Source organism: Hevea brasiliensis, chromosome 3 (genome assembly GCF_030052815.1).
Source record: "Hevea brasiliensis isolate MT/VB/25A 57/8 chromosome 3, ASM3005281v1, whole genome shotgun sequence".
In the NCBI taxonomy this organism is placed as follows: Eukaryota; Viridiplantae; Streptophyta; class Magnoliopsida; order Malpighiales; family Euphorbiaceae; genus Hevea; species Hevea brasiliensis.
This window is the reverse complement of record NC_079495.1, coordinates 19,664,691-19,736,779: the sequence shown is the minus strand read 5'-3', so window position 1 is coordinate 19,736,779 and position 72,089 is coordinate 19,664,691. Positions and strand designations below refer to the sequence as shown.

At 31.8% G+C, this 72,089-nt stretch overlaps 2 protein-coding genes across 4 annotated transcripts; both read right to left on the bottom strand.

The window, feature by feature from the left end:
* Window positions 1-26,658: 26,658 nt before the first annotated feature.
* Window positions 26,659-34,435, bottom strand: LOC110659368 (cystathionine beta-lyase, chloroplastic). Of its 3 annotated transcripts, none has more exons than XM_058143929.1 (13): window positions 34,295-34,435; window positions 32,721-32,889; window positions 32,524-32,636; window positions 30,581-30,651; window positions 30,356-30,447; window positions 29,791-29,878; window positions 29,595-29,706; window positions 29,306-29,402; window positions 29,148-29,229; window positions 28,640-28,757; window positions 27,860-27,967; window positions 27,674-27,776; window positions 26,659-26,995 (listed from the first exon to the last, which is right to left on the bottom strand). In XM_058143929.1, the coding sequence occupies exons 1-13, from the start codon at window positions 34,367-34,369 to the stop codon at window positions 26,820-26,822; spliced, it is 1,404 nt and encodes a 467-aa protein (XP_057999912.1). In that variant the 5' UTR covers window positions 34,370-34,435; the 3' UTR covers window positions 26,659-26,819. The 3 variants fall into 3 exon arrangements, with proteins under 3 accessions (XP_057999912.1, XP_021672977.2, XP_057999913.1); XM_021817285.2 differs by lacking the exon at window positions 34,295-34,435 and adding an exon at window positions 32,970-33,917; XM_058143930.1 differs by lacking the exon at window positions 34,295-34,435 and adding an exon at window positions 33,345-33,917.
* A 21,497-nt stretch (window positions 34,436-55,932) lies between these two features.
* On the bottom strand, window positions 55,933-58,153 carry LOC110659797 (transcription factor MYB106-like). Its single transcript, XM_021817844.2, has 3 exons — window positions 57,882-58,153; window positions 57,655-57,784; window positions 55,933-56,998 (listed from the first exon to the last, which is right to left on the bottom strand). Exons 1-3 carry the CDS (start codon window positions 58,012-58,014, stop codon window positions 56,056-56,058), a joined length of 1,206 nt encoding a protein of 401 aa, XP_021673536.2. The 5' UTR covers window positions 58,015-58,153; the 3' UTR covers window positions 55,933-56,055.
* Between the last annotated feature and the right edge of the window lie 13,936 nt (window positions 58,154-72,089).

Here is a 72,089-nt window from a genome sequence, read left to right as displayed (position 1 = left end):
TAAATATTACATAATTAATAAATAGTTAAAATGTACATTATATAATATACTTAATCTTAAATTATATATGTACTTTATAGTTAAAGATTATATAATTTACAAATGTCTGAAAAATATATTATATGATATATTCTGTATTAATAATCCAATTTAAAATTTAAATATTAATTTAAATATGACTTTTTAAGGAAATAATTACATAAAATTATTTCAAGAACTGTAAGCCGAATTAGAATCATACCAAACAAAAGAATCGAGAATCATATCGAACCGAAATCGAAATCGAAACAATGAAAAACTGAATAAAAAACATATCAAAATTTCGATTCGATTCTAATTTCTAAGCAGACCCTGAGCCGAACTAGAACCACACATTTCTAATCTTTAAAAGGATTAATCAAGGCTAAGCTATCGTACAAGATTTATCACAAAAACACAATCAAATATTTATCTATAAAAAAAAAATAAACATAGCAAATGCTCAACAAATCCACAAAATTCAATTGATAATTGTACCGAACTTGAATTATGAGCTTGAAAAATTATAATCCTTTTTCATTTTAAAAAGTAGTTGATTTATTAATTTTTATACTTATATTAATAAATACACCATTAAGCAATTATAGTTAAGAGTAACTAATTATGCAGTATAAGTGAAAAGAATGATTAATTTGACTTCCGAAATGTGACTATTTATATGCTTCAGCCTGCTTGTCATGAACTTGTATGGATTTCTAGGATAGTTAAAACCATTATTGAATTGAATCAATGCATTTCTCTCAAACTTAAAGCAAGTGCTTGTTATTTGACAAAAAAAAATAATAATAATAACAATATGAATTTAGAATTTGAATTTCAATTAAATTCAAAATAAATATAGAGACTCAAAAGGGCAAGAATTCTAAATAACAAAATTAACCATGTTATTTGACAAAAATTTTTATTAGATATTCAACTTCTTTTAAATATAAAAATTAATTTTCTATTGAGAAGATACTTTTAAATTTATAAATTGTAAATTTTAAATTTAATATTTTAAATTCAAATTTATGAATTCAAACACAACCTAAATCAACAAGAAAAATGCTCCTTCGATCGAATTGATCTGGATAGAATGGGAAATAGCACTGAGTAAGGTCCCTTTTACCCTTGATATCTAATGCATGGATATTTGTAAGTATTTCATTCTCTCTCCAACTAAAAATTTGAATTTTACTCCATCTCCTTTATGAAATTTGCATTTTAATCTCTCTCCAGTTAATATGCAACCTTTAACTAACATCATTTAATGGTTGCTGATTTCCAATGCTCTTATACCTCTTGTTTTACTACTTACAGAAAATATTACCGTTTAATGATTTAATTTACCCTTTAGTGGTTGCTGATCTCTAGTACTCCTATCTTCTTCATTCCCTATTTTTATCTTCTTCCACCATTGATAGTTCTATCAAAGCATTATGTACTAGAAGTATCATAATGAAATGAGCTTCTGTTTGAAAGGATGACGACGAAGAATTGCAAAACATGTTGTAATAGACAAGGTTCCAAGGTGTACATTGTTTCAGGGGAATCAAAACTAGGATATATAATTTATGGGAGGAATGTGCTCCACTTGTTATAGGTGTGAGTAAAAGTATCTACAAAGCTTATGATACCATGGAGGAGGTAGTTGATGTGTACAATGGTTTTATTCAATCAAAAGATAAGGAAGCAAATTGCATTTCTAATCCATTTTATTCTAGTCTTTCAAAAAAACAACCGGGGGTGGAAGACACATTAAAGGATGATATGACAACAACTATTGGTCCATTTGATGATTTTGACAAACTTATTATTGGATTTGTTTTTGGATTATATTTGCTAGTACGCATTTGTCTAAGTAATGTGTTGTTTTGGGGTGGATTTATGTTTAACAAACAATTATCTCTAGATTTTATAGTTTTATTAGCTTTTAATCTAGATTATCATTAAGTTTTATAAGAAAGGTTTAATGTCTAATTTAAAGGAATGTAATTATCTTTGCTTTTGAACAGAATGTGGTTTATGATAGTTAAAGGATGCTAATATGAGTTTGTTTAGATATACAGTGTGTTTTTTAATGTTATTAATAGTTTCTTCTTTGTTTCGATGGAAAGTGATGTGAAGAATTAACATTCACAGCATTTTCATCCTCTAAACATGCCATATAAACTAGATTACGCTATTCATAGTTTCTTTAGTGTCACACTTAACTAATTAATTACAAGGTTATAATAGCAGAATGAACTTAGGGCAATAAGCTTCCATAGCTTGTTATTTTATTAAAAGTCCTGCTATTTATAAAATTTAAAGCCTTAATCTCTTTGATTATTGATAGGTTTATATTCTGTTCGTAAAGTGAAAAACTGAGGCATGAAGATAATTTATGATTGAAATAATACTTATATTCCATGCATGTTGTTAAAAAGCTAAATTGTTAAGTTGGATTTGGGGAATAGATTTCTACTGATTTGATAATTTTTTTTATGCCAGAAAAGGATAGCAAGAGGATACTATAAACATAAGACACACATAGAGGATAGCATAGCATATTGTCTCATGAAACACAAACCTAGTATACTATATACATAAGACAACACCAAAAAGGACCCTAACCAAACTGCAGCTACTACCCAGCCCTTATAATTTCAGTTTGAAACTCATTCCTATTGTCATCAGCCACTGTCAAAGTGAATTCCACCTCATCATCCTTTCCCAATTGGTTTCCCTATACAAATGCGTGCCATCCTTTTTTAAACTTTGCTTTCTTGAAGACTCCCTCTTGACTAAACTGAGCCGCATACTAAACTTGAAATTATTTACAAGCACTAAGTACTCGTACGTGAACGAACCTCCCATTCAAATAAAAAAATGTCTTTGCAAATTCAATTGGAATATTCTAGTAAATAACACAAGAAACATTTGATACATGTCAATAATTATTTGAAAAATAATTTACATAATCAATAAAGTTTTCAAGATAATTCGTAAATGACTAGTTTACCACTTTGTATTTCCAATAAGAGGTGTTCATCACAAACACAAAGTTTGGCTGAGTTGGAAGGGGTTCTGCATTAGGATCAGTGTTGTGCTCTATAAAAAACAGGGAATTTAATAATAATAAACAAAAAAACAAAGCAAGTTCTTATTATTTTATTGGTTACATGAAAGAAAAAAAAAACTTATAATGTGAAAGTTAGCACATTTACTTGTTACATCATCATCATCTGAAGATATTTGATTTACTTCTGGTAATGGTGGACATCCATAATCAATCTCAACTCCTTTTGTATCGAACATTAACATCTCAACCTCCCGTGTACTGATGACATAAAATATGATATAGAACTTCTGTTTCAACTTGTAGTATTTGATAAGTTCATCAACACCATCTGTAAAATATAAATTCTCATCTTTCTCATCAACTACCACAGGCCATGAGTGACCTTCCAAACCTTTGATAGAAAGTGTTATGGTGTCAAAATTTAAATCGTCTAGCAAATGAGTTATATGATTTGGAATCCTCTGTATACGGCAAAAAATGGATGAGAAATAGATATCATGTCAACATAATTAAATTATCACTTATTTCTATTTTATATCAAATAAAGAAAATAAAAAATTAGATAAAAGGATACAGAGAGCTTACGATCCTATGAGTGTTACATTTGACATAACCTTTTCTGCCATGGCACCCTTAAGAGAGGATTCTTTCTCTTTGAGTTAAAATGGAAATATCTCACCATTTTGTGTTTTCTCTCTTAATCTCTGCATTACCTAGATCTTTTACCATTTAGGAATGTTTGAATGGGAGATAATGGTAGTCAACAAACCTCTCAATACTCGTTTAGATATTAATTACCCATTAATAAATAATAGCAGTGGAATAGTGATATTAAAAAGGAAAAAAAAATCTAGCATAGGGAGGGTTCGAACCATGAACCCTTTGCCTTTACTTGGATGCTTTTGCTAATCGGGCTTGTAGCCCTCATCCAAATTTTCCTTCAATGGACATATATATAAGACTTTATCTTGTTCAGGTGTATTTTAAAGGGGAAGAAAAAAACTGACACTGGGAGGGTTCAAACCCTTAACCATGCTGGGAAGCATGCGCTAGTGCCAGTCGGGCTATTAGCCCTCATCCATTAATTTTTTGCATGAAACATATATATTATTTATCTCGGTATAAAAGTAATTCAAATCAACACATATATTACTTTATATATTTCTATATATCTCTCTCTATATCTTTTTCTCTCTCTCCCTCTATTTATCTTTATATATATGATAATCTTAATATCTCTATCTATAACTCTTTCTATTTCTATCTTTCTCTAAATATCTTTGATTCTCTCCCTCTATATTTAAATTAAAAACAATGATTTAATGATGATAATGGTGATTTGAACCCTGAAAAAAGGAAAAAAAAAGGACAAAGGAAAAAAAAAGAATCACAAAGGACAAAGAATCACAAAGAATTATAAAGAATAATAAAGGAAAAAAAAAAAGACAAAGGGAGGATTCGAACCCTGAACCCTTAACCTTATGCTTGGAAGAATGTGTTAATCGGGTTGTTAGCCCTCATCCACTTTTTTAATGACATCTGACACAGGGAGGGTTCAAGCCCTAAACCACGCTAGGAAGCGTGCATCTGTGCCAGTCGGGCCACTTGCCCTCATATGACATTTTATAGCATGAAATATATATATTATACAAGCTCTATGTATATATATTTTATCTGTTTTTTTCAAAAATATAAATTTTATTTGTTAAAAGTGTATATCATATCAAGTAATATTTATTTATACATTTATATCTATCTATGTCCATATAATTTGTAAATAAATGATTTAAATAACAATAATAGTGGTGATTGCAACCATGGTGATTCGAGTGTTTGTGGAGTGTTATTTTTTATGACATGGTATGAATATAAATACTTTATATTTTTTTTAGTAATTTATTAATTTATTTACTGGATAAGTTGCTAGCTTAAACAACATATTATAAGATTCTAAGTTCATTGTTTTTGCATACTAGCAATTTAAGTGGTGAAACAGTAGCCTGATTAAAGAATGCAAAAGTGTGTGAACCGATAAAAAAAAAAGAATATTTCAGGCTGAACAAAAAGAACACTAGCAATTTAACTAGGTAAAGTTAGAATGCTTCACACATCACTAGTTCATTAAGCAAACACAAAATGCACTTTAACTTGGTGCATAAATAAGAGAAACTTCATATTACTAATCAACTTAAACATAAAAACCCAAACTAAGACATTACGCATCATTATTTTTGCTTAAATTTCATCAGAACCATCATTTTCACCTTTTTCTTCATTATTTGAAATATTGATCACAACCTTTGGTTTGGGACACAGGTCATCAAACTCAACAAACAATTGGTATGTCTTCAAAAGAGGAAAATCTTCTAGCAAAGTGGCTCTAGTATATTGCTCAAACGGCGCCTCTTATTCTCTAGTGTTTTATCCATGGTTGTGAAGAGATTGATGAGTGAATTGCTCTAAAGTAAATTGCATGAAACTACCTCTATGATTGTATATAGTTGCATGAAACTGCCTCTATGATTGTCTATATATTGGCCACTAGGTGATTGGTCTTGTTCTGAATTAGTGGCAAGCATAATTAATGATGTTTGATGGTGCATTTTAATCCTTAGAATTTCATGAGACCATCAAACCTACTGATGCATGTGTGCAGCATGTCGAGTGAATTTATGTTTGACGTCAAGTGGATAACATGTGTAAACCTCACACTTGTGTAACAATTATTTATGTAATGAAACAGTTTGTCATTTTTTTTTATATGAAATATGTATGGGTGTGATCGAGCCGAGCTCGAACCTATCAAGCTCAAAGCTTAGCTCAATATGATATTTTTTGGCTCAAGCATGGTTCAAAGCTCATCAATTTTCAAAATTTATTCAACTTGAACTCGGCTCAATGAAAGTTCGAGGAGCTCAAGCTATATATATATATATATATATATTTTAAAAAAATAATTAAAAATACAATAGGATCAATAAGGATTGACGAAATGCATCTATGAATATTGGGAGGCTCAAACTCATATAGCTCGCAAGTAGGCTCGACTCTTTTACACCCTTAGAAATATACATGGTTATGCCTTACCCTGATATTATTATGTTTTCCTTTTATAAAATATGCTTGAATTATAATATAATTATTTTTTTTCCTTCATAAAAATTCCATGCAGAAAATTTAATTATATTTTTCAATTTAATTGGATTGTTATGATTACAATTTAACCTAATGATGTTATATGATTGTGCACAAATGCCTAAGGATGATTCGACATTTTTTATACATTAAATTGCCATCAAGTTATTAGGAGTGTACAATGTAATCTTAATAATATGAAAGCCTTAATATGATAATTTTTACACTTGAAGTGATCAAACGACTTAATTTAAAGATACATATTATCAAATTCAATATTTTCTCTCTTTAATAGTCATTTATTGATATTTTACGTTGACTCAAAAGCTCGTCAAGCCTATTGAGCTATTAATAATATATATATATATATATATATATATATATATATTAGATTTCAGTTGAGCTTCCTGCTGAGATCAAAATCGGGGCTTATTTCAACTTGGAGGCAAATTCGACCATAGCTCAAACTCAAGCCTTCATTCAATAAAGATCATCAAGTCGAGCATGATTAAATTGTCTAATATCTTTGATGATGAGCTCGATTTTAAGCTTTTTAGTCTCATTGAGCTTTGAATCGATTAAAACCCTATCGACCCAAGCTTTGAGACTCACAGGCTCAAGCTTGACTTGGCTCAAATAAACCCCTAATCCAACGTATTTTTCTATCTTCAATCATGGCCTAAATTATGAGTGCTCACATTAATTAGTCGTAATGTCATTAATTCCTATTCGACCTTTTTTGTGATTGAACCAATCCACCAACTTGATTTATGAATACGATTATGGTCATACATAAAAAAAAAATAAAAATAAAAATAAAAAAAAAACTGAAATGATGATCCAACTACCATAAATATGATATCTAATAATTAATTTTTTGATGACATTTAACTATTCTCTCTCATTCTAACTGTGGTTATTTAGCTTATGTGTAACTACCACCCAATACAGTTCATATGTAGAGGACATGTCAACATGACACATTTTCATCCAACATGTGAATGGTTAAATCCTTGCCAAATAGTTGACCACCTTAAGGTATACCAATCAGCTTTAAGTTGTGTTAATTACGCATGGTATTAGTAATATGTGAGACAGTTAAGGAGTTAAATGTGGCACAAGAAATCAAAAGTCACCATAATTCAATTCAAACACATATCAATGCATTTCAACCTATTAGAATGTATCAATATTTGTTCAGTTTTGACCCTAACGTTAATGAGTGTTCAAGTTTCCCATTACTTCATTGACTCCACCATTTGTGAAGAAAAACTAAGTTGATTAACATTGCATACCTACAAGTATTCTCCTTTTTTTCTCTAAAAAAACATTTCAGAAAGTATCCTTATGGCTGACTCTTTTCGGGTGATGTTGTATGATGATGATTTAAATACAGTACAATTGTAAGTTTAAAGATTATATCATATTTATGTATTTTCCATATCATTCTCTCTCTCTCTCTCTCTCTCTCTCTCTCTCTCTCTCTCATATATATATATATATATATATATATTCAATATTTCACAACATCATTCTAATCAATTGATTTTTTTTTTCATTCTTTTGTTTCCCAAGTTAATTCCTTCAAAATACATGAGGGATTACACCACTGCACGTGAATCAACTTTCCGTTTATGCATGCCCATGAATGAAACTTGGGACGTTAATGTCATTGTTGGACTGGATAACAGCTTGATGAGAGAGGGATAATAGTTCTTAAAATTTTATGGTGTGAATGTTGGATACAGCAGTTCACGAGTTTCATTCCTAGTGAGTTCAATGTAAGAATTTTCAATACCATGGGTATTGAAATCCAATATCCATTAAAGAATGTTGTAGTTGCACCAGGTAATAAATCATACTCTTTAATGATAAATTTTTTTTAATAAGTTCACTGATTATATTACTGATTTCTTTATTTAATTTTTTGGGTCAAAAACAGTGTCGCGACAACTTGAAGAATTACCTTGGTCATTCACAGTTGTTATGAACAGGATGAACTACATGTACAAAGTGGTAGACAAATTCTATTTTTTGTTATCAAGATGATAAAGTTGTCTCTTTGTAATCATGATTGAACTAGACTAATAATTTTTTTTTTAATGAAGGATATACCTACATGCACTTCTTTGTATAAGATTGGCAATATTAGTAAGACGATTTTTATTCAAATCCACCCTTAATCTGTATAATTTCTAATTGGACCTGTGTGTCGAAAACACATTCGTGGAACACCTAAGTTGAATGTTCATTACTCAATTGGGATTAATAGTAGTTGGATTCGATTTGTTTGATTCTATGGAGTTGAGAAAGGAGATAAATTCACATTCACATAGCGTACTTCCCCAAGTTTCTTTGTATCTGTGAGACGTGGGTCACAAATAGTTGAATATGATATCTAAAATCATTATATGAATGTATGGAACATTTTTATATGGTTAACTTGTTAATTTAATCACCATTAAAAGTGCTTTACATCTGCTTATTATGGTTTAATGTCTGTTTTGGTTTTGTTTGTTATTTTATTTATTTATTTTTTAAAACTTTACTTTTATTTAAATGAACATAAATTAATTCTTGATAGAACAATTGCTTAGTGGTTTTATTTGCTGCTACAATACTTTTTTGATCAGCTACAAAGTAGTGATTAATAACAATTGGGATTCTTGTAATTTAGTTTGCTTCATTTTTTTATGTGCTTTTTTCATTAAGTAGATTCTTTTTTCTTGGAGGTTCAGTTTGGCATTCAAAATTTGTTGCTAAGCAAGATTTTGCTATTTCTTTGGCTTAAGAATTTTTATCCATTTTTCCCCCAAATTTGGCTTTTGGTTAATGCCCAAGGTTCAGCTGCAGTTCAAGTCTCGTTTGCTTTCTACACCAATTGGAAATTTTGATTTTTTTTTTCTGGTTTTTTCTTATAACTATCTATCTTGTTAAAGCTGCTGTGTAAGAGCATAGTTAAAGTTTTTAAAAGATTGGTCTCTAATCTCTCTTCTATAAATTGCCTTGTATATGGATTACCTTTGGGTTTAATTGTTCATATTTGGCATACATTGCTTGTGAGACTTCAGTATTTGATTGACACAATAAATAAGCTTAGCTTTACAATCATTGCGAGTAATATAGATCGAATACATTACCAATTCAAATACTAAAGTACTAGTCATTAACAACCCAAATAAAAATGTAAATAAGTTAAAATATAAAGAAATAGCTAACCCAACCATATATATTCTCTAATACTGTCACCACTTGGTAGAACCATATTTTGGCTAAAGTACTCTATATTGCGAACACCTTCATGCTGATGATCTTGGTTAAAAAGTTCAGTGTTGTTAAACTCATATTCTTCAACCGCTTGAGATAGTTTATCACCAATAGGCCTTTGAATAGTTTCATATTCAACCTTTACATTCATAAATATATAGTTAATATAAAATAAACAAAAAATAAAAAGGAGTCAAATATATTATTAATGAAGGATTGAGTAATAATAAAGTAAAGCACTCTGACCTCAACATGGTTAGGATTGTTGTTATTTATTCCTCCTTCAATTTGTCTTCCCCTTGTAATAGTACTACCTCTTCCATGGCCACTACCTCTTCCACCATTACTACTCTTCCATCACTACTGCCTCTTCCACCATTAATACCTCTACTTCCATTACTACCTCTTCCTCTTCTTGTATTACCACTTAATGTATTTCCTTGGTAAACTTCCATGTGTGACCTGATCCTATACGTACGTGGTCTACCTCTACTACGAACCACTCATGGATTAAGAACAGTTGTGTCCTGACCATCAATATTATCACCCTCTGCACGATGTGAACTGATAATGGTATTTCTGTTAACATGCCCTACAAAATTATGAACTTCATCGCTTCCACCTTGAACAACATCAAAAGCAAACAATTCTTCTTTTAATGCCAACAGTTATTGTTTCACAAGTCGTAACTTGTGGTCATTATCAAAAGACAAATCTGCAACTTCTAGAAATGAATTCTTAATTTTCTTGAATTGCTTATACTCATTTGTCATTTATGGATAAGCACCATCAAATAAATCACTATTATTATTATTATTATTTGAATAAATCACTATTAGGTTACTGTATTTTATCAAAATTAATTATTAGCCCTTATTTTTTAAAAACCCAATTAAAATGTCTTTATATTTTATAAAATCAAATTTTTTAATCATTCTATTAGATTTTTGTCAAGGAAAATGTTACTCAACTTATTTTAGCCTTGATCAAATGGACGACATGGTAGATTGCCCTGTTTATACCAGATGAAATGGCTGCGCTAAGCAACCCCTTGGCTATATATAAGATGAATTGCTGGATTCATTGCTGGCCATTACATGGGGGGGTATCAGATAGGAGGAGATTAAGAAAGTGATAGTTTCAGAGGAAGGGCTTAGAGTAATTTTACCTTTTAATCACTATTTATCAGCTAGTTCATTTTGTTGAAGGAAAACTTATTAAGTAATTCTCATCGAGTGATAACTAATTCTAAAATTAGCAATAAAAAAATGGACTAAAAAGTAAATAGACTAAATGTTATAGATATTTAAAATTATATGGGTTAAATAGTATGAATACTTAAAACCGCATGGATTAAAAAAATATAAATATTCAAGACTAGAATACGTTGACCAACGTTTATTTAATAAAAAAAATTAAAGAGTTTGATTTTATAAAATAAATGAACATTTTAATTAGATTTTTCAAAAATAATTATTAAATAATTAATTTTTACAAACAATGAAGATCTTATTGTAATTTATTATTACTAAATATTATCTAACAATTATAAAACTAGTTCTCATTTATATGAAATCTGTAGAAACTCAATATTTTATCTTTTTATTTATTTATTTATTTTAATTAGTTAATAATAATTTAATATATTTATCTAAAAAAAAAAGAAATATTTTATTGGATGGCATATATATATATATTATTTTTGAAATTAAATATATATTTGTAATCTGAACAACTCAGTTCAATAATAACTCTTATCACATTCTATACCTAATAGAACTCTTGAAATATATATACCCTAATAAACTATTTCTGCTAAACTTTGCTCTCAAAGCTTGTTTATCACCTCCTTTTTCTATCAAATACTCTCAACAGATATTTTCATCATCTTTCATTATTGTTATATATATATATATATATATATATATATATATATATATATATATATACGATTTATAATCTGATGTGCGCGGAAAATCCATAAATTCTTACTTCTCTATTCATCACCTTGGATTCTATTTTCAAGGAGATTCGAATATTCAATCTGTCAGCTGAAATTGTCTCTCTTTCATTGAATATAATTATTGTCTTGGAGGTTTCAGGTAAGTGGTAATTATAGTACATGGCATCATTTTAGTCAATTTTAAAATTTCTTAGCATTAAATTTGTTATTAAATAAAATTTTAAATCAGTATTTTAACAATTATTTTACATGTGATTTTCTATAGTTTTATTTTATTATTGAATTTTATTTCGATTTTGATTAAATAATTGATTTTATCAATTATCTCTGTATTAGAGCCATTATGATTTTAAGAATAGGCCTTTAATGTCTTTTATATTGATTGATATCTAATTGTGAAATTTATAGATATGTTACGCGGAATTGATTTGAGATTTATTTGATCTTGTTGACTCTCTAAAATGATTGAAATAAACTATTGGAATTACACTGTCAGTTATTGTCCATTATTTGTAATCTTTTGGTCAATTTTGATTGATTTTTGGAAATTGATTTTCTGTTTTGAATTGGTACCTATACGCAGTATCTGTATCTGCTATCCGGCCCTGCCGTGTGGACTATCATGGTATTAGATTGTATTGTTGAGTCATTCATCATTGCAATTTATGATTTGCATTAGTATCATATGCATTGATATCTATGAAGGAGGAGAAATGTATCTAATATTTGGTAGCGCTCTTACCATCTGACCTTTGGTGATGTGGGGTATCATCACCCTAGTGTACTGTACTATAAAATTTTATTGAATGAATTTCTTATATATATATTTTTTATGAAATTATTTTTATTAATGATTTGATAGTATGAGCATGATTTTATTGAATAGAAAATTTATTGTGAAATTAATCAAGCGTCTACATGTTCCTATTCCATTGTGTGCTATAATTATTATTCATTGAGCATTAGCTCAAACCACGTTTTCTCTGTCTATTATCTGTTTCAGATCAGTAGAATTCTGCAGTTAATCAAAATATTCAGTCTATTTTTTGGAAAGGGACAATCTTTGATTTGTTCTCATGGTATGCTCGAATTCATATTCCCTCGGGTTAATAAATAGTTTAGTTTATTGAATAGTTTAAGTTTTTATTTGAAATCTGTAGAGACTTCGTAGTTTACTTATGGGATATTTATGATGTTTATTCAGTATTTTGTTTATTTGGATTTTGTCTATTTTTTAGGATTAGTAAGTGATAATATATTTATTCAAAATACTCTGATAAGGCTTGTATGATTTAAGAATACTTAAATTATGCACAGGTTATGGCACAGAATTTTGGGTCATGACAAAGTTGGTATCAGAGCCAGGTTTAGGTCTAGTAAACTTGCGAAGCATAGGATCCTTAACATCTTTTCAGTTTATCATTGCTTTAGATGTCTGCGTCCTTCATACTTTTTCATCTGTCTTAATTTGTCTCACATTTTCAGATTTAATGCTTGTTTATTAAAATGAATAAGTGCCTGGGTCTGTTAGACGTAAGAGGAGAACTAGGGCCAAGGGTCTTAATGATGCAAACCTTGATCTAATAGGGGAGGTACCACCTCAAACTATTAATCAGACATCTGAACAGACGCCTATGGTTAAGACTGGCACACAACCATTCCAATTTTCTACTGCAGCTCAAGCACCTAAAGCCGGTCAGGTTACTATGGCAGATCTGACAGTGGGATTGCATGTAGTGAATCATGCTGTTAATACTATAACTGAGTACCTTACAACTCAACCACAGCAACCAGTGGTTGGCCCTATTTCAGCACCAGCTCAGGATAGGGCTCGATTCCTTGACTCTACAGACTTTCTCAAGCTAAAACCAAAGGAGTTCACTGGAGAGGATGCATTAGTTGATCCCTTAGATTTTCTAGATGACATGGAGAGGTGTTATGACACTATGGGTTGCAGTAGTGCTAGGATCGTGATGTTGGAAGGAAATCAGCTTAAGGGAGTTGCTCGTGAGTGGTATATCTCTAAGAAGAATGAGTGACCCGAAGGTTCTATCCTCTGGCCTGAGTTTCACTCTCTCTTCTTAGAGCGATTTCGCCCTCCTAGTGTTCAAGAGGCTAAGGCTTTGGAGTTTGAAACCTTGAAGCAAGGTAAAATGATAGTTACAGAGTATGAGATGAAGTTTATCAAATTATCCCACTTTGGTAAACACTTAATTCCAAATGTGGAGAAGAAGGCTCGCAGGTTTGAAAGGGGCTTGCGAGACAGGCTAATTGATCGTGTAGCTCCTTTATGACTACCTAAATATGAGGAGGTGGTTGATTGGGCTAGACAGATGGAGATGTATGATGATGAACGTTGGGCTCGTGAGCAGCACAAGTGGTTTAAGAAAGATAGTCATGGTAATAAGTTTAACAGAGGACAGAGTCATCAGGGTTCTTATCAAGATAATAAGCAGGGTTCTCAGTCTATAATTGGCAATAGGGCACATTAATCTGGAGTTGGTCAGGGACATGAGCAGAGGACTCATGCAGAGAATGCTCGGTATAATCAGATTAGCACTGGGCCTGCTACCACTCCTTGTCAGCATTGTGGTAAGCCACATAAGGGCACTTATCATTGGGTCACGAGACCATGCTTTGGTTGTGGATAGCTGGGACACCGTAGACAAGACTATCCTACTAGTGGGACAACTCAGGGTGCTGTCAGGCAACACATTCTACTCCCTCTCAGGTTCAGCCAATTTCACAGTATAGTGGTAGAAGTCAGGGTTCCGGTGGTCGTGGTCAGGGTGGTAGAGGTTCTGGTGGTAGAGGATCTGCTCAAACTCAGGGACAAACATCTAGTGGTAGAGGTCAAGCCAGGGTTTTTCCTTTGACTTAGTAGGATGCTCAGGCATCTAATGTAGTAGTGACAGGTACACTTTCTATTTGTTCATTTGATGCTAGAGTACTGTTTGATCCCAGTTCCACTCATTCCTTTGTTTCTCCATACTTTTCCATGAGATTTAGTACACCACTTACTTTGTTAGAGTATCCTTTATCTATATCAACACCTATGGGGAATGCAATAGACACTAATATGATGTATAGGGGATGTATAGTTCACATTGGAGATAGGGAATTAGCTGCAAATCTTGCTTCTTTGGATGTGTTTGAGTTTGATGTGATTTTAGGTATGAATTGGTTAGCCACTTATCACGTTTCATTGGATTGTCATAATAAAGTAGTACTCTTTAAAATTCCTGAGGAGGCAGAATTTCAATTTCAGAGAGATCGTAGTATAGCCTCTAGTAATCTTATCTCAGTAGTGAGTGCTAGCCGATTATTGCGAAAGAGGTGTAAGGGGTATCTAGCTTATGTTAGAGACATTCAAGTAGAAGGTTCAGGTTTGCAGAATGTTGCATTGGTTAAGGAGTTTCCTGATGAGTTTCCAGAAGATTTATCAAGTTTACCCCCGAAGCGAGAGGTAGAGTTTAGTATAGACTTAGTTCCTGGAAATAAACCCATATCTATGCCACCTTATCGTATGGCACCTGCAGAACTTAAGGAGTTGAAGGAGCAGTTACAGACCTACTAGATAAGGGGTTTATTCGTCCTAGTGTTTCTCCATGGGGTGCTCCTATATTATTTGTGTAGAAGAAGGATGGGTCTTTGAGAATTTGAATTGATTATAGGCAATTGAATAAGGTGACTGTGCGTAATAAGTATCCTCTTCCATGCACAGATGACCTGTTTGACCAACTTCAAGGTGCAAAGTATTTTTCCAAGATTGATCTTCAATCTGGGTATCATCAATTGAGGGTCAATAAAGAAGACATACTCAAGATTGCCTTTAGGACTAGGTATGGATACTATGAATTTCTTGTAATGCCTTTTGGTCTTACCAATACTCCAGCCGCTTTTATGGATCTGATGAATAGAGTTTTCAAGCTTTTCTTAGATCAATTTGTTATAGTGTTCATCGATGACATTCTAGTGTACTCAAAGAGTAAAGAGGAGCATGAGCAACATTTGAGAATTGTGCTTCAGACCTTACGGGAACACAAGCTATATGCCAAGTTCTCAAAATGTGAGTTCTAATTAGAAAGTGTGGCTTTCCTAGGCCATATAGTATCTAAGGATGGGGTGTGTGTTGATAAGAAGAATGTTGAGGCAGTGCTTCATTGGCCTAGACCCACAACTGTGTCAGAGATTTGTAGTTTCTTGGGTTTAGCAGGGTATTATAGACGATTTGTTCAAGACTTCTCTCATATTGTAACACCTTTAACTAAGTTGACACAGAAGAATGTGAAATTTCAGTGGTCTGAGGCTTGTGAAAAAAGTTTTCAGGAGCTTAAGACTCATTTAACTACAGTACCAGTGTTAGCCCTTCCATCTAGATCAGGGGGTTATGCAGTGTATTATGATGCTTCTAGGATTGGTTTAGGATGTGTTTTGATGCAGCATGGATGGGTTATTGCATATGCTTCTCATTAGTTAAAAAGGCACGAGCAGAATTATTCAACTTATAATTTGGAAATGGCTGCAGTAATTTTTGCTTTGAAAATCTTGAGGCACTGTCTGTATGGTGAGACTTGTGAAACCTTCACTGACCACAAAAGTCTCAAATACATCTTTGACCAACGTGATCTTAATCTTAGGCAAAGGAGATGGGTAGAATTACTGAAGGATTATGATTGCACCATACAGTATCACCCTAAAAAAGCTAATGTGGTGACTGATGCTCTAAGCAGGAAGTCTTCTGGTAGTTTAGCCCACATATCTACGAAGAGGAGGCCTTTGATTGGTGAATTACATAAGTTGTTAGATCAGGGAGTAGAGTTTGAAATCGCAGCTGGATCATTCTTAGCACATTTTCGAGTTAGGCCTATCTTGATTGATCGAATTAAGGCTGCTTAGAAGAGGGATTCTCAATTGTGTGAGATTAAAGATAGTATTCATCAAGGCCAAGCTCAGGAGTTCATGTTAAATAATGATGGAGTTCTTCGTTATAGCACTAGACTTTGTGTTCCCAATATCGATGAGTTGAGAAGCAAAATCATGGAGGAGGCACACCATTCTGCTTACACAGTACACCTAGGTTCAACAAAGATGTACCGTGATTTAAGGGAGCATTATTGGTGGGGTGGCATGAAGAGGGATGTTGCAGACTTTGTTGCTAAATGTTTGACTTGTCAACAGGTTAAGGCAGAACATCAGAGACCATCTGGGTTACTTCAGCCATTACCTATTCCCGAGTGGAAGTGGGAGCACATTACTATGGACTTTGTTGTGGGTTTACCTAGTACACGAGGTGGTTACAATGCAATTTGGGTGATAGTGGATAGATTGACAAAATCTGCTCATTTCCTTCCTGTGAAGACTACATATGACTTTGCTAAACTTGCACAGTTGTATATAGACAAGATTGTTAGTCTTCATGGTGTTCCAATTTCCATTATCTCTGACCGTGGTACTCAGTTTACTTCTCAATTTTGGAAGAAATTTTAAGAAGCTTTAGGAACAAGAGTAGACTTTAGTACTGCTTTTCACCCTCAAACAGATGGACAGTTAGAAAGGACCATACAGACATTAGAAGACATGCTTCGTGCATGTGTTATGGATTTTGGTGGCTGTTGGGATCATCATTTACCTTTAGTGGAGTTTGCTTATAATAACAGTTATCAGGCAAGTATAGACATGGCTCCATATGAGGCATTATATGGTCGAAGGTGTAGGTCACTGATTTGTTGGGATGAAGTTGGAGAAAGAAGGCTTACTAGACCAGAGTTGATACAGTTAACTTCAGAGAAGGTTCGACTAATTCGTGATAGACTTTTGACTTCTCAAAGTCGACAGAGAAGTTATGCTGACCCTAAGCGTAAAGATATAGAGTTTATGGTTGGTGATCATGTTTTTCTGAGAGTTTCACCTAAAAAAAGGAATCATGAGGTTTGGAAAGAAAGGGAAGCTTAGCCCTAGTTTTGTTAGTCCATTTAAAATTTTGGAAAGAATTAGAGCAGTTGCTTACCGTTTAGCCCTTCCACTTGGTTTTGCGCATGTACATCCAGTTTTCCATATTTTTATACTTAGGAAGTATGTACCAGATCCATCTCATGCTTTGCAACCTCAGACCATACAATTTAGGGATGATATGTCATATGAGGAGCAACCAGTAAAGATTTTAGATCTACAAATTAAGAAACTCCAGTCTAAAAAAGTGGCTTTGGTCAAGGTTTTGTGGCATAATCACTCAAGTAGTGAGCCCACATGGGAGGCAGAATTTGAAATGCAAGCCAAATATCCTCACTTATTTGATTTTTTAGGTCAGAATTTTGTCTATTTAAATTCGGGGACTGAATTTCTTTTAAGGGGAAAAGTATGTGGAAACCCAATATTTTATCTTTTTATTTATTTATTTATTTTAATTAGCTAATAATAATTTTATATATTTATCTAAAAAAAAGAGAGAAATATTTTATTGGATAGCCTACTTATTTATTTATATATGTATAATATTTTTGAAATTAAATATATATTTGTAATCTGAACAATCTAATTCAATAATAACTCTTATCCCATTCTATACCTAATATAACTCTTGAAATATATATATCATAATAAACTCTTTCTGCTAAACTTTGCTCTCAAAGCCTGTTTATCATCTCCTTTTTCTACCAAATACTCTCGACAGATATTTTCATCATCTTTCATTATTGTTATATATGTGTATATATATATGTATATAAATTTATGAATTATAATCTGATGTGTGCAGAAAATTCATAAATTCTTACTTATCTATTCATCACGTTGAATTCTATTTTCAAGGAGATTCGAATATTTAATCTGTCAGCTGAAATTGTCTCTCTTTCATTGAATATAACTATTGTCTTGGAGGTTTCAGGTGAGTGGTAATTATAGTATATGGCACCGTTTTAGTCCCTTTTAAAATTTCTTAGCATTAAATTTATTAGTAAATGAAATTTTAAATCAGTATTTTAACAATTATTTTACATGTGATTTTCTAGAGTTTTATTTTATTGTTGAATTTTATTCTGATTTTAATTAAATAATTGATTTTGACAATTATCTCTGCATTAGAGCCATTAGGATTCCGGAAATAGGCCTTTAATGTCTTTTATATTGATTGATATCTAATTATGAAATTTATAGATGTGTTACGCGAAATTGATTTGAGATTGATTTGATCTTGTTGACTCTCTGAAATTATTGAAATAAATTATTAGAATTACACTATCAGTTATTGTTTATCATCTGAAATCTTTGGGTCGATTTTGATTGATTTTTGGAAATTGATTTTCTGTTTTGAATTGGTACTGCATCAGATGTCAGATTCGCTATCCGCCCCGCGTGTGACTATCACGGTATTAGATTGCATTGTTGAGTCATGCATCATTGCAATTTATGGTTTGCATTAGTATCATATGCATTGATATTTGTGAAGGAGGAGGAAGGCATCTAATATCTGGTATCACGTTTACCATCTGACTTTTGGTGATGTGGGGTATCATCACCCTAATATACTGTACCATAAAATTTTATTGAATGAATTTCTTATATATATATTTTATGAAATTATTTTTATTAATGATTAGATAGCATGAGCATGATTTTATTGAATAGAAAATTTATTATGAAATTAATCAAGCGCCTGTCTATTCCTGTTCTGTTGTGTGCTATAATTATCATTCACTGAGTATTAGCTCAAACCACATTTTCTCTGTCTGTTATTTGTTTCAGATCAGTAGAATTCTGCAGTTGATCTAAATATTTAGTCTATTTTCTGGAGATGGATAATTTTTAATTTGTTCTCATGGTATACCCGAATTCATATTCCCTCGGGCTAATAATTAGTTTAGTTTATTGAATAGTTTAAGTTTTTATTTGAAATTTGTAGAGACTCTGCAGTTTACTTATAGGATATTTATGATGTTTATTCAGTATTTTGTTTATTTGGATTTTGTCTATTTTTTGGGATTAGTAAGTGACAATATATTTATTCAAAATACTCTGATAAAACTTGTATGATTTAAGAATATTTAAATTATGCGCCAGTCACAATACAGAATTTTGGGTCATGACAAAATCCAACTTACTAATGCACACATTTTTCTATTCTAACCAATTATTGAACATGCTTTTCAATTGATTATCTCACAAATTTGTATAACTATAACAAAGCTAGTCTCAAAATAAACTTTATCAAAACGTAATAAACGGAGCTCTATTAGATTTTTTTTTTCTATTTGTCTATTTTGCCCCTATTCTCTTAACAATTTTATAACAACATTTGATAACATGTAATGACATGTAAATATTCATATATCTATAATGCGTTTGACAAAAAAAAAATTGTTAAGAGAATAGGGACAATTTAATTAATACTAGAAAAACTAAGGTCATTGTTATAAATTATATAAATCAAAGCAATATTTTTATTCTCCAATATAATTATAAAATAACGTAATTAATTCATTATAATAAAAAAATTTATTACAATAGTTATAATTTAATTAATACTAGAAAAATTAAAAGTCACAATTATAAATTATGTAAATTGATATCACACAATCAAAAATCAAATTAGTCACATCTTAATGAAAATAGAAGGACAATGTTCAATCAAGGTTTTATGTTAATCATTCTAAATGATATTTTAGTAATCAAAGCATTAGAAGAAAATAATGAATAATTTGTACAAATATCACTAAGGTAATCTTTTTCTTATAAGAATTTATTTATATAAATTTTATGGCCATCTAATTATTTATTATTTGTATTTATTTTCAATTTATATTTATTTTTTATATTTATTTTCTTTATATTTTCATAATTTTTTTACAAGCTATTCTTAAAACATTTTAAGTAAAATAAGTATAAAAACACTGAAAAGCTATATAATAATATTTTTATTTAATTAAATAATATATCAATAGTGATTATATAGCATAATGTACAGGCAAAATTTTAGCTTTAAATAAATGTCATATCATAATTAGAGTTAAACACATTATCATATTATTAAACACACTTTTATATTTTAACTTATTTAACACGCTTTACATTTTTTATTATAATTTATTTAACACGCTTTTTGTAATTTATTATCTTATAAATTTCAAAGAAATACTTTTATAGGACTATGATATCCAACATCAAATCGAGAGGTGATTGAAGTATCTTCTTCGTTAAATGCTACTGCCAATAGTAGCTTAGAGCCCATAAACTTTGCCTTCCTGGTCAGCTCTATCGCACGAATTTCATTAGTGTAATCATGTCAACATGAAGTTTACTCTTCATTAGTTTCCTCTAAAAGCTTAACTCAGATGATTATAAAGGAGAGAACGGAAGCTACAGGTATAGTTTCAATGGAACAAGGGGTCCCACTAGTGCTGTTGTCGAGACATGTGATAGTAATATGGGATTTTTAAAGGAAGGTGCACTTGATGGCTCTATGTTGAAGCGAAAATCTTCCTATTCTTCCATGCAGCAACCCAAAAAGAGTAAGGAATTTCAAAGTCTATCTTTGTGGCCCAATCTTTGTAAAATGACAAGGCTTTCCTAAGCTTAATTAGTGGGGCAGCCCATGTACATCCCACCGATCAACCCAGTTTTGCCCTTCAAAGTCTATCATCATGTATTCCTCAAGAGTAGCCCAATATAGAAGCTACTCAAGCCAAACTAGAATTTCTGGCATTGGGAGCCCAACCCAATACTAAATCCAAACAAACACTAGCTCGTAAACCAAAATTAAAAAAACTTGCCTACCAAACACGCATACATCCTCTATCTTATAAAATGATGAGGATTATATGCCTTTGGGGAAGAGTGAGATGGAACAATATGGAGAAGGGTGGAGTTTCTGAAGTTGTGATGGCTAGTCAAAAGCCACCAGAGGGACAATGACACTTTGATGTTGGAATTGCCAGGGTGCTGGGCAATCCCTGATAATTAAGGCTCTTAAGGAGCTCATTTTTGTATAAAAGCCCAATATGGTATTTCTAGTGGAAACAAAGAAGAGTAAGGGGTACTTAAAGAAGTGGAGATGTGGATTGGGTATTCAATAATCAATTTATGTGGAACCGAAGGGAATTTCGAGGAGACTAGCAGCCTGGTGGCAAGAGGATTTACAGTTTCAAGTGCTAAATGTTTTAAACCACTGGATTGATGGGAAGTTCATCAAGATAGATTGTGGCATTTATCGTTAGTTTATGGAAATTCAGAAATGCAAGAGAGAATGGAATTCCTTCACGATGTAAAGGGTTTGGATCTCAAGGATGGTATTCCATGGCTGATGATAGGGGATTTCAATATATGTAGCTCCCCTTATGATAAAATTAGAGAGTCCAGAATTAATTATCTTTTGACTGAAGCATATCATAATTTCTTATTTGAAACTGAGATGGGGGAATTGGATTTCTAGGAGAACCGTTTCACTTGGTGTAACAAGTAGCATGGAAGGGGCAGAATTCTAAAGCATATCAACAAGGCCATTGCAAATGTTGAATGGAGATTATTATTTTCGAGTGCGCAATTGTTTCATGAAAAGATGATGGCCTCGGATCACCAACCTCTAGAATTAGGTTTTAATACATTATGCCCAAGTATTCAAAGCCTTTCAGGTTTGATCTTTAACGGTCCTCTAACCCAACTGTGATGCCATAGTTAATGATGTTTGAGGTTCTTTTCCAAGTCCTATTTCTTTATTATCTAAGCTTGATCAATACACAAAAGCTCTAAAGAGATGGAGTAGACATTGTTTTGGCAATGCCTGTAAACATATTGGGGAGCTCTCTAGGTGTCATCATGCTATTAATTTTTCCCTGGAACCTAATGAAAGTAGAAAAGAGGTGCTAAAACTCCAAAGGCATTTAGATGAACTTTGGAAGATGGAGGAATAATATTAGTTTCATAAATCTCATATTAGTTGGTTAATGTATGATGATCGTAACATGAATTTCTTTTATTCTAGCACTGTTGAAGGTAGGGGAATCAAATCTGCAAAATCCGAAATGGTATGGTTACTAGAATTATGATAGTAGGGCTATTAACCAAGAAACTTATGTGTTTTTCTATGATTTATTTGCAACAACTCATAGTAGATCCTCTTAAAGAATTTTGCACCTGATACCTCAAGTGGTTTGCTAGAGATGCATGAAGCATTATGCAAACTAGTGTCTAAAGAAGAGATTAAATAAGTGGTTTTTAGCATGAGGGCTTATAAGGCTCCAGGGCCTGACGGTTTCCAAGGAAAGTTCTATCATCGGTATTGGCCAATTATTAAAGGGAGGTAATCAACCTGGTTCAGAATTTTTTCACTCGTGCCCTACCTACAAACCTGAATGATACCAATATTGTGCTCATACCCAAAAAAGAAGTTTCCTCATTGCTTTTATGACTTTGGGCCAACAAGTCTTTGTAACTTTTCCAATAAGGTGATAGTGAAAACTTTGGCAAATTGTTTGAAGATGTGGCTTAATAATATCAACTCTCCTCTGCAAGCTACTTTTCTCCCCAATATAAGTATTTAATATAACATTTTGATTGCGCATGAGGTATTCCATGGTTTGAAGAACAAGTGGAGAGGTAAGGAAAAGGCGATGGCAATAAAAGTCAACATTTATAAAGCCTATGATATTGTCTACTGGAACTTTTTTATTACTATTCTTAAAAGGATGGGATTCTGTGGTCTATGGATGGAGTGGATTCATCAGTGCATAGCTACGATTCAGTACTCTATAATTACAAATGGTTTGACTTCAGCTAGGTTCTCCCCTTTGAGAGTAATCCATCAAGGGGACCCTTTGTCCCCGCCCTCTTTCTTATTGTGTCGGATGTGCTATCTAGGATGCTAAGTAAAGCTATAGCTTCCAAAAAACTCCTTGGATTCAAGATCACTAGGCGCTGTCTAATCCTCACTCATCTCCATTTCACAGATGATGTGATGGTTTTTGGCAAGGCCACTTTGGAGGAAGCAACTACATTGAAAACTCTTTTGTATGAGTATAATGAGGGTTCGGGGCGAAAGATAAATTGTAGCAAATTTGATATATTCTTTAGTTGTAATACTCCTCATCAAATGTGAAGAGCCATTTCTCAATTGTTTCAGATCCCAAATTCAAGTGCTCTATCAAAATATTTGGGTTTGCTGATGGAGTGGGGAAAATCTAAATCGTAAGCATTATCTTTTATAAAAGAGAGTTTCCAGCAAGCTTCAATCGTGAAAATGTAATTTTCTCTCTCAAGCATGTTGGGATATCCTGATTAAGGCTATGATTCAAGTAGTTCCGCCGCACATTATGTCTGTTTTCAAGTTGCCAAAAGGTTTTATTTGGGATATTCAATCGTTGGCAATGAAATTGTGGTGGAGAAATGCTTATTGGATGAACTAGTCAAAGCTCTTTTGCGGTAAGAAGGATGGAGGAATTGGATTTTGGGATTTAATTTGTTCAATGTAGCCCTACTAGCAAAGCAGGCTTGGAGGTTACTCAAACAGTCATAAGCTTTATGGAATCAGGTCATAAAAGGGATTTATTTTCCCTATGCTAAAAGGGCAAATTGCCCTTCTTGGGGGTGGAAAAGTTTGATAGAAGGGTGGGAAGCTCTTCCGATTGGTCTCAAGTGGAATATTATAGGTTAGTCTTTCGTTAATATGTGGCAAGAACCTTGGGTGTCCTCATTGCTAATGTTTAAAATTCATGGCAAAAGACCTCCGGATAGTCCTATTGTATATGTATCAGACTTAATTAGTAATGCCTCAAAATAGTGGAATTTGCCTATTCTTGAAGCTTTTTTTAGTCCTGAAGAGTGCTATGCAATTCTCAAAATCTCTTTTAGAGCGCAAGTGGTGGAATCTTAGCAGATTCCACATTACTCCAAGACTAGGATTGCATCAGTCAAATCCATTTACTTCCAATTGAAAAAGCAAGCTAAGGTAGCTTCTACTTCAGTAGCTCCATCTTTAAAAGGGGTAGCTAGATCAATTTGGTTATGCATTTGGAATTTGCCAATTGCTCCTAAAATTTGAAATTTCTATGGCATACTCGTTCAAATTCTTTAGCTACACGAGTTGAACTGTTTAATCGGAATTGTATGGATTCTCCAATGTGCATGCTATGCTACCATAATAAGGAAACTCTAGAGCATTTGATTTTTTTTTGTGCCCTCATGCCAAAAGGATACATAGTTCGGTTCATCCTTTTGGATTTTATCCTACTAAGTTGGGGTTTCCATCTTTTCTAGAGTGGTGGCAGAATTTTATCAATATGGATTCATCTCTGGATAGGGTTACAGAGTCGCTAGCAAGTTATCTCAGTTGGTATATATGGAAAGCACAAAATGCTTTTGTATTTAATGGTTTTGTTGTTGATCTAATTTACTTTATTAAGCACGCTAAGCATGATGCAGGTGAATTCCACCATACCCAATCTTCTCAGCAACAAATTGTGGTAGTATCCAATCCTGTGTCTTCACAATGGAATCCTCCTTCTTTGGGTATATTGAAAATTAAAGTTGATGCATCCTTTGATTATGAGACTTCTCTCGCAGGGTATGGTATCATTCTTTACAATGATCAAAGTTGTCAAATGGATGGGGGTGGCCGGTAGTTTTATTAGTCTTTCTCCTTTAGCATCTGAAGGTGTGGCTCTTTAGTATGCAATGCATTTTGTTATTTCTAGAAGTCTGGTTTTATGTTCTTTTGAGACAGATTTTAGCAACTGGTTAAGCTTCATTCAAATCCAAGGGAGCCTATTCCTTGGGAGCTTGAAACAATTGTTGAAGATATTAGAGCAATCTTATTAATGTATTCTTTCTTTGAAGTTATCTTTGTTCCTAGATCAGTTAATAAGGGTGCTTACTGGGTCGCTATCCGTGCCAGAAAAAAATATCCCCTTTACGTAGTTGGGTGGTACATCCTCCAACCTGGTTATCCTCTCTATTGGTTGATGATGCTCTGTATCTTTCTATTCATCAATGAAATGCTCTTTTTAATAAAAAAAAATAATAACAAGAGTGATAATAACTATTTCTATACTCGGGAAAATTTTCAATAGGCTATTTTCTACTCCAATTTATTTAACACACTTTTAGTATTATTATTATTTTGTGGGTAAATTTTTATGAGGTCCTTGTACTTTATCAAAATTAACTACTTAGTCTCTATTTTTTTTTAAACCCAATTAAAGTTTCCCTGTATTTTGTAAAATCAAATTTTTTTAGTCTTAGATTTCTATCAAAAAAAGCATTAGTCAACTTGTTTTAGCCTTGGTGAAAAGGATTTAAAATTATAAAATGCTAAAAAATATGAATAGCTAAAATTACAAGGACTAAAAAAAATATAAATATTCATGACTAAAACAAATTGACTAATGTTTTCTTTAATAAAAGGACTAAAGATTTTGATTTTATAAAATATAAGGACGTTTTAATTTGGTGTTAGAAAAATAAATACTATATAATTAATTTTTGCAAACCATAGAGACTTATGATAATTTACTTTTATTATTATTATTATTATAAAAGTGAGTATAGGCTAAAAAAAAAAAGGATTGAAAACACCACTTGCTTCATGTACCAGCCAAGTGGAGCGTAAAAAAGACAAGTAATCATAAGATATTAAAATTAGTCAGTTAATCTGCATAAAAATTTGCTTTTTAAAAGATATGAATCTCTCAATCCAAAGCAAGCAACTGTCTCATAAAAATCCCGAGGCCTTTTTTTTTTGGCAGTAATCACAAGAGACTACATATTGTTAAAAGGATCATCAGTGCCGTTAATAAGGTTAAGCTACCATCAAGAATTATCACACTCTAATAAAATATATATTACAATTTATTGTATTTAAATATTCTTAATAAATAAGTGTTCTTCTAATACCTTTTTTGTTTTCAATTACTTACATAAAATTTGAAATAAAAGAATCTGCTGGTTTGTTCTTTGTTCACAAATAATATCAAATATTTGTCTATAAAAATAAATAAACATAGCAAATGCTCAACAAATCTACAAAAGTCAATTTATAATTGAACTTAACTTGAATTATGAACTTGAACACTATGATGGCAAAAGGAAGGTTGAAGTTTAAGATAAAGAAACACTCACCCACTAATGGATTTAGTAATGTAGTTCACTCTCTGTTTTTGGCAAGCAAACCAAACATGCTTGAGGATTTAGAAGCCACAGGACAACAGGGGTTTCATTCCAAATATCCACCAACTAAATCTGAATTCATTATTATAACTGCTGCTAAAAGTAGCATTATTATAACCTAAACATTTCAATAAATGTGAAACCATTACATGCCCTATGCTTGTTCAATTTAAAGCAAAGATAACTTCAGATTCAATAGAGGGTCAAACACTCAAGTGCCTACAATGGCCCAGTTCTTAGTGCATGGTCTAAATCAGAAATCAGATCATTGACGTCTTCTATCCCCACAGAGATACGAACAAGATCTTCAGTGAGACCTCTGGCCTCTCGCAATGCCACTGGTATACTTGCATGGGACATAAAGCAGGGCATGCTTATAAGAGACTTGACACTCCCTACAAAATAGACAATGAGGCAGTAAGGAAGCAAACTCATCCAAGCCTAGGAACCAAAATATCAGTTCTCAAATACCCACTTATTGCATGACAATTATGATGATATATATATATATATATATATATATATATATATATATAGGATAAGATAAAAGCACTACCATTGTATTGATTTAGTATTCGTTAATAACGAATTTCATAAATTTAGTTACACTGTTATATCTCATGAATTTCACACACATATATATACTGGTTCAACTGCATGCTTTACATTAAGTGTAAGATTCAAAGGTTCACAATTTTAGCAGTAAAGAGACACATAAAGGTTTTAATGAAATCAAAGATCAACTTATTTGTATATGCAAGTCAAATAAAAAAAAAAAAATTTATTTGTATATATTATTTTCAATTAATATATATTAGGAATATTAAGGGTGGCTTTGGTGTAATGGTAAAGTTACTCCAATTGTGATCTACAAGTCATGGGTTCGAGCAATAGAAACATCCAATCTGCAAAAACTGGAGTAAGGCTGCATACACCAACCCCTTTAGACCCACAAGTGTGGGATGCATCGTGCACTGGCTACCTTTTTTTTATATATTTTAGGAGCATCAGTACTTCAACACAAGGAATGTTTCTTTTCTAGTGCATAGTCTTTGAGCAGAGAGGATGATTACCAAAACTGACAGTTATACTGAAGAACTTGGTAGTCTCAACAATGTGCTTTGAGAGTGCCAGTGATCCTGTTGTAAAGCTAAGTACAGAGCCTGCCCCCTTTGCCTACAGGAGAGAAACAAAGTGTTTCTAATCCAAGTGAGATATCAAACAGCAGTACATCTCAAAAATCTATCCCATGGCGTTACCTGAGAATAGTGCAAATCATGTCCAGGATGACTAGGAAGACCAGCATAATTAACTTTCTTTATTTGTGGATGTGATGCAAGAAACTCAGCAATCTTCTGTGCATTGTCCTGCCAAAGACACAAAAGTGCAAATTTAATATTTCAAGTGTCCATCACAAACTCCAGTTACTGTAAAAACACCATATTAAGGAGAAGTTGGGAGGTAGGAAGCAAAGATAATAATAAATAAGAGAAATGAAAGAAATGTTTCAATATCCTTCAATGAGATTAATCATCATAAAAAGAAAATTCAATTTCTTTTTAAAAAAAAATTGCTGAGAAGTCTACAACTTTACTGTAAATCAGTAGAGAACCACGTATATATAGCAAAAAAAATTATAATATCTCCAATTATGATTGATTGCTACTGTCATAAGCCAGACCATATAAAAAGAAACAACAGCAAGCAGAGGAAACCCTGTACAGAACCTCTAACTCTTCCTAATATTATTGGCCATGTCCAGATTCTAGATAAACTGATAAAGTTTAAACCATACTAACACCAGCAACTAAGATGATCATTCTTCCCTTGTCTCCAAGTTTTTATAGAAGCTTGCAAATTCATAGTGCAGGCGGTTGTTTAAGGTTTGATTACTGAACAAATTTGACATCATTTTATCATTGCTGTTTAAGTCAAAATGGACTTTACAAACAAGAAATTTTTGAGCAATAAAACTAATTAGATGCAAGAAATAAAAAGAATACAAAATTATCTACTTCAAAGTGGTTCTGAATTAGCACCTGTTGTTTCTCAACACGTAAGGCCATGGTCTTGATACCACGTAAACACATCCAACAGTCAAATGGTGCTAAACCAGAGCCTTCTGAATTTTGAAGGAAATACAAATCTCTTGCCAAGCTACAAAACATAGGAGATCAACCCATGTGGAGGAGGGGAAAGAAACAGACTTCAGAAAAAAAATATATATATAAAGTAAAAAAATAAAAAAAAAACCACAAATTCATGGTAAAGGACTAGATTCTATAGGTATTTAATTCCACTAGCCATGGTTAATAAGAAAGGTAAAGATCTTAACAAGAAACTTTTTAGAGCAACACAGATTACACTACTGTTGCATCTTTAGATGATGTATATTGAATTTAACACGCAGAAGTATGCCATAACATCATTGCAACAAAGGCACAGTGATTAGCTAAAAACTGAGAACAAAAAAGGAAATTATAAAAGGAATACAGAATGCACCCATTATATCTGCAATAAAAATACATAAAAAAATAGAGCTACAACCTTTCCCCTTTTACTGCAAGCACACCTGCCATGACATCACTATGCCCTCCTATGAATTTAGTAGCTGCGTTCATCACTATGTCTGCAAGCAGCATTAATTTATCAAAATTAAGAGGACAAAAACAGTATTTCAGCTCTTAAAAGCATATTGTTCATACCTGCCCCGAGTTCCAATGGCTGTGACAATACAGAGGACATAATACTATTATCTACCAAGACAAGAGCACCATGGGTGTGAGCCATTTCTGCAATTTTCTGAAAAATTTGACAAAAAGATCAGAAAACTAATAGAAATAAACACTAAAAAAGATGAAAATGGAATTCAGTTATCAAGTACTTATCCCTTTCGCAGATCCACTAATTTTTTTATAAAAATCAAAACTAAAAATAAACCTAAGAAATAATTGTTAACAAATAAATTTCATATAAGAAAGCAAGTCCTCTTACACGAATATCAGAAATTTGCTGACGGGGGTTGGTTGGGCTCTCTAGCCACACAAGCTTTGTCCAGGGGCCAATTGCAGATGCAACCTCATCTAGATTAGTTGTATTTACCCGTCTGAGCATTGTTGAGCAAAATCATTTAAGAATTTAATTGCAGCAAAAACATTGATGAAAAGAAGAGGGGAAAAACCATACTAACTTGACCACAATTCCAGATTTTGGGGTTATTTGTGACAGCAACCTATCAGAACCACCATACAGGTCATCCCCAGCAACAATTTCCTCACCTAAGACAAAAATTTCACCAGTTACAAGATATTCCTTGGAAACCTAGGAGATGTGTCAAATACATCTAAAAGAACTTGTAGACATGGTAATGAGAAAAGGCCAAGCCAATACAAATTACCTCTCTCCTGTGCACAAAAGTAGCAATAAACAACAGAAAAATACATGCAATGAATACACTTATGTGTCAGCATATATTACAAAACTTTATTTTATTTTATTTTATTATTTTGTATGAGCTTCAAACCAAAAATTAGTTTATCACAGATAAAATTCAAAGAGCTAAATAATTTATAGTCCTGCCCTTTGAATTATCCTCCAATAGATACTATAAAATGCAAACAAATCCTTATTGTGTCAAATTGTCACTTCATTGTTCTACCAATATATCCCTGTCAGTTCTTTGCACTACAAATTCAAAATCTAGATGACCACTTGATTTTGAAAGACAAAATAAAAAGGTGCCAGTGTGTGTGTACCAGTTCCAACAAGATGAGTGACAGCAGCCAAAGCAGCCATTCCACTTGTGAAGCAAAATGCTCGATATGCTTTATCTAGCTTTGCCAAGAGGCTAAGAAATGAGAATACAAACACAATTAAGATTCCAAAGAAAAACGTAACAGGGTAAACAAAATCAAATAAATCCATTTGAAGATAGTGAAAATTGCTTTAGCAGCATTACTTGCACAAAAAGCAAAACACACCTTTCCAAAGCAGCTCTGGTGGGATTTCCACTTCTGGTATAATCATATGGGCCATATTCTAATGCCGATGTCTGAAATGCAGCTCAAAGACACACTCAGATGAAAACCCACAATGGAGCTATCATGCTAAGCATGCATAATGCCTCCAAGAATAACAGAAAGTAGACCATAAATGACAAAGGCCTACTGTGTACATGCACACACACAGAGATAGAAGAAAAAGGTGGACCCTGTCCTACAGCAACAACAACAACAGCAGCATATATCTAACAACCCACCAACTTCTCCAAACTTCTTGAACACATGTCAAAAATTTTAACATGCTAGCTATATGGTGATATTGTAAATTGTGTTTACAAATCCTATTATCCTCATTTTATCATTACATTTTCTCACTTTTTCAAACTCCTAATGCAAATAAACAAATAAAAAATTGAATGAAACTCCAGTACTTGACAACTTGAACAGGCCTATTATCATCATTTATCCTTAATTTTCTCACTTTTTCAAACTCCTAATGCAAATGTACAAGTAAAATCCAAATCCAGTATTTGACAACTCAAACGGACCTCAAGCCCTCAACCCCAAGAGATTTAGATGAAATTGGCCCTAACTGAGCCAACAATTGTTTTTACAACAGGAAAAGCTGCATATACAGAATAAATTTACCTAATATTTGAAATTCAAGCAGTCTATGTAATTAAGCTAATTCTCTCAGTGTGCATTATTATAATGCATTCTACACATTATTTTGAGGGGAAAGGAGTAATAAATAAGTGAGATAGCGTGAAAAGATATTGTTGCAGTAATCAAGTTATAGATAAACCTAGTAACTTTTCTGATCTTAAAGAAGGTTTCTTATTTTAAATTTTTCTTTAAAACAAATTTGAAAAAGAAAAAAGAGATCTGAGGGAGAGAAGAAGAATAAGATCATGAAGACTATGATCATATGACAACGATTCCGTGCAAAGTTACATGTTAGAAGCACAGTATTTGAGAGCTGAGATAATCTTTCCTGATGTATTACAGTGTGAGTGTGTGTGTGCCTGTATGTATGCCAGCGTATATCAACAAAAGTATACTCCAATTAATAATTGAAAACTTCTCCATTGTACATCAAATTCTTAAAAAAAAAAAAAAGAGTTAGGGTGTTGGGGGGGGGGGTTGTTGTGGGTGGGCCGAGAGGAGGAGAGGACGGAATATGAATGCCAAATATCATTTTAGTTGCCTTTACTTAGTTAGAGCCTTGACAAGCATTCTCGTTCAAGTCTTTTTATTTTGTTTCTTTTAATTTTATAAGTGGGGTGTTTTCACTTCATGCATTGAGCTACAACTCAAAAATATGGAAAGATATTAGAGTATCAAGGTAAGACTAACTACCAAGATCCTGATGTAAGGACAAACTTAAAAATACAGCAGTAGGAAAAAAAATGAGCAAATGAGGAAAATCAGAATCAAATATATGTATATGCATCCAAATCAACATGAATAATCTCCTTGCAAAAAAGAAAGAATAGATTACACAGAGAAGACACTTAATATTTATTTGAAAAATTGGAGAATATTAACACTTCAACCAAATGTTAAACATCATCCATGTCAGCTTAATTTTCAGCAAACAAGCATCAATATTAATCATCAAAGAGAAACAAATTTCCTAGTCTTTTCATTCAAAATATTCATCAAGAAACCCATCAATCCTAAATAAAAATCATTGCTTCAGTGACTCTACAAAAGCAAAATCAAAAAAGCTCTATTGTCCTCTAAAGCAGCTATCAACAATTAAACTCCCTCCATCTCCATCCTTAAAATCCAATAAAAAATTGTCGCTTCTAAGTAATTTTCACTTGTGGTCCAAACAAGCATTTATCAGCCTCAGCATGGTTCATTTTTTATTTCCTGATCATTTTGAACATGAAATGGGCAAAATTTTTCAACATTACCTGCTTAAATGTAGCTGTTTGGTAAAGCGGTGTACTCGTTGCACCATAAGGATCAAAGTTACTCTCAAAGTTCATCAGCATTGTAGAAATGCTAGGTTCCCTAATCTCCATTTCTGCCAAATAGGGAAAATATTAGTAATCATAATCACCAAAGGAAACATAGATTTTAATTACATGAACAGCATGATAATACAAACCATTTAGGCACTCTGCTACACCATCAACCAAAGCTGAAGTGCTCACATCCATTTGTTTGTTTGCTGAGCAATTCAACACAAATTTTTTTGCTAATGTTAAATTCTTCCCCGCTGAATAAAATTCCTTCCTCACCCACAAATTTTTTGGGAAATTCCCACATGTGGGTACCTATACAGAGAACCAAGAATTAGACAAACATATTAAATCCTTGATTTGGTTCACAAAAAATAAAAGCAGAAGAAAAGAACCTGATGTTAAATCCTTCACCCTTTCTTACTTTTATATGGTCCCAAGAATATTTCTTTTGTCACAAAACAGATAAATTGTAGAAAAACCAAAAAAGGAAAAAAAAAATTCCATCATGCCTGAATCTGTGTTTTTCATGGACTGCGCTCTATCTTTTCATTTAAAGGGGCATAATCCTAAATTCAACAATGAAAATTAATAATATTATAAAGCAACATCAAAATCCTTCGTCTAGACCTTTTTAATTTTGGACAATTAAACAAAACCAAGAAATTTTATCAACATCCCAAATGGATTATGACTTTTGCATCTGAAATGTCGGGTGGAAATGACATGTAACAATTTGAAGCCCCACAAAGGACATGGCGCCATGGCACCTGGAATTCTACTGAAGCTTCTCAATGGGATGAATAAAGGGGCGAAACCCACGACTGAGCATGAACTCGCTTCTGCAGGTGACTGATATAGTCCCAGCTGATCTTATGAGAAAATCTAACGCCCAAACACAGATTCTACATTAAAATCTCTAATTCTTCGCACTCAATCTATGTCAGTCTTTACTCTGAGCAAGATGACTTTGTTCTTTGCAATAAAATGCAATTAGGCCAGTTAATATATGTCGATAGATTGGACCTAGGATCTCCGGTTCCAGTTGTTAAATGGGTCTTAGAAAAAAAGGGGAGAGAGATGAACAAAATCCCAATTCAAAGGTTTTAGGTTACAGGAGAGGTTCTTGGGGAACAGGGCAAAATGGGAAAAATGGGGTCTTGTCTCCGACGGTTTTGAAGCCAGTTCCTTTGGATTTTGATCAGTGTACGCCGGCGAAACACCGGGAAAGCTGCCGCAAACCAGCGTCTCCATTGATAAAAGGGAGAATGGCAAACATGGAAGTGCAAGCGCGGGAATTAGACGTTCATATTTGGCGGTGATCTGCTTCCTAAAATGTTATACTAAAGGAGAGTGCCATTTCAGGCGTCAAAAGTTAAATCTCTAAATTTTTCAATTTTAAAAAAATTAATTTAATTATTCAAAATTAAAATATTTAAATAAAATATTAACAAATACAAATGTTTGAAATTAATCTACCCATAAACCTTATTTTTAACCGAGCGACTACTATGATGAGCAGAAAATTTTTTTTCTCAACTATATGATACTTGAAATTGTCATGTAAATTAAGTATCAGACGGTATTAACAGAAATAAATGTAAAAAATAAAATAAAATAAAATAATAATAATAAAATAAATAACAGGGGGCAATCTTTCTCGGAGAAGCCATTAAAATATAGAGTAGCAAGAGAGGGAGAGGGAGATAGACAGAGAGACCTGAAACTCTCTGAGTAAAGAATTGCAATTATTGTTTGCTGGCACAGTAGTAATTGAGCTCCTAACACCCAACATTTTGAACAAAAATCTCTCTCTTTCTCTGTAGATTTTCTCTCGAAAATTATAGAAATACAAAGTGAAACATTCCAAGGAAGAGTAAATAAATAAACACAAGTACCAAACTTTCCTCAAAAAAGGGAGCTAAAGACTCCGAAAACAAAATCAAGAATCCAGAATTCTAGTATCTTACGCGGTCTTTAACAGAAAATCAACATCTACACTTTATCGGAGTGAAAGCAGTGTAAAATTCCACCTGCATCAGAACAATTTTTTTCTTTTTTTTTTTTAGTTTTTGTTTACCCAATTACAATTTATCGAAATTTCTCTTCCTTTGCCGAAATTGACCTATTACATTTATGTTTACGCAGTTTTAATTATTAAGTTTAAAAGTATGTTTATTTTAAAAATCAAAAATAAATATATATATAAATATATATACAAATTAAAAAAAAAAAAAAAAAAAAAAAAATTAAAATTAAATAAAAAAAATAAAAAAAAAAAAAATAAAAATATTTTTTTTTTTTTTGTTTTTTAAAAAAAAATAAAATTGTTTTTTTATAAAAAAATTTTTTTTTCTAATAATAAAATAAATAAAAACAGATAAATTCTTTATAATATATATAATTTAATTATTTATTTTTTTTTTTTTTTTTATTTACTGCTTTGATGAAAAAAAACTTTTTTTTTTTATATAAAAATATATAAAAAAAAAAAACAAAAAATTACTTAGTCCGCTCCCAGCAACGCTACAAAAATTTGCATCACTCATTTTTAAATTACAAATTAAATTATTAAAAATATAATAAATAATATTTTTACTTAATCCAATTATTACTCTTTAAAATATTTTTTAAAATAGAAATATTAAAATTTAAATTTCATACTAGAAAAAAAAAATTCACCATTTAATTATTAGGCAATTATTGAATCCGTATACTCTTTTATGTAAGTAATTAATTCATAAATTAATATAATAATATTAATAAATTATAATTTATTGATATTAGATTTTTTTAAAAAATTATGTAATCTTAAAATTAAATTTTAATCGAAATTGTATATACATTACGATGAACATTTGTTAAAATATAACTCAGACGATCAAGACTCATTCCCTTAATTTTTTTTTTTTAACTTATTCACTTTAATTAAAATGTTCGATTCACATAAGATAAAAATAAATATAAAGTGTGAATAAGAAAGTTATAGTGCAAATGATTGTTTTCAGTTTTTTTTTAATAAAATTTAAAAATCAAATCTTATAGATATTGATAAATATATTTATAATTGATTTTTATTTTATTATAATAATTATTTTTATTTTTAATTAGCATTATTTTTTATTTTTAAAATTTCCACTTTTTGTCAATTAGAATTTTGTTAATTAGCATATATAAAATCTTCACTTCACTAAAAAAAAAATCGGTTGTTAATTCATTAAAATTGATTGTTAATTTATTTAACAAATGATTTAGTCAGTTGTAATGAGACTCACTGTTAAATTAATTAACAATCGACTAATAGCAATTGAAAATTGATTGCAAATAGCAATAAAAAATCGCATCGGTGGCTAAAATAATCAAATTTAAAAATAATAAATTTTGTTATTAAAAATTATTGATAGATATTTGTAATCTATTGTTGATTACTAATTTAAAAAATAAAAAAAAAATTAATTTTCAAATAACGAATAAAAATTCATATAAATAAATTATTCTAAAATTACTAAAACATTAATTTATTAATAAAAAAGTATTCTAAAAATTACTAAAATAAAATTTATTAATAAGAAATTAGTACTGCAAAATTAATATAAAAATATTGTAAAAAAATTACTAATAATAATTATTAATCAAAATAATAACAAAAATTAAATATACAAATATATTTATAAGACAAGTTTGTGTGTGTGTATATATATGAAAAAGAAGATAAAAAAGAAATTAAATAAGAAAGAAAAAAAATGTGAAGAATAAAATATATGAGAAAAAAAAAGAAAACAAATAATAAATATGAGAAAAAAAATGACAAAGAAGAAAAAAAATAGATTGTAAATAAAAAAAATTAAATGGGAATTTTTCAAAGAAAAATTTAGCAATCAAATTGTAATCGATTGTAACCAATTTTTATAATCGACTTAAATTGATTGTTAATAGAAATCGATTTTTGCTATTGATTGTAAATCGGTTACTAAATTTTAGAGTCAATTAAAATAACTCTTTAATTTAGTAAGTGATTCTCTAAATTGATTGTAATTATATATTTAAGATTTTTTCTAATAATGATTAGCAACTAATTTAATAACCAATTATCAATCAAAATTAATTGCTAATAATAATTGATTTGAATCAATTACAAAAATCGATAAAAAAAAAATAATTATTTTGTTTTAGCGTACACTTAATGAAGTTGATAGTCTCAAATTTTTCTTTTTCTATTGAAGAAGCTTAAGCAACATGGGGAAGTATTCATGTCTTGCTTATGGGAAGTCAAGAGGTTTTAACAAGCGTATATTTGATTTTAAAATGTTGTCGTTTGACTTAACTTGGTAATTGTATAAGTGTCATTTATACAATAAAAGATTGTGGATATTAAGAATAAAACACTTTTCACTAATAAAACTTTTTCTAAAAAAATCTCAATTTAAATAGGTTCTTTTTTGAAATTTATCTATTTTAAATACAAAGGCATAACTATCCGAAAGTTTAAAAATTAAAAAACAGCTAAAAATTGTAAATAATCTTATTTATAATCTAACTTAATAACATAAAAATTTAGAGATTTAATTTTATTTTATAGACATATAATTACTATAAATATTTAACATAATTAATAATAAAATTTTATAATGTAATTCTAAAATATAAAAAATAAATATTAAATTATATTACTTAAAATAAAATAATAATTTACATGCAATGCATAAGTAAAAATACTAATTAAATTACTAATCTTGTCACTGCATTTTAAAATTTATATAAAGCAATGCATAAGTAAAAATACTAATTAAATTACTAATCTTGTCACTGCATTTTAAAATTTATGTAAATGGTATTCTTGTGTGGATATGCTCGATGCGTTCTAAGTTTAGATTTGTACTTTGTTCAGTCCAATTTGGGAATTGAAAAATCTCCAAAATCATATCAAAATTTGGGAATTGGGAATATAGAAGAACCAGAAATGTACTATATTTAGGTATAGTTGAATTCAGGAATTAAGAAATTTCAAACAAAATGATATCAAATTAAAATAAATAGAGACCACAAGCTACACATAATAGAAAATTTATATAATAGTCAGTCTTATATTTAATTGATCGCATTCATATATTTGCAAATTGAAATCGCACAGTAAATTGCAAAAGGGTAATTATAATTTAATCCTTGAATCTTTATAAAACTTACGATTTAACTTCTATATTTTCAAAATTAAGCAATTTAGTTTCTGAATTTGACAAAACTAACAATTTAGTTTCTGCCATTAAAATTTTAGTTTAAGTTACTGTTAATTCTAGTAAAAAAGAACAAAATACCCTTAACTCTATTTTTAATCTAAAAATAATTTAGTCCTTGAGATTTTATTTTATTAGCAATTTAGTCCCTAAGATTTGTTTAAACATATGAATTAGTCCATGTAGTTTAAAACTAAGCAATTTAGCCATTGATAATTTAATAAACCTACAAGTTAGTAGTCCATATTATTAGAAGTACCGTCAATTCCCCATTAAATTTAGCAAAAATTAAAAATACTTTTAACTTCATTTTTAATATGAAAATAATTTAGTCTTTGAAATTTTATTTTAATAACAAATTGTGTCCATATTCATTTTTTTTTCTTTTTTTATATATAACAATATACTATAATATGTGAAAATATTGTATATATATATATATATATATATTAAAATAATAATGGGTTAAATAGAAGTTTACAAATTATAAGGGCTTATTTATAAATATTTATAATATTTATAAATCAATTTGTAAAATCTATGGATGATTTTGTAATTAATCAAAATTTTTAAGGACCTTAATGTAATTAATCTATATTTTAATAATTTAAATTTAAAATCTTTTAATTTAACGAGACTCACATTTTAAGAATATAGGGACTAAATTGTTAATAAAACAAAATATCAAGGACTAAATTGTTAAAAAAATCTTAAAGACTAAATTATTTTCAGACTAAAAATATAGTTAAGAGTAGTTTGGTCATTTTTACTAAATTTAATGGTAACTTTATGGAATTTTAACGACAGAGACTAAATTGTCGATTTTATCAAGTCTCAAATACTAAATTGTTTGGTTTTAAAAATACAAGGACTAAATTGTATGTTTTATCAAATCTCTAGAACTAAATTATAATTTACCCATTATAAAATTATACAAATACCAAACTTAGAAATTCACATAATTACAACCTCTAGATAAAAACTTAGAATTAGGGTTTGGCATATGTTGAAGAAGAGGGAAAGTGAGAGAAGGGTAGCAAAAGGGATCGCTAGTGGGAGAGTGTTAAGAAGAAGTATGACATGTTACTGTCAAAGTAGCATTCTTTTTGTTGATATTCTAAACTAATCCATAAACTTCTTAGGAATTTTGAAAGTTTTTGTTTAGTTTGAATTAGTGAAAGAACTTAATTCCTACTTAAAGACAAAATTCTTTATGACAAAATAAATTCAAATTTTTGCCTTTATTATTCATTTTATTTAAGCTTTTCAATTTTGGATAGTTAAACCAAATTTTTTAAAATTATAGAAATTTTATTTAATATCAAAATTTTATTCCAAATTTTAATGGATAAATTATAATTTATTCCTTGAGGTTTGGTAAAATCTACAACTTAGTTCTTATATTTTAAAAGCCAAGCAATTTAATCCTTAGGATTGTTTTTGTATTTTCAAAACTAAGCAATTTGGGAAAGCAATTTTCCACTAGGGATAACCATGAGGTTTACCAACTCAAAGGCCTCTTACCACATCCAAAAACTAGCCTTTTTTTATAACCATGGCCAACCCTTTTCGTCATATCACTATCAGAATTCACCTTCTTCCTCAACTATTTATCTTGAAAATTTTCCACTTGACTTGTCTGCAAAAGCCTTGTGGAATGCCATCTCCAAATTGGGAAACATTCTAAACATTCATGTTCCATACAAATTCAATCGCATCGATCATCGATATGTTTTTGTCAAGTTTGCCTCCTTAACTCAGGTTCACAAGCTCCTCAACTCTATCAACAACCTTTGGATTGGCACGTTTAAGTTGAGATCTTACCTTCTTGACATACAAGAAGACAACCAGCAAGAATAAACATGCAATAAACTAACCCTCAAATGTATAAGCCTCCTGCCCATGCACTTACATTGGACTAATCCTCAATAGTATAAGCCTTTTCCTCATGCAAATGCCTCCCTGAAACCATCCTTATGAAGCTCTAAAAACAATAGCAATATAGCCATAGGGAAGTTTGATTTAGGTCTAGGACAACCAAGATCTCTAGAGCAATTCTTATTTAGGGGAAAATATTCTATCCTTGATTCCATGATTGACAAGAATACTAAATGGCTATCCCAAGCTGCTATTGCTTCTTTGCATTATGTTTACTCAATTTCTAATCTTCAAGATTACCCATTGGTAAAAGGTGTGCTTTATGTTCAAGTTATCCCAGTGGGTGGGGACAAAGTTCTCCTTACATTTGAACTAAAAAAGCTCATGGAGGGCTTTGTATCAGAGTATCACTAGTGGGTGATCTATGATCTTAAACCATAGGAGGCTACTTTCACTCTTAATCATTTAATCTAGTTAAGGCTTCAAGGGCTACCTCTTAATGTTTGGTCTAACCATTTCTTCCAATGGGTGGCAAGCCTGTTAGGGAAATTCTATGGAGTTGATGGACCAACACACTCAAAAGTTAGATTAGACTTAACTAGAGTTATCATTACAACTAATCATTAGGGACCTATTAAGAAAAACTTCATAGTGGATATAGAAAATTCTCAGTTCCATATCAATGTGTCTGAAGATCAATGCTCTGAATTCTTCAAGCTCTTTACACACACCAATAGAGCTACAAGCTCTTCCTTAATGATGGAGGTGCTCCACCATTACCAAGCTACCAAGGACCATTCACAAGAGCCAAAGCAAGAGAGCTTTAAAACCTGGTTATGGACGCCTTGCATGCATTCGGCCAAGGAGAGAACAATGGCTGCCATGTGATTTGGAGAAGTCAAAGTATGTGGTGATTTGCCAAGTGGACATGCCAAGTAGAGTGCCAATTGGAGCTTACCAAGCTGCCACATAGAAGATTTCTGAGCCGCCACATAGATGCCACATGGAAGACAACAAGCTGCCACATAGATGCCACATAAATGCCACGTGGAAGACAACCATTCGACCAAGTGTAAAAGAGGACACATGGGTGCAATATGATTGGTGCATTTGAATTGGAGATATTCTGACGTGTTTTGTAGTGCCATTAAATGAATGTGGTCCTTGTGGTCCCAAGATATTCTAACTTGTTTTGTAGTGCCATTAAATGCATGTGGTCCTTGTGGTCCCAAAGTATTGGTAGATTATGTTTTATTTTGTATTGGTTTTGCCACATATGTTTTGTCCTATTTATTTTAGGGATTTTAGGGTTTTGAACACTTGTATATAAGGTTGAAGAGCCATCTTCTTCCTTAATTTTTGGTGTTGGCTGAAACCTCCTTAAAAGACTGAGTCTGAAAATTTCTTCCATTGTTTCTTTGAAAGAACATGGACTTAGACAAACCAGCCACTTGTCTATTTTATCTTTGATAATCAATTTGCCTTAGAGCAAGTTTCTATTATGATTTGATTCCTTAGTTTCCTTTTCATTTCTGGTTGATGCCTTTTCACTTATTGGGATTGTATTAGCTTGAATGGAAAGATGACCTTGATGATGTAGGATCCTTAGATGGTATTATTGATGTTATGTTCTAGTACATATCATTATGGTGCCTCATCACTTAAACATAAGCAATGAGGACGATGATGATGTGGAGTACTCTAATGCAAAGGATGACTTGGAGGTTGCCAAGAAAGACAACATCAATTCTCTTGGCGAATCATCTTAAGAGGACATCGGTGTACCAAAGCAACAATTTGACATAGAGGATCACAATAGACCTTATGATAATCATTCATTGGGAGACACTATGCTCATGCATGCAAACACAGAAGCCTCTTAGCTTGGTTCCCATGACCTTGAAGAGCGCCTACATGTGCTTGGGGCCAGCTGTTTGTTGCAATGTGGTAGTGATCCTTTCAATGACCCTTTGGCTGCATCAATTGCTAAGCGTTATCTAGGTGGGACCTATTTTTCACATGTTTCACGTGATTTGGAGTCTTTAGAGCCTTTATGTGTTGTCAGGAGTCCATCTCATTTTACTATGGAACCTTTAGCCCAATGAGCCCTTTAACCCTAGCCCAGAACTCCTTGCTCTAGTCCCCTTTGAACCTGCAAGACAGACCCATTCTGATATCATGGATCTGTCATTAATCTCATCCAATCTGTAACCCACAGCTCAGGGGAATCTCTCTCCCATTCAGACTCCTTCTCCTCTAATCTCTTTTCCCTTAGCACAAGGCTCTTCTTCATTATTCTAGAATAAGGTCTTCAAAGTCTCAATAATTTTGAAGAGTAGAAGATGCAATAAGCTCCTTGCAGACCTTCTTGAGGTGTCTCCAAAGTTGCATAGAGGTGGTAAATCCAAAATAGTGAAGGGAAAGAGATGATCTCCCATATCTAGAATTGCCTCAACCTCTAGAGATTCAGTTAATTTAGAAATTTCCCATCCTTCAGATAGTGACATCTCTAGGATGAACTCTTTAATTCTCAAGTCCTATGGAAATCATAACTCTCCCTCGCCCTACCTAGACACATATGAAGAAGCAATTAAAACCTTAAAGGTGAGTAGGAAGTTAGGATTAACCTTTTCCGAACCAGACCAAGTTATTATCAATTATTTTTGAGAGCAAATTATTGAGGATATGACTAAAATGGTTAATCAGGATGGTTGAGCTTTCTTGGTTTGTTTTGTTTTAGCTTCTTCGACTTGTTAGTGGTAGGCTTTTTAGCTCTTTTGGTTTTCTTCAGTCTCTCTCCTTTGTTTTTGCTCATCTTGGTATCTCTTCTGGACAGTCATTTTTAGTTTACAAAGGAGGAGTTTTTTGGTTCGCTTCGTGTATCAAGTATCCATGGCTCTCACTCACTAGCTCATAGGAGGGTGTTGATGCTGCCACTTCTCTGTAATCAATTGTTTAGTTTAGTTTGGTACACTATTTGCTTCTGATTTTGGTTTCACCAGCAGTGGTCTAATTTTTGGGTTTCTAATGATGATTCATCTCTAGTATTTGCTTGGGGTCCTCTAGCTGGCATGTCATACATTGGGGCTTTATATCGTAGGCGTGGAAGGCAAATAGCTAGCATTTTTCACCAGTATCTGCAAATTTTAACCTCTTATTCTGTTTTGTTTTCTCACTTTTGTTGTTTCTCGCTGTCTTTGTTGATTTTTCAGTTGCATTATTTCTTAGGTTTTTGTCATCTTGGGCTAGTTAAGCTATTATTCTTATGCAAAATTCTCTTGCTGCATTGTTCTCTATCTATTCCTAATAAAATTCTACTTGCTTATAAAAAAAAAAAGAAAAAAAAAAGCAATTTAGTTTCTAAAATTTGGCAAAACCTACAACTTAGTCTCTCTATCAAATTTTTCATCTAATTAACCGTTAATTATATAAAAATAACCAAAATGTCCTTAACTCTATATATTTTCTAGGAGTGAGAAATGGGAAGTGTTGTCCCAAAGAAAGTGACCAAGAGGGGTGTGAATTAGACACTTTAGACAATTTTTTAGTCCTTGCTCAAGACTTAATGAAAAATTGAGGCTTTACACTTCTATGTATGTGTATAACTCTGTTTCTAGGATGTAATTTAAGTAATTAATCAAGTTATGCACAAATACTAGCTCATAAACAAAATAATTACTTAATATCAAGTGTATTTTCTCACATGAAACTCAGAGATTGCAAGTTTAGTTGTTCAAGCTCAGTATTAACTCAATAAAACAAATTCTCAACACATTCAATATATAATCAGAGAATCAAAGTGCTGAAAAATAAAGAGTTAAGGGAAGAAGAGAATCAAACACAATGTTTATAGTGGTTCAGCTCTCTTAGCCTACATCCACTCTTCCCAAAGTCCCACTTTGAGAGTCACTCCACTATTTGATCTTTTCAACAGGCAAGATTCAAAGCCTTTACAATCTCAGCAAGCTTCCTAGGTGCTTGAGGACCTTTACAACGTCTTTGCTTCCCCCAAAAGACCACAAGCTTCATAAGATACTTGAAAACCTCCCACAAGCTCCACATGGTGCTTGAAAACCTTCCACAAGTGTGTCCTCACACTTACACAACCTTAAATAGGTTTTGGTGTAGAAGAAATCACTCTCAATAACTCTCAGATACAGAATTTAATGCTAAAAGATTGAGAGAGAAGATTTGCCACTCAAGCTCAAGAGTATTTGAATGAAAGCTTTAAAAATACCACAATAAATTCACTATGAATAAGAGCACTTTCATTAGTTAGAATTGTAGTAAATGATGCCTTTTATATGTGCTTTTCATTGCCAAAAACATCTGCTAGAGAGTGTGTCTAACGACTCTTTAATTTTCAATAAACTAGCCGTTATTACTTAGAAAGTCATGCAGCAGAGTTGAGTCAGGTCAGGTCAGATCATAAAAATAGTTAACTAAAATTTTCACCAGTTAACTAGTTTTGTAAGATAGAGAATTTTAGACATCAAAACTAGTTAACTAATTTTCGCAATGGGTTAACTAATTTCGCTAATGTCTGACTTAAATTTTGAGTTTTTGAAGAAAGGTTGTAAAAATTATTTTGACCATTCAAAAACCTTAGAAATGATATAAAAACACTTTCTAAACTCTTGAATCTAAAAAAAAAATTGATTTTAGGTAAATGGCATAAATTCTCCAATCTTGTATAATGGACCTAAGAACTTAATTTCTATCCTATTTCTTCATGGACTTTGATTCGTCCTGTGTTATACAAGATGATAAACTCCTTTTATATCGACCATGTCAATAGAATAGTCCTTCCATCAATGTCTTTGCATATCATAACCTATAAAATCACTTCAAATACTTATGCACAAAGGGTTAATGTATATTTCATTAAGTTCTGTTGTCATAAAAAATCAAGCTCATTATAGCTTACAGGGCCTACAATCTCCCCCTTTTTGATGATGTCAAAACTTAATGAATCAATGAAGATCATAAAAATTTAATTGTATAACTATCTAAATATGTCATGTATGCAAGAACATACTTTTAGACAAGCTCCCCCTATATGTTTGCACACAGTCATTCAAAATGCAAAAATGTTGAGAAGCTACAAAATAGCTCCCCCTAAATCTGATATTCAAAGCATTTTGAAGATAATAATATAAGTAACATGTTAAGCAATTTCCAAGATTAATTCATCCAAGATCAATTCAATCATCATACATAAGATATATCAACCATAAGTCAATCATAAAGGATCATCATCATATCTTCAATAACTTCCCAAAATAAGTCCAAAATATCTATATCAGAATATAAACCATATAACCACTGAACAAAATTAGTTAACTAAAAACATTCTATCAGTTGAAATATTTTTCTATCTACCCAGTTAACTAAAAACATTCTATCAGTTGAAATATTTTTCTATCTTCTTCTAATTTCTCCCCCTTTTTGACATCAACAAAAATATAGGCTTTCTCCTATTTTTCCCCTTGTTTAAAAGGAAAAACAAAAAGACACAACTTTGAAAGTCATAAAGCATATTTCAAAAATCTCAAGGTTTATCTTTGCTGCTAAGAATCCTGCCACTTCTCCTAAGGTGAGTGGGATCAATAAGTTTGGCTTGTTTCTTCTTCTTTGGGGGTTCTTTTTCAAGTATAGTTACTTGGATTTTTGGAGGAATGGGTAGAACTGATTTTCTGGCTTGTGCTTTGGTTCTTCTAGGGCCGTATTGCACGAGTAATGAGATGGTTGGTTCAGGTACTGGTTGAGAGGTAGTAGGAACAGGGTTTGGTTGATCAGAGGATGGGTCTTGTGACTGCTCTTCTTTCTTTTTGTCAGCATCTTCCTTCTCCTCTTCTTGGCTTGAACCATTTCTGCCTTCACTTTTTCCATTTTCACTGCTGCTGTTGCTTTTAGTATGAGATGAGGAGGATTCTCTTGATTTTTCTTTGTCAGGTTCTTGTTCTGCTTCTGATGCCTCTTCTGCAGATTCTTCCTTCTCATCATTTTTCTCTACTTCTTCAACCTCAGCTAGCTTACTTTCTTCTTGTACCTTTTCAGCAGCTTCTACATGCTCCTCTTCTTCTTCTTCCACTTCAGAAATTTTTACTCCACTTGGTCCAGCAGCCTTTGCATTGCTAGGACCAGCAGTACTCTGTGGGTACCTTCCAAAATCTCCAAACTTTCCAAAAGATTCACCAAACAGCATTTGAGCCATCTTCTTCATGAACCATTCTTGTCTATCCAATCTATTAATCAACATATCCATCTTTGCATTTTGCTCAGCCATAATTCCCTTCTGCAATTCATGAGATTTTTCTAAAATACTCAAGGTCAGTCCACTCATTTCTTTGATTTCCTTCATCATGTCTAGATTTGCTTTACTTATTTTCTCAAAATTTGACATTTTCAGCTTCATTTTCTCTTTCTTCTTAGAGCTTTCCCCTTCATCTATCTTAGAACTTCTCTCTTTCAACTTGCTTAGTGGGATGTCCGATTTTGATTCAGATTTAATCTCAATCTCAGTCTCTTCTTCTTGCTTTTTCTTTTCTTTCTTACTACTTTTCCTACCATCATCAGCCTTGAATATCTCCTTAATGGGGATAAGATTGCTAAACTTCTTTTCTTTGCTCAAATAAACTCCCATAGCTTGAAATATAAGAGTCAAAGGCATAGCATATGGCAACCTTCTATGCTTACTAAACTTAGCAATCACTTTAAAAATAAAAAATGGCAAATTAAATTTGATTTTGTTAACCAAGTGCCACATAATGCATAAATCAAGGCTATTTGCATACGAATGATTACCACTTCTAGGATTGAGCAAATATCGAATGAAGGATTGTAGAATCCTAAAATTTTGAGGCACTAAACTGATATTGGTCATTTCATTTTCAGGTGTACCCTCCGAAAAAATTGATAATTGAAATGCCTTCTCATCATATCCTTCAAGCTTCCTAGAATCTTTGAAGGTTCCAATCCTATTTCCATCATTTGGTAGGTTTAAAACAGAGGCTAAGAAATCAACATCAACAATCTGACTTTTATTCTTAACTCTCACACTAAAACTTTCTCCTTTAACAATTTCTTTCATACTTCCATAAAATTCTTGAATCAAATAAGGATAATAATATTCATTCAACTCAGAAAATTCCATCCAGCCTTGAAAAGTAAATAAATCTTCAAATTCATAAGGCAAGTCAGAAAATGAATCCCATTTAATGTACCTTGGCTCGAAAATATTTTGTTGCACAAAAGGTTTCGAAGCAGGGGCCTTCTCCATTTTCTTCTTTTTCTCAGAAGGCTCTGACCCAGCAATACCCTTTCCCTTTCTTTTTCTTGCTCATTCTGCCACTGTCTCTGTTTCTTCATCACTGTTCTCAACTTCAATTCCTTCTTCTCTTTCCTTTTCGGAACTGCCAGCAGCTTTCATAGCATCACCCATGAATTTTGGAGGTTTGGTAGCCACTTGTTTTACCCTTGCCATCGATTTTTAAAAAATTTCAGTGAGAAGTAACGGCTTGAGGAAGAACGAGATTTTATCGTTTAGGGATTTTGAGAAGGAAAATTGGGGATTTCTGGTTTTGAGAGAAATTTGAGGTTTCTAAGAGAGTGGAAAATCAACTTGCAGCAGAGAAATGAGGGAGTTTTAGATTGATTGAAGTGATAGGTAGCAGTTATAAAAAAAAATTTCAAATTTTGAAATTGTGTACAGTTTTTTCATAGAGAACCGAGAATCCCTTTTTGCAAAAACCCAATTTTACCCTTTAAAGACATAAAAGAGCATAACTATGCTTAGGGGTATATTTGTCAAAATAGATTACAAAGAGAGCGAAAATACCCATTAGAAAGAAAGTAATTTTAAATCAGGCACGTTTTGTCAAATGTAAACAAAGGCAAAATTAGTTAACTAATTTTGAAACCCAGTTGGCTAAATATTATACAGGTATAAAACTAGACAACTGCAGTGAGAAACTAGTTAACTAAAAACACATGTACATAGAATATAGTACTAACAACATATTTAACCAATTTGTGCACCAAATTCAAATCAAATGCAATAAATATCATTCAATAGCTTCACTCATGCCAAGTTCTCTTCTAATCCTACAAAAATTTTCCTCATTTAGTGGTTTTGTAAAAATATCTGCAAGTTGTTGTTCTGTAGGAACAAACTCTAACTTAATGTCACCGTTTTGAACATGATCTCTAATAAAGTGATGTCTAATTTCTATGTGCTTTGATCTAGAGTGTTGGACTAGATTTTTAGTTAGGTTGATGGCACTAGTATTATCACACCTTATAGGAACATGATCAACCTTTATACCAAAATCTTCTAATTGTTGCTTCATCCATAGAATTTGAGCAACACAACTTCCTGCAGCAATGTATTCTGCTTCAGCAGTAGAAATAGCAACAGAAGTTTGTTTCTTACTATGCCAAGACACTAAGGCATGACCTAGGAATTGGCAAGTACCCGAAGTACTCTTTCTATCCAATCTACTTCCAACAAAGTCAGAATCACTATATCCAACTAGATCAAATGTGTCGCATTTAGGATACCATAAACCAATTGAGTGTGTGCCAATGAGGTATTTGAAAATCCTTTTAACAGCAATTAGATGAGATTCCTTAGGACATGATTGAAACCGAGCACACAAACACACACTAAAATGAATGTCAGGTCTAGATGCAGTTAAATATAAAAGTGAGCCAATCATGCCTCTAAATACCTTTTGATCAACATCTTTACCTTTTTAATCCTTTTCTACCTTGATGGTGGAGCTCACAGGAGTTCCAATACTCTTCAAATCATCCATCTTGAATTTTTTTAGCATATCTTTGATATACTTGGATTGATTATGCCACCATTGAGTTGCTTAATTTGTAGTCCAAGGAAAAAGGTAAGTTCACCCATCATGCTCATCTCAAATTCATTTTGCATCATCTTAGAGAAGCTTTTGCATAGAGAAGCATTAGTAGCACCAAAAATAATGTCATCAACATAAATTTGAACAATAAGCATATCATGTTTATGTGTTTTTGTGAAGAGTGTGTTGTCTACTTTTCCTCTTTGAAAACCATTATCTAAAAGAAACTTACTAAGCCTCTCATACCAAGCTCTAGGGGCTTGCTTCAATCCGTATAAGGGCTTCGTGAGTTTATAAACATGATTAGGAAATTCATAGTTTTCAAAACCTTGTGGTTGTTCAACATAAACTTCTTCATCAATATAACCATTCAAGAACGCACTCTTAACATCCATTTGATATAGCATAAAATTTTTATAACATGCAAATGCACACAACATTCTAATGGCTTCAATTCTAGCAACCGGAGCAAAAGTCTCATCAAAATCAATACCTTCCTCTTGATTATATCCTTGAGCTACTAATCTAGCCTTATTTCTAATGACATGTCCTTTATCATCCATTTTGTTCCTAAAAACCCACTTGGTACCAATGATAGAATGATTTCTAGGCCTAGGAACAAGTTTCCATACTTTATTTCTCTCAAATTGATTGAGTTCTTCTTGCATAGTAAGAATCCAACTCTCATCACTTTGAGCTTCATTATAAGACTTTGGTTCAAGTTGAGAAACAAATGCAACGTTACCAAAGTATTTTCGAAGTTGAGCTCTTATGATCTTTTGTGAAGAGCTATCAATTATGTCCTCCTTTGGATGATCTCTATGATATCTCCATTCTTGAGGTAGGTCATCATGATGTGGTTCATCAATTTGAAGTTTTTCAATATTGGGCAATACTTCTTGATCACCTTCTTGATCTTTCTTATTAGCATTTTTATTGATAACATCATTCCTAATTGCACTTTAGGGCTTAATAGGTTGACTTTGTTGCTTTTGAGTCTTATCTTTTTTTCTTCTAAAAATTTTATCTAGTTCATCATCATCACAAACAATCTTTCTTTCCAAGAAGTTGTTAGTTTCATCAAATACAACATGAATGGTTTCCTCAACTAACAAAGTTCTCCTATTAAAGACTCTATAAGCTTTGCTATGCATTGAATATCGTAGAAAAATACCTTTATCTGATTTTACATCAAACTTTTTGAGGTTATCCTTCTTGTTGTTCAAAATATAACACTTACAACCAAATGCACGAAAGTAAGAAATGTTAGGCTTCCTCCCTTTCCATAATTCATAAGAGGTTTTCTTTAAGATTGGCCCAATCATTGCTCTATTCAAGATATAGCAAGCAGTGTTTATGGCTTCTGCCCAAAAGTATTTTAGAAGAATGTGTTCACTAAGCATTATTTTTGCCATTTCTTGTAAAGTTCTATTTTCCCTCTCTGCAACTCCATTTTGTTGTGGGGTTCTAGGAGCTGAAAAGTTATGAAAAATGCCATTGTTTGAACAAAATTCATCAAAAGATTGGTTTTCAAACTCTCTCCCATGATCACTTCTAATGGAGGAAATAGGTAAGCCTTTTTCACTTTGTACTTTCTTACAAAAAGATATAAATACACTAAAAGTTTCATCCTTATGTGTAAGAAAACATGTCCATGTATACCTAGTGTAATCATCTACTATGACCAAAGTATAAGCTTTAACACCAAGACTTATAGGTGTAATAGGACCAAACAAATCAAGATGTAATAACTCAAGAGGTCTAGATGTTGAAACGACATTCTTTGATTTGAAAGAAACTTTGGTTTGTTTCCCAAGAGAACAAGGCTTGCAAACATGGTCTTTTTCAAAGTTAATTTTTGGCAAATCTTTAACAAGGTCATATCTTAAAAGTTTTGAAATCACATGCATACTAGCATGACTAAGTCTTCTATGCCACAACCAACTATATTCTTCAAGGGATACAAGACATCTTTCATTTCCATTTTCAATAATATTCAAATCAAGCAAATATACATTTTCACTTCTAGGTGCAATGAATAATGTATGATCATTATGCAAACTTCTAATATCACAATGTGTAGAATTAAAAATAACTTTGTAACCTTTATCACATAGTTGACTTACACTAAGAAGATTGAATTTCAAACCTTCAACTAATGCGACATCCTTTATGCTTGGATTTTTCCCAATAGAGCCACTTCCAATGATGTAAGCTTTGCATTTGTCACCAAATCTCACATGTCCACCACTTTTCAAGGTAAGGTTTGAGAATTTTTCTTTGTCTCCAGTCATGTGTCTTGAGCAAGCACTATCAACATACCATTGTTCACACTCTTGCTTGCTTCTAAGACATACCTGAAATTTATTGACTATTTCTTAGGTACCCAAGCAAGTTTGGGTCCTTGAGGGTTAGAGACATTAGGAATTATTCCTTTAGGCACCCATATCCTTTTTACTTTTGAGGAACCTTTCCTTATGGGACAATGACTAACCATATGACCATTTTGGTTACAATAGAAGCAAATGACATTTGATAATGAATGAGATGAAGCTGTTACAAAGAAATTTTTGTATTTTCCATAGTGCATGAATCCATTATAACCAAGACCAGATTTTTTATTTGATAATCTTTGAGAACCAAGTAACATATCAAGAATTTGTGTGCCGTTTGTTAATTTAGCTAAATCATTTGTCAATGATTCCACCTTAGTTTCTAAAATCCTGTTTTTTCCAATGAGTTTTTCACAAGCAATTTTTGAATCTTCTAACTCCTTATTCAACTCATCAAACAAGAGCATTTGATTTTTATAAAACTTATTTTCTTGTACAATAATGCTCATATAATCATTTTCAGCTCTTAAGGAAGCAATTTCTTTGTTTAAAGTAGAACATTTTTTCTTATAAACTTTGTATTCTTCATACAATTTGGCAAATGCATCTTCATAATCCTCAATGCTAAGAGAGTTAGAATTATTTACCTCAGTGTTGATTTCTCTTTGTTGGGAACTTTCTGTTTTATCCTCTTCTAGAGCCATGAGACAAATGTGTGCAACCTCCTTATCACTAGAGTTATCACTTGAGGAATCATCACTATCCATCCAGCCAGCAACCAAGGCTTTCCTGCTCTTGTCCTTTGAATTCTTCTTTTTCAGTTTAGGACAATTTGGCTTGATGTGACCAGGTTTATTGCATTCAAAGCATTTAATCTCACTTTGATCCTTGCTTGTTTCACCTTTGGGTGAATACTTCTTTAGGAATTTCTTATATTTCAAACCTCCCTTTTTGAATGCTTTCTTGAATCTTCTTGTAATCATGGCAAGATCATCTTCATCACTTGAACTATTGGAGCTGTCACTTGAGGCAGCCTTAAATGCTATAGTTTTCCTTAATTCATCCTCTTGGCTTGACTTTAAGGTAATTCCTCTCTTTTTCTTTTCATCATCTAAATTGCTCTTGCTCTTGTCATAAAGCATTTCATGAGCAATAAGAGAACCAATCATCTCATCATAAGTGAATTTGGAGAAATCTTTGGTGTCAAAGATCACTGTAACTTTTGTTTCCCATGATTTAGGTAGTGACCTCAAGACTTTGTTGACTAACTCTTCTTAAGTGAATTCTTTTTCAAGAGCTTTGAAAACATTCACCAGATCAGTAAATCTTGTGCTCATTTCTGAAATGGTTTCTCCAGGTTTCATCTTAAATAGTTCATATTCCCGAACAAGCCTATTTGCTTTTGATTCCTTCACTTGATTAGTCCCTTCATATGTGACTTCAAGTTTATTCCACACTTCTTTTGCAGATGTACAACCTGAAATATGATTATACTCGATTACATCAAGTGCATAATGAAGAATGTTTAAAGCTTTAGCATTTGAAGAAACTTTCTTCCAATTAAGTTCATTATATTCATCTTCTAGTTTTTCTCTATAACCATCAGCATGCAATTCTAATGGAATTTCAAGACCTTTAACAATTCTTTGCCATGCTTCAATATCAACAGATTGAATAAAGTTTCTCATCCTCACTTTCCAGAAAGAATAATTAGAACCATTAAACAAAGGTGGTCTAGTGATAGAGTGTCCTTCAGCTAAAGGTGCAGGGATACCAGCTGTGTTAGATGTGCCAGCCATTGTAGGATCTCTCTAAGGTGCTTAAACCTCAAGCAAGAGAGACAAGCTCTGATACCAATTTGTTGTCCCAAAGAAAGTGACCAAGAGGGGGGTAAATTGGACACTTTAGACAATTTTTTAGTCCTTGCTCAAGACTTAATGAAAAATTGAGGCTTTGCACATCTATGTATGTGTATAACTCTGTTCCTAGGATATAATTTAAGTAATCAATCAAGTTATGCACAAATACTAGCTCATACACAAAATAATTACTTAATATCAAGTGTATTTTCTCACATAAAACTCATAGTTTGCAAGTTTAGTTGTTCAACCTCAGTATTAACTCAATAAAATAAATTCTCAACACATTCAAAATATAATCAGAGAATCAAAGTGCTGAAAAATAAAGAGTTAAGGGAAGAAGAGAATCAAACATAATGTTTATAGTGGTTCGGCTCTCTTAGCCTACATCCACTCTTCCCAAAGTCCCACTTTGAGAGTCACTCCACTATTTGATCTTTTCAACAGGCAAGATTCAAAGCCTTTACAATCTCAGCAAGCTTCCTAGGTGCTTGAGGACCTTTACAACGTCTTTGCTTCCCACAAAAGACCACAAGCTTCACAAGGTGCTTGAAAACCTCCCACAAGCTTCACAAGATGCTTGAAAACCTTCCACAAGTGTGTCCTCATACTTACACAACCTTAAATAGGTTTTGATGTAGAAGAAATCACTCTCAATAACTCTCAGCTACAGAGTTTAATGCTAAAAGATATAGAGAGAAGATTTGCCACTCAAGCTCAAGAGTATTTGAATGAGAGCTTTAAAAATACCATAATAAATTCACTATGAATAAGAACACTTTCATTAGTTAGAATTGTAGTAAATGATGCCTTTTATAGGTGCTTTTCATTGCCAAAAACGTCTGCTGGAGAGTATGTCTAACGGCTCTTTAATTTTCAAAAACTAGCCGTTATTACTTAGAAAGTCGTGCAGTAGAGTTGAGTCAGGTCAGATCATAAAAATAATTAATTAAAATTTTTACCCGTTAACTAGTTTTGTAAGACAGAGAATTTTAGACATAAAAACTAGTTAACTAATTTTCACAGCGGATTAACTAATTTCGCTACTGTCTGACTTAAATTTTGAGTTTTTGAAGAAAGGTTGTAAAAATTATTTTGACCATTCAAAAACCTTAGAAATGATATAAAAACACTTTTTAAACTCTTGAATCTAAAAACAAAATTGATTTTAGGTCTTAAATGGCATAAATTCTCCAATCTTGTACAATGGACCTAAGAACTTAATTTCTATCATATTTCTTCATGGACTTTGATTCGTCTTGTGTTATACAAGATGATAAACTCCTTTTGTATCAGCCATGTCAATAGAATAGTCATTCCATCAATGTCTTTGCATATCATAACCTATAAAATCACTTCAAATACTTATACACAAAGGGTTAATGTATATTTCATTAAGTTTTGTTATCATTAAAAATCAAGCTCATTATAGCTTACAGGGCCTACAGGAAGTTACAAGCTTCCCTGCCCATATAGTCATCACAAACTGCAAACGAGTCAGGACTCACCTTTGTCTACTAGCCCATCCCTAAATGAATCCATAGTCTCTGTAAACGCAAAGATTGAAGCTACAACAAGAGATCTTGCAGGTCGAGTCGCGTTGCATCCTATAAACTCCACCAGATTGGATTTTTGTTTTTTAGCATAAGAAATTTTTTTATTTTATTTCAAGAAATTAAAATTTTACCGATTAAAATTTAAAAAATATATATATGTGGAAAACTTAAGAAAAATTTCAGAACAATTTTGAAAAATTCTTGATAGAAAGAAGATTAATTTTGGGAAAAATAACATTTATTATACTATTTAAATATAAAGTTTAAATTAAGGGACTAGATCGTGGGTTTTATGAAATCTTAGAGAGTAAATTACTTATTTTTTAAAATATAGGAATTAAGTTGTAAGTTTTACTAAATCTCAATGACTAAATTGTCATTAACCAATTGTAATTTGAATTTTCGATAAAATTTCTATAATTTTGAAAGGCTTATTTTAATTGTCCAAAATTAAAAGGTTTAGATCAATAGAGTAATGAATACAAACATTTGTTTTTATTTTATCATTAGGCCTTAATTAAATTAAAGAGGGTAAAGAATGAGGTTACTCTTGTGAAGGGAAATTCTTGCTTGATCTGATTCACCATAGATCCAAGATACAATTATGTGAGATTTATGTATTTAATAGATGGATCTCATCATACATATTGTGTTTTAGATTTATAATAAATTGGGTCTAAGTTAAAAAAATTCTCTTGTGAAAGGTTAATTTAGAAACGCCTACAAGGTTTGTAGGGTTCAAGAAAAAAGGATTTTCTTACGAATTTAGTTCTACATATTAGAATCTAGGTTATATATGAAAGTTTTTAACCTTTGCCTATCAAAAATAGCATAGTGGACTGCAAAACTCAAAGAACCTTGAGGAGCTAATGAATGTAAATAACGAAACTCGAACCACTTCAAAATTTTGTATTTAATGTTCTATGTAAAGTCTACTCTAATTACTTGCACATATAGTTACTATTGCTTTTTGAGATTATTATTGATTGATATATTTGAATAGCATATGTTGAAATTAATTTTCTTTTTTTTATAAAAAAATTAGAGGATTAAGAATTCAAATGTGAAACCTACTGCATGAGTAATACAACTTCAATTATTAAATCAAGTAAGACTAAGATAACAGGGAAACCGGCGACCAAAGCCCAAGTGAACGGCAGCCGTTATAATAACGCACATATTTTACTCTATTTTTAATTTAATTAATTTTCAATATATTTTCTTTGTATCAGATTATTCACTTAAAAATCACACCTTGAAAAATGTAGTCATAATTTTTCAAAAGCCTAAATCAAAGTTTGAAAAATCTTAAAAAGCTACCTAACACACCCTTTTTTTTATCACTTTATGAGGACTGTCAAAAAGAAAATGATATTATAAAAGGGTAACGATTCATAACCTTATCGTTACAACCTTATTTTTTATTATTTTAATTCTATTTTAAATTTTCCTCTAATTATTATTTTATTTTATTTTATTTTATAATATTTTTAATATATAATAGGTGGCAGAAAAAGATAATCATATGCTATAAAAATTATAAATTTAAAGGACTAATTTAAGAGCATTGTGAGTTTAATTTATTGCTAGTAGCTTCCATATTTATTGAACTAACATCTAAAGAACAGCTCTATTCAAAAGGTGATGATAACACCATACCTAATACCTTCAAATGCTCAATTATGACTCCATTTCGCTGTCAACTCCTACAACGTTTTCCTTCACTTTCTTTTCTTTTTCTTTTTTCCTGATTTTCAAAACACAGGTGAACCAGAGGGTGGAACATCCACCAAATTGAGTAATAAGCTATTCCAGTAATTCCCTTGCAGGTCTTCAAGATTCGCACCGCAGCTGTCACTTGTAGTTGTAGTGTTTTCTCCAGCCATGGAAGAATTCTGATCACCGGAGTTATAAGCTATATTATCAGAAAGGCCTTCCACGATATTCCCTATAGATGAAAAATCATTTGGAACTACCCTAAAAGAGTCAAAAATCCATGCGTTTTCACTACCATACGTAGTCATTTCATGCACTGCAATTGATTCACCTAATGTTTCTTTCACCTGCAGTGCCATTTGGTTTGATTTTTCAAAGCATTTCCATTCATGTTCGCTGTGGGAAACATCTTCATCCATCCCTCCTTTGCATGTAATATTGCAAGTAGGAAACTGAAGCGGAAGGATTGAAGTTTCATGGTGAAATCCAACCAATGGGATCGCTAATGCATTTTCTGCGAAATTTAACGTGGATGTTGGAGACTCGAGGCTGTCGCCGGAGAAGAACATGCCGGATGCCATTCCTTGCCATGCTTTGAGCACGTCAAGGCACTTTGGTCTAACTGGTGGAGCTGCTGCTTCTGCGGCTTTGTTGGTGGAGGGGAGCTTAGGAAGATGGAGAGAAGAAGCTGACGATGATGATGAGAAGCCAAATTGGTTTTCTGGAGGTTTTGATGCTAGTTTAGACTCACGGACCGATCTGGCTTCGGCTTCTAGGCGAGCACTCTCCCACTGAGCCGTGTGGCTTAAATTGGCAGCATCCTTGGACTGGCCGCTGCTGGAGCCAAATGCATCAGCTTTTGGTTTATGGGTCACCGGATCAATGCCCATTTTGTCTAATCTTTTCTTAAGATGTGTGTTCCAGTAGTTCTTTATCTCATTATCGGTTCTTTTGGGCAAGTGAGTCGCTATTGCTGACCACCTGAGCAGCACAAAAGGATTGATTAGTTGTATCCTGAAATACTCTCTGGTGATCTATAGCTAAATTGGTCAAGGGTGGTAGAATAAAAGTAATAATAATGATGATGTATCCTTGAGTTGCCTAGGATGCTACTATTTTTGAACTTCATCTATTTCAGTTATAGTCTTGAATAATCCGAACGTAATGACTAGTTGTTAGATATTCATGCATAATCCTAGCCAGTCCTTGCTATACATATTTTATTTTGTTCATAAAAGCTAAACAGATGGTATTCAGCGTGTCTATGTAGGATTTATATCACTGACTCAAAACACAATGCGTAAATATGTGGGACCATGCATTCATTTTGAGTTAGTAGACTAAGTTCTGCTGTACATCTTATGTCTTAGTTTTATGATGAACGGCAAGAAAAATCACACACACATATATATATTTGAGAAAAGGGTTTAGGAGGTGGAATCAATTTGATCACTTCTGTATCTGCCTATAGATCGATGCATCAACTCATCATTCAATCTCAAACTAAGTTGGTTATACGTTTCTCTCTTGCATAATCAAATATCTGAATTATTCAAACCATGTTCAAAATGCAGGAAAAGAAGATGAAAATTAAGAGGAACGTATGTTAGACCAGATTAGAGAGTTGTATATCTCACTTGTTTCCTAGAAGAGCATGAAGTTGAATGATGGTCTGTTCTTCCTGCAAACTGAACTTTCCTCTCTTGATGTCTGGTCTGAGATAATTAGTCCACCTAAGCCTACAGCTCTTCCCGCATCTTTGAAGCCCTACACAAGACAGACACAACATGTCAATGAAAAAAATCTTAATTCTTCTCTCAATATCAGAAGAGAACATTTATAATTAAGATAATAAAATAATCACCAGCTTTGGCCGGCAGGGCTTGCCAGCTTCCATAGCCGTGTTCTTCTATGTAAGCCAAGAGCTTCTGGTCTTCTTCAGGAGTCCATGGTCCTTTCTTGAGCCCCCCTTTCTCACAGCGCGGAGACCTAACCATCTTTTTCTAACCAAACAAACCTACACTAGTAGTAATAGTAGTAGGCAAGTGTGTTGAGAGACAAACAGACAGAGATGGAGATCTACAAGCTAATCAAAAGGAAGCAAAAACTAATAAATAAGATGCATGTGATGAGAAGGAAGATAGAGAGCTCAAGCTAAAGAGAGCCGAATGAGAAAATATTTATAGACGATCGATAAAAGTAGTAATAATAAATTCTTAGGTAAACTACTCTTTGGTTTTCCATTAATAATATGAAAAATGTGATTTAATTAATAAATTTATTTATAAATAACTTGGTATGCAATTAATAAGATGACAACAGCTACATATGTGTATCATTCATTGCCTTTCTGCATCTGAACGTTGCAAGAACTTTATTTCTTATCGCAATCTCACTTCAGCTGTTTGGTATTATAATATTAATATTTCAATTTTTAAATGGGATAATTCATATTTAGGTCTAGTCCACCATCTACACAAAAAGGATTATTCAGTGTTTGTCGAGTACATGTTTCTCCTCTAATAAATGCATGGGCCTCTCACCCTCTATAAATGAAAAGAAAATAAAATTTTGTATCTCAGATAATATTATTTTTTAATGCTTGCATAAAAATATGTGAAAATTCACATAATTATATTTTGACTTGATGATGAAAATTTTTGTGCTCCAATTTTAATTAACTAATGGGTATTGTGTAAGGTAGCAAAAGCAGATCTTTGAGCGGATTTAAATCTTTGGTTACTCATCGATCACATTGCTATATAAACAATTATTTCAGTCAATTTATGAATTACAGATTATTTAAAAAATATTATTTTATAAAAAAATAATTTTTAATTTTTCATTTAAAATTTTAATTAATCAAATTAATTCAAATATATCAAGTCTGATCCTCAATTTTGCGGTTTTAATTATATAATTTCAGATTAAAATTCAGGTCAATTAACTCAATTCAAATGGATAAATATTGTAATATATCTAAAAGTTTTAAATTATCTAAATTTGTACCATTTCAAATAAAGTATAAATTTAAGTGAATAAGGATTTTTTAATTGCAATAACTTTTCTTTACACTTGGATATATACACCCCGCCAATTATCAATAGCCATTAAACTCCATGTTCAATAAGGGATTAATTATCTAGCAAAATATTCAAAGAACATCAAAATAAAACGATTTATAAGGAATAGTGCTTTGATAGATATATTTTGGTTGAACGTATTGTAATTTTGCCCATTTCTCTATAAAGAATACGTATTTTTAATGGGGAATGTACAATAAAAATCATTCTATTCTAACCCAAAATTGATTATTCTCAATATTCAAACTCGACCTAAATTAATTAAAATTCATCCTTAGATATCACAAGCACAATCATAATTTTAACATAACATAGTTAAATTAATTTATAACGAAACATTATTCAATTAATAAATTAAATTGATATAGATCTTGGATCTTATCCTTTTAGATCAACAATGGATAATTATCATACATGGTTACTCAATTTTATGAGTATTTTCATAAAAATTATTGAACTTTAATTTCTTTCATAAAACCCATTGAACTTTAATTTAATTTCATAAAAGTTATTATATAAAAGTTTTTAGTTTAACCTGCTCACCTATCAACTATTTCATAAATAAGATTATATAACTAGTAGTTGCTACCAGAGAAAAAAAAGAAAAATATGGGAGGTTTAAAGGTAAAAGGATGACCGGATGTATTTTATGTATCTTAATTTCTTTTTTTTTTTTAAGAAATGAGTAAAATAAAGTAATTTTATTTGTAAAATAGCTGACACGTTAGCAAGTTAACTTGCAAACTTTTAATTTCCGATCACAGGCACTTTTATGAAGTTAAATTAAAATTTAGTGAGTTTTACGATAAAAAATTAAAGTCTATTAACTTTTACGAAAACACTTATAAAATTAAATAACCATATGTGATATTTACCCAATGAATAACTAAACCTAAACAGTATTTCAACGACTGCATAAAGAGTTTAGCTTATCGATGGGCAACCTCCATCCAATGAACCAAAATCTCATCTCAGGTAATTATATTAATTCAATTTACTTTGTTAGGAATAGCATGAATTGACCACCGTATTTATTTCTTACTAAAAATCTACTTAAAATAAGATACTTCGCTGAAAATTAAGCGTTTTCCAATTTATAGTAAACACAACCTGCAATAAAATGTCATCCTAACCTACACACAGCATCTTCTTTTCCTTAATAAAATCATCAAGCACTCAACAACTAAATAACCATTAAACATCCAAACACATTTATTCTCATTTGATATAGACTTTAAATTTTTAAAGAATAAAAGTGAATGATTCAAGGGAAACCCCTTAAACCGTATAAAAAATTCCATTCTTAACATTAAAAATATTTGATTTTAAAAGGGTGTTGGAGCAATTCAAGGGTGGCCCCTTTGGACTACTAGAAATTGCGTTTTTGACATTATTATTATTATTATTTAAGCGGCTATGAAGGTGATTTGGGGGCAGCCCCTTCAAACCATTAAAAATTGTATTTTTAAGTTAAAAGAATATTTGATTTAACCCCTTTGATCCACTTTAAAGTCACCTTTTTCTTTTGAAATCAAAGTCTTTAAAAGCACACGAATAAATGATATAAGGGTACCACCTTGAACCGCTTAAAAATCACATTTCAGAGTTGAAGACTTTTGTTTAAATTCTCAGCACAAGGCCAATTGAAAACTCAAAAGAAACAAGCTAAATAAGAGACATTGCATTAAGAAATAAATTACAAAGGTAAAAAATAATTAACTATCATCTGCCATTTTTCTTTTTTACAATAAGCAACTCATATACTTTTAAATGCCCAAAAAAAAAAGTGGGATTGACAAAGGCATAAGCATACACATACAATAGAAGGCCATATATGGTGATTAGAATCAACAAATAAATGTAATGTATTCAAGAAAAAAAAATTACATGAAATAGGTGAAGCCATCACAAGAAAGAAATCGTTGTTTTTAATAAAATGAACCAAATTCAATATCATATATGAAATATCAACTATGATGAACCAACATCAACGAGTGAATGAACCAAACACATAATCAATAACTAGGAAATGACCAAAATGAATCTCATGCACACTAACAACAATGCAATTTGAATAAGGGAGAGAGTGTGGATGGTATGGTCAAACTATGATGCCAAGGCTAGGCTTTGCATGCTGGATTGGAGGGGCTGGCACTGTGAGGGAAAAAGATGAATAGGTGGGTATTGGAGATTATAGGTGCTACAAAGTGGTTTTGATGTTCTGTGGCATGGATGAAGGTGGGTCAAGCGAGGGAGATGAAGGCTAGTCTACATGTGTAAGGTTGAGGTTGAGGTAAGTGTTGGCTTTGTGTGTGGCATAAGGAATGGCCGAGGTGAGGGATGTGTTGTGGTTTAGAAAAGAGTGAGAGCTAGTCAATGGAGCTATGATGAAGGAAACAACAATAAGGAGAGGATAAGGATAAGATGGGTAGGAAATCTAGTGTTGTTAAAGTCCAACGCAAATGGGTGATGTAATACCTGCCACCTGGGGCGGCCGAAGTACATGATCAGAGTTGGGTCATGTTTAAAAAGAAGGGAGAGAAATAAGATTAATAATGGAAAGTAAATAAATTGGGCTAAGGGAGAAGTTATTGTAACAGGCAATTTCGGCCACCAAAGTTCCTTTTAATATAAAAATGAGGAGAAGTTGTACTTTGTCTCATTTTCTCTCCACTCACTTCCCCTAATTGGACCATACACTCTCTCACAGTTATTCTATCTCTTCTTCTCTCCCCTTTCTCTCAAATACTGCACTTCAAAGTGATCCCAACACTTATAGGGCCTTTATTAACTCCATTAAATGTTAGAATCCTTCCTCTCCTTCTATTCTTCAACTTGGACCTAAAGAGGAGCTAGGAGGAAGGTTATTGGTTTGTCAAACCCCAAGGAACTTAAGTACGTAATCAAGTTCTTTACACTATCTTCTACTTCCTTAAATGCTTTTTAGATAATGTAGAGGGATTAAAAGGAGTTTGAGTTGGAATGTATAAAAGTTAGGGTTTAGGGTAAATTAATCCTTAAATCTAAGTTAATCTAAGCTAAAAGATATTTAATCAAGCTATGTTGTGGTTATAATAGTGTACAATAGCTTAAGATAGTGAATGGAACTTGGTTTGGGTGTTAAGAATGCAAAGTGGCGCAAAACCTAGCTTGGAATCACAAGTTGTAAATCTAGCTTTGGTGATTGGAGTAGACTATTAGCAGCTAAAGTCTGCATGAAAAGTCACATATACAGTAATGTATACAGTGCATGAAAACTTTGGCTGCCAAATTTCCTACAGTTAGGGTTGTTCACAAGTCAATTTAGAGGCAAATTTGCTCCCAAACTGACCCAAACCATCACTATATAAATTAATACAATTTGGCATTACAAATTAATGTTATAAATAGTTAGTGATACAAAATTTGTGCCATATAGAAAATAGTTATATCTGTTCATTAAAAGGCATTAAAAGAAACTGTTTATTACCAACAATTGTGTCTATTCTAAGAGGAATATATGAACATATGTAATTGTTCTATTCTAAGAGGTATAAGTGAACAGATATAATTTTTCTAAGAGATACGAAGTAAATTGTTGTATCTGCTATAAAAGTGGAAGTGAATAGATGTGATTATTCTAATAAATACAAAGTAAACTGTACAGTGCTTTATAAATAGTAGTAGTTATGAATAGAAATTCATTATCTCTTTCTCTTCTATCTCTTCTCTTCACTTCTACTTACAATCAACGTTATTATTCTTTAATTTGTTCTTAAGAGAATTCTAAAATTGTTGTCTAAAATTCTATTTTGGCTTTGTTATCCTAGAGGGATCTACTCAAACTACTCGGTAGCAACATAGTGGAGGGCATAATTCCCTTAAGGAGGGTAACTATACGATTGAAGTCTATTGCTATTATTATTGTTATTTTTCTAACAATCTTAAGGGAATTATACAATAATGGTGGCTTCTGGTAATGGTTTTTCTGATTCTACTTTCAACAAAATTGTCAATTCTGATGTCTTCAAACTGGAGCATTTTGATGGAACCAATTTTACTTGTTAGAAGGACAAATTATCATTTTTGCTTATTGAATTAGGTGTTGCATATCTGCTAAGTGAAAATCTACCCAAAATTCCTGAACCATCTGATAGTGAGGATGCAATAGTTACAGCATCTCAAAAGAAACTTAAAGAAGATGAAGTTTGATGCAGAGGATTTATTCTTGAATTCTCTTTCTGATAGGCTGTATGATTTATTTCGACTTATCAAAACTCCATAAGAAATCTGACAGGCCTTAGAAATAAGTATACTTCTGAAAAATAAGTTACGGATAGATTTCTAAGTATGAAGTTTTTTTAGTTTCAAATGTTAAAAAATAAACTACTAAAAATCAAGTAGATGGATTGCATGTTTTAGTATCTACACTCAAAGATTTGAAAATAAAAGTGTTTGAAAAACTTCAAGTAACTACTTCGATTGCAAAATACCCACCACTTAGAATGATTATAGAAAGACATGGGAGAAGTGGACACTATCTCAGGTATCAAAGTTAAAAAATATAGTAGGGGTTTTGCTTTGATTCAATCTCATTATATTGATAAGATTTTTTCCAAGTATAATCATTTGTGTATTAAAGAAGATAATACTCCTTTTGATGTTTCTAATAAATTAGTTGAAAATTCGAGATCCGTAAGTCAATTAGACTATGCTAGTGCAATTGGTAGTTTAATGTATGCTATGTATTGTACTAGGTCAGATATTGTTTTTTCTATTTGTAAACTTTCAAGATATACTCATAATCCCACTGATCATTGAAGAGCTATTGGAAGAGTTCTCAGATATCTTAAAAGGACAAAGTATTTTGCTTTGTTTTACAATAAGTTTCCTTCAGTACTTAAGGGTTATAGTGATGCCAGTTGGATAACTAGTATTAATGATAATAAGTCTACATCTAGTTGGATATTCACTTTAGGTGGAGGAGCTATCTCATATGCTTCTAAAAAATAGAGATGTATTATCTGTTGGATATTCACTTTAGGTGGAGGAGCTATCTCATTTGCTTTTAAGAAACAGACATGCATCACCCATTCCACAATGGAATGTGAGTTTATTGCTTTATCAGTAGTAGGCAAAGATGCAAAAAGGCTAAGAAATTTATTACTAGATATAAAGTTATGGCCATAACCGATGCCAACAATCTCTTTGCATTGTGATAGCGAAGCTACTATATCTAGAGCATTTAGCAAGATTTATAATAGTAAGTCTAGACATATTGCTTTAAGGCATGAGTATGTTAGATAATTAATTTCTGAAGGTATTATCACAATTATGTACATTAGATCAAAGAACAATCTTGTTGACCCATTAACCAAAGGGCTTCTAAGGGATATGATTAGTAGCACTACATGTGTGATGGGTCTAAAATTTTTCTAACTTATCACTAATAATGGGAACATTACCTTTCTTATTGCTCAACAATTTCAAAGGTTTAAAAGGTAATAACAAGTTATAGTTTATGACAGTTTGCTAGTACTAGAAATTTATGCAGTGCTTAAGAAAAAGTGGTTGAATATTTATTGAGCAGCTATCTCATTTGCTTTTAAGAAACAGACATGCATCACCCATTCCACAATGGAATGTGAGTTTATTGCTTTATTAGTAGTAGGCAAAGATGCAAAAAGGCTAAGAAATTTATTTCTAGATATAAAGTTATGGCCATAACTGATGCCAACAATCTCTTTGCATTGTGATAGCGAAGCTACTATATCTAGAGCATTTAGCAATATTTATAATAATAAGTCTAGACATATTTCTTTAAGGCATGAGTATGTTAGATAATTAATTTCTGAAGGTATTATCACAATTATATATATTAGATCAAAGAACAATCTTGTTGACCCATTAACCAAAGGGCTTCCAAGGGATATGATTAGTAGCACTACATGTGTGATGGGTCTAAAATTTTTCTAACTTATCACTAATAATGGGAACATTACGTTTCTTATTGCTCAACAATTTCAAAGGTTTAAAAGGTAATAACAAGTTATAGTTTGTGACAGTTTGCTAGTACTAGAAATTTATACAGTGCTTAAGAAAAAGTGGTTGAATATTTATTACTCTTAATGAAGATACTGGGTTTGATTTAAAACCAAGAAGTCCATAATTGTGACTTGGTTTAAACTTCACCTATATAAATACAAGAAGTGGTACCACTTCTATCAAAGTTTGGATAATAAAACTTTTTAAGTTTTTATGAATTCAGGAGCTAGCACAAGGCCATAATATGGTGCTAAAACTCACAATGAATGTGCTAAAGAAGTTGATAAGATTTATGTGTATAATATTTCTGATCTTGTCAATATAGGAATTATGGTTTAATATTTAAATATAACCAATAATTTCGATGAGATTTTGAAATATTTATACTAACAGTAGATTTAAGTCAAAAGGCACCTTCTGTATGCATAAATCTTAATTCAATATTGATTGTGTTTATCACTAACTAAGTGAGGGATTGTTATAAATAGTTAGTAATATAAAAGTTATCCCATATCGAAATAGTTATGTTTGTTCATTAAAAGGAATAAAAAAAACTATTTATTATCAATAATTATATCTATTTTAAGAGGTATATATGAACAGATGTAATTATTTATTCTAAAAGATATAAGTGAACAGATATAATTTTTAAAGAGATACAAAGTGAATTATTGTATCTATTATAAAAGGTGCAAGTGAACAAATGTGATTATTCTAATAGATACAAAGTAAACTATTGAATTTGTTTGAAAATGTGTAAATACTTTATAAATAGTAGTAGTTTTGAACAAAAATTCATTCTCTCTTTCTCTTTGTTAGTAGTATGCCTTAGAGCATATCATTTAATATGTATCTTGTACATATTTTTTTAATAAAAGGTAATTTCACTTTTCCATTTACATAATGTATTTATGTGTAATAGAAAAAGTCCATTGATATTTTGCTAGAAATTCTATTCTTAAGTTGTTAGGAATATGAGTGACAGTATTTCTAGCACAAAGTATCATAAATTAGTTCACAATCAAGGATACTTCACAATAAGGACATGACTTATCCAGAAAGATTGTAATCATATTTATTTCCAAGGTATTTATATGAGATATAAATAAGATGGAATAGTGAGTCTCATGCCATATAACAAACATGATAGACACTTATACATGATGAATAGGCTGAACCAGTGACACTTATGACAAGCACGTGGAGTTCACTCTTGTCAATGCATTATCATAAATCATATTAGTGCATATAATCTTTAGACCTAAGATAACATAGTTATCTTATATATAGGTGGTTTGAGTTTGATACTTCTGTGACACCCCTTACCCGTCTACAGTGTAGCCAAGCAAGACATGCCACATAGTGTGCCGGAACACCAAATCTTATTTCATAACAATTTACCCTCCTTAATTTATTTATTTATTATTCACCAAGTGCAAAAATTTACCAATTATATCATTTATTTTCAAATTTGATTAATCTGAATTTTTCATAAATTTTTATAGAAAATCCAGCAAAGTGCCGGCTATAAATTGAAAAACAGTTCTTCTGAGCCTGTTAAAAGAAACAATTCTAATATGGTTCTCAGATCTAGAACTCCAATATACATCCATATAAACTCAATCTTCAATTCTCATTGCAATTTGAATAAATTTCCTGAATAACTCCTCAACATTTTATTTTTCAACAAAATATACTGATAATTACAATGTAACACCCCTATTTGCATAGCCTGGTATATTTCACTATTCTGGTGATCAGTGTCGGTCCGGATAATTAAGGGGATTAGAACCATGTCTAAGACAATTAGATAAGCTCTGAACACAAATAATTAGTAATTGTCAAATAGTTAAGTATAAATAAGAAAAACAGAACATAAAAAGTTAAGTGATCCGAGAGTCACAGCGATGGGTGACCTTCTCGGGAACGACTGCGAGGTCGATTTAAACTCAAATTTCGAACCGTAAAATATGACGCCGCGGTCCATAGGACTATTGCAAATACAGTGGAAAAGAGAAAATCATAAAAAAGAATTGTTAAGCCAGTCAAATAATTAGATCAAGGATTCAGAAGAAATATTGAATTATTTGCAAACCAGGTCGAACCGGCAAGGGGCAATTTGGTCAATTGACTCCTAGAGCTGACTCCTGACCTGACTGTCAAACAAAATCAGAGAAAAGAAAATTTTGAGATTAAGAATTAAATTAAAGAACTAATTGAAAAATAAAGGAAAAAGAAAAGAAAATGAAATGTGAATTATGACATCATCCAAATGACATCATACATGATGTCAAAAATGTAATTTATTTAATTAAAGTTGACTAAGTCAAAATTTAAGATAATTAGACACATAAAAGAAAAGAAAAAATAAATAAACCACACTCTTCTTCTTTGCCGTGAACCTTCACCCTTCTCTCTCCTTCTCCATTTTTAAAACCTCCATTAAAGCTTGGGTAAAGCTTGATTTTACCCCACTAAACCCTAAGCCCCCAACAATTACCTCATAAAACCTTGTTAACCTCACTTGAGAAGAATATTGATCGAAAAAAAAAGGAAGAAAAGAAGAAGAAAATTGAAGATTGAACATCAAAGTGAGGTTAGTTCTTTTAATTGAAATTTTAGTTTATTAGTTATGTTTGTGGTATGAATAACCTAGAAATTAACTTAAAATAAAATAAAAACAACTTGGGAGGACTACATGTGAATTTCATCTAGCCATAGTTGTATGAGAATATGATGTGTTTTGAATGAATTAAAAGTGTATGTAAGCTTGAATGAGTTGAGAAATGGTGTTGGTATGCTTGGAATCAATTAAATGTAACAAATCAAGTAAATTATGGTTTGAACCTAGGGTTTTGGAAGACAAAAATTGAAAAATTGGTCAAATGGTGTGTTTGACCTTGTTTGAGCTGAAAAATGGTCATATGTGACCAATTGTGATATGTTGGAAGTGTGAGAATCAAGTGGAGATTCAGATTGGATATGGTCATTCTATAGGCAACAGGACCAAGGTCCCTTTCAGGGACCAAAACTGAAAATTTACCAACCCAATTGGTGTAAGGCCAATTGGGAATGAAACTAGACACAAAATGACACATTTTTCATTTAGGAATCATGCCTAAAAAGTGACCATAACTTAGTGAACAAATTGACTAAATCCAGAATTGGGTGTTCTGACCTATACAAAAATGACCAAATGAATAGTGTTTGTTCATTTGGCCATAACTTAGGTTAGGCATATCTAAATGACCTGAAATTTTACCAGTAGAAAGCTGAGACATAGTCCTACAACTTTCATGAAGAACACAAACCCAAATTATGCCCTTAACCAAGTTATTTAGCTACCCAAAGTTGGTAACCTAAAACTGCCAGAACCTAGAAATTTGTCCAGAAATCTGGGTTAGACCAATCCGGCAGCCATGATTCAAATGGCTATAACTTGAGCCACAAAACTCCAAATGGAGTGATTCAAAAAGGAAAATAAATTTAAGACAATAAGGAACAACTTGTATGAAGAAAACATAGCTAAATTCTAACAGCAACATGACAAATGTAACAGTGCAAAATAGGATACCAAAACTGAAAATTTGAAAGTTTGCCTAAAAGACTTAAGTTTTGAGAAAATGACCAAAACCAACGAGTTTGGTAACCAAAATGTGGTATGTGAGTATAGTTGGAGTTCCCATACCTTTTAAGCATAAGAAAGTCAATATTTTGACTTGAATAGTACCATGAATAGTAACTCCAACATGAAAATTTTCAAGAATGTAAGTTTAAGCATATTGGGATTAGAATTGAACATATATGAATTAATTATTAGAATTATTGTGAGGCAAAGATACTGAGACACTATAAATTTTGTGTTTCAGCTGAAAAAGACCCGGAAGGTCTAAGAGACTAAGTCAAGGCCTAGAGGCGACTCACGTCAAGTTTGTGCACAAAAATTTTTAAATTATAGTTTTCACAATGAAAATTGATTTGTTATACATTGTGAATGTGTTTTATTCATTATGAATTTCGAAAATGTTGTGTTGCCTATTTTACAATGGAAATTTGGAATGAAAATTATTTCTTGATTTGTATGAAATATTTGAACAATATGGTTTTGAATTTGGTTATGGCCTTAGAAATTTTATTTGAGAATTTTTGTGTTGCCTACTTTAGAAATGGAGATTTGAAATGAAGTTTGTTTAATTATTGTATCAATTATAATTGAACATCATAGTTTTAAATTGTTTTAATTCACACTTGGCATGGCAGTCCCTTATTATGTTTCTCCTCCATTTATGGGGTGAGTTTGACTATATTCCTCCCTCTTTGGCTTCCCAGTCAGGAGGTGAGTTTGGATGAGTACTCATTAGCTAGCTAGCCACCTCCCTCATTGATTTTGATTAGTGGGGTGAGTTTGCCTTGTCGTGGTGTACAACACGGCATGTTTGGAAATTTTGTGTCATGGCCTAAGTTGTGTTATTGATTGGCAACACTATGATTATTAAATTATTTGATCAAATTTGTTATATTAAGCTTTGAAAATTATGATTTGCTATAACTGTGATTTGAAAAATTGTGAAATGTGATTATGAGATTTTTGAATTATGAATTGTTCATAAATGTTTTATATTATGCATTTGTATTTTATTGTGCACGACTGAGTATTTTTATACTCAACGATAGCTTTCTTTGTTATCGCAGATAGAGAAAATGACATAACAGCAAAGTGAGCTGCTATTGTCAGAGAGGAGCACAGTTGAAGAATTTTTGTACGGGTATTTGTTAATACCTTTGTAATTATTTTGATGTAAATGATTTAGTGTCATATGTATTAAGGTAGATTGAGCAGTTGTACAGTCAATATATCATAATATTATTTTGAGATTTTGCGTCTGTAAATTAACTTATAAATGTAAATTAAATATTTAAAATGCAATGTGCATGAGTTTATAAAATGTTTTGAGGTATCAATTCTTGATTTGAAATTTAAATTTTGAATTGAAGTGTTGCTATTGCTATTGATTTAAAGCTTGGTGGTTGCAAATGGGGTTGAAATTAATTATTTGGAAGTGTTTTTCATAGGTTTTGAAGAACAGTTTTTCCCAAATATAGACGGCACTTTGCCAAAATTTTTATAAAATTTGTGGAAAAATAAAAATGGACAAAAATTTTTACTAGTTTTAAAACTTCAATTAAATGATTTTAATTCCTACCAAAATGATCACCACTTCCAAAAGATCAGAAAATAGTTTTAAAATCCCTTGTAGTATATTTAATGGGTTACCGGTAGGTGAAGTACGGTAATTCATTAGATGTACTACGGGATCATGTTACATCTTACGGAAGGGTAGGGTGTGACATACAATGACATGAATTTTCATATATTTACATTATCATATGATTCCATGAGTTTATAATTACAATAAAAAACTAGTACAAAGCACAAAGTACAAAATACAACCCGAAATCCTAATATCCTACCAAGTGCACTACAGATATGAGGTGACTCTGGACTCTGTGCAGATCTGACTAATCACCCGATCTGAGGTCTGCTGGACTCCCCAGCTATGTCTCCAGTACCTGTGCATGGCAAAAGTGACGCGCTAAGCAATTCTACTTAGTGGTGCCAATATAAAATAAAATAACTAAAATAAAATAGATATGCAGAATGTATGCTGATATTTTATGTAGACTTAATTTCTGGAACTTATTACAGTATTATTTGATTAAAATTTGGTAAGATTTATTTTAATTGTCTGAGTAACCTATAATAGTCGACTGGACTGGATAAATGGGCAAATTGGCACTAGGTACCAACTACCTCGGGCCATCACACCATCGGTCACATTGTGTTTCCCAGTGTACAACAGAACAGCTAATAAGTTGTAGTAAATATTGGGCACAAGGCCAAGTATCACACTGACATCAAAATGGCTAAAAGCCATAAATCACAGAATGGCATAATGCCATGTGCAGTACAGCTAACTAAACCCTATTGGCATGCCAACCTATCCAAACCAATCATTCTAGGCATACGAGGGCATTTTACACAGTTAATGATTCAATTATTTATTTTTATAATGTAGAGGTCATTATTCACTAGACTAATTTCACTCAAAGGTTGACTTTTTAATTTATAATAGATTTATTGAACCTAAGTTCATCAAGATACCACATTTTGGTTTACAAAAGTGTTGGCATTAATTGCTAAACAATACTTAAAACCAATGGAGAATAATTCAGAAATTTCAGTTTTGAGTGCTAGAATTCACTGTTCCATTAGGCCATTCTACAGTGAGAATTTGGCTAAATATTCTTCATCAAAATTGTTTCTTATTGTGGCCGGATTGAAATTTTCCCAGAATTTCTGGGCAGAATCAATTCTAAAATTTTTGTACACTGATTGTAGGTCAGTTTTTGAACATGTTATGGTCAAATTTTGGGTTTTTTTTTTCTTCATGAAAGTTGTAGGGATATGTCTCAACTTTCTACTGGTAAAAGTTTAGGTCAATTGAATTTTTCTACACTGAGTTATGACCATTTGAGCAAAAACTGTTCATTTGGTCATTTTCCAGGGATAGCATGTTGGTCACCCAGATTAGGGTAGTTTTTAGGTCAACTTGGTTTGGTTTTCTGGGAAGGGTTTCTTCACCAAAGTTGTGCCATTATGTGTCTAGTTTCATTTTCAATTAGCATTGCACTAATTGCACCTACACCTTTCAAGTTACAGCTGCCCAAACCTACTAGACTCACACCCAGCCCTGCAGGTCACCAAGGGCAGCATACCTAACCTCAATTCCATTATCATAAATCACTTCAATTCCTCATCACATATAGTTAAATGGTCACTAATTGACCATTACAATGTTCATATACCATTACATGAGCAAACCCTAATTTTGTTCAAGTCTCCAAGTTCTCAAAGTTCAATTTATGCATTAAACTTATAATTTCAACTTATATCATGTCCTTAA

What these genes read in the sequence shown, in the direction of transcription:
- LOC110659368 (XM_058143929.1), bottom strand. Translation starts at nt 34,369, where the DNA reads ATGTTGGGTGTTAGGAGCTCAATTACTACTGTGCCAGCAAACAATAAT. An exon ending in ACCAGAGCTGCTTTGGAAAG is followed by an intron (nt 30,448 to 30,580) that starts GTGTGTTTTGCT and finishes CTCATTTCTTAG; the next exon opens with CCTCTTGGCAAAGCTAGATA. An exon ending in ATGATTTGCACTATTCTCAG is followed by an intron (nt 27,777 to 27,859) that starts GTAACGCCATGG and finishes TCTCTCCTGTAG; the next exon opens with GCAAAGGGGGCAGGCTCTGT.
- LOC110659797 (XM_021817844.2), bottom strand. Translation starts at nt 58,014, where the DNA reads ATGGTTAGGTCTCCGCGCTGTGAGAAAGGGGGGCTCAAGAAAGGACCA. An exon ending in AGCCCTGCCGGCCAAAGCTG is followed by an intron (nt 57,785 to 57,881) that starts GTGATTATTTTA and finishes TGTCTTGTGTAG; the next exon opens with GGCTTCAAAGATGCGGGAAG. An exon ending in CATGCTCTTCTAGGAAACAA is followed by an intron (nt 56,999 to 57,654) that starts GTGAGATATACA and finishes TGTGCTGCTCAG; the next exon opens with GTGGTCAGCAATAGCGACTC.